The 70,611-nt window shown below is 34.7% G+C and overlaps 2 protein-coding genes and 1 long non-coding RNA gene across 3 annotated transcripts; 2 read left to right on the forward strand and 1 right to left on the reverse strand.

The window, feature by feature from the left end:
- The first annotated feature begins 18,941 nt into the window (after window positions 1–18,941).
- On the forward strand, window positions 18,942–27,983 carry LOC112769423 (uncharacterized). Its single transcript, XM_025813945.3, has 10 exons — window positions 18,942–20,637; window positions 21,148–21,621; window positions 21,736–22,037; window positions 22,734–23,453; window positions 23,534–23,812; window positions 24,013–24,174; window positions 24,291–25,229; window positions 25,320–25,535; window positions 26,579–26,839; window positions 27,185–27,983. Exons 1-10 carry the CDS (start codon window positions 19,245–19,247, stop codon window positions 27,533–27,535), a joined length of 5,097 nt encoding a protein of 1,698 aa, XP_025669730.1. The 5' UTR covers window positions 18,942–19,244; the 3' UTR covers window positions 27,536–27,983.
- Window positions 27,984–37,358: 9,375 nt separating this feature from the next.
- Window positions 37,359–44,809, forward strand: LOC112773104 (synaptotagmin-4). The gene is made up of 13 exons (XM_072225718.1): window positions 37,359–37,768; window positions 38,004–38,106; window positions 38,222–38,274; window positions 38,569–38,689; window positions 39,238–39,365; window positions 40,026–40,127; window positions 40,701–40,775; window positions 41,221–41,300; window positions 41,650–41,800; window positions 42,143–42,373; window positions 42,965–43,246; window positions 43,413–43,526; window positions 44,390–44,809. Exons 1-13 carry the CDS (start codon window positions 37,664–37,666, stop codon window positions 44,534–44,536), a joined length of 1,692 nt encoding a protein of 563 aa, XP_072081819.1. The 5' UTR covers window positions 37,359–37,663; the 3' UTR covers window positions 44,537–44,809.
- On the reverse strand, window positions 41,485–42,222 carry LOC140181623 (uncharacterized). The gene is made up of 2 exons (XR_011876597.1): window positions 42,088–42,222; window positions 41,485–41,910 (listed from the first exon to the last, which is right to left on the reverse strand). It is a non-coding gene; the product is annotated as an uncharacterized lncRNA (long non-coding RNA).
- Window positions 44,810–70,611: the final 25,802 nt, after the last annotated feature.

A 70,611-nucleotide genomic window follows, 5' to 3' on the forward strand; every position in this document is an offset into this window, starting at 1 on the left:
CTTTCCTTTCTCTATTTTTTGATTTATTGCTAAATTAGTTAGTGTTCCAAAACTTCTTTACTTTGTAATTTGTAGCTGGTGCTTGTGTTGTGTGGTTTGTTTTGATTCTTATAGGGACTCTAAGGCTCACTCCCACATTGGAATCTAATCCAAGTGAGGACTTGTAGTATTGGAAAAAAAAAAAAGAAAAGAAAAGATATATAATTAATAGTTTTGTATACATAAATTATAATTTATTTATATAAAATTATAGATTATGCTAATGTTATTTGAATCATTTTGTGAGTTTGAATTAGCTTGTGAATTTTTTGTAAATTAAATTTAAATTTTACAAATAAGTTCAATTATTATTAATGAGTTGAGTCGTATGTCAAATTCAAATTTCATAAATTAAATTTAAGTTTATTCTAATTCGACTCAATTTGATTTATTTCTAGTCCTATTGTTAGGTAAATATACTTATTTAAAATAAAAAATTAATTAAGTGATGAAATGAGAAATAAATTATTATTATTAAATTATATTTTGTATTATGTATGACTGTAAACCCATTACCTTGACAAAAAATCATTAGTGTCTCATTCTTTTTACTCTATGAATTTATTTACTTTATTAGAAGAATTTTTTTTTTTTTGGTGTACTACTTTATTAGAGGAATTTAATTCAATAGAATTATAATAATTAATTCCTCTTTTTTTGTCGCGATTATTTTTTCATTAGTATCGTATTGCTCTATGTTTTTGGGCTTGATATCCTCATGTTTAAAAATAAAATTATTGTTGATTTCTGATGACAAAAACATTGGCCCACAAGAAAAGCCCAGACCTAATTTCAACCTAAATGATACGGTAAGAAATGTGTATTAGGGGAGCTAAAAAGTCTAGTGGTATACCAAAAAAAAAAAATGTATAGTGTGAGCATGAATCGTGGCTGAGGCATGTGATGCAGTGGCAAGAGTATTTGCCTCAAACTAAAGCCACAATGGTAAATAGAAGCATTAAAGTTTTCTCCCAAATTCGTATAATATGACAACGAACATAGAAATATTAACGTTCAAAAACTTTTTTATAAATACTAGAGTAGCGTAGCACAATTATACACCACACATCTATTTATTGTTCTTTTCATTTCTATTTCTCATTTTTCAATTTTTTCTTTTAAAGTTATCACAAAATGACAACTGAACACGTTAATGTTATTGTTTATCTTAATGCAACAATTAGGCTTAATAATAATGATAATGCATATTTCGAATGCAATTATCGAAATATAATGCAAACATGCAATTACAATCGTTGATTGAGCCGAAAAGTTTAATTCTAATAAACATAAATTTATTGGGGAGGAAATATATAAAGAAAATAGGATATTGATCTATATTTATCGATGAAAATCAAAGAGTGCTTATAAAGTGTTTTGGATTAAAGATGACGAATATGTTTGTGCTATGTTCGAAGTGCATGGGAAGATTGTGGCGTAATAAGCGATGGAGTTTTACATTGAGATCGTAGACATAGGTAAAAATTCTTCATCTTCATGTTCAGGCATGTTGAGTTATACCACTACGCTGGATGCGAGCCACACCCGAAAAACCGACACTGGAGTGCCAAAAGAAGCGTCGTTTGTACCACCTCCTCTTTCCTCTCGTTTGCAAATTCCAAGCCATCATTCCACATTAGACTTTGATGCTATGAAGGTTGATCTATTTTCTTTTGATCCTAGGGGTCCCTATGACTACAACTTAGATAGGAGTGCAGAGTTGCAACCCGAGTAGAGATTCTATAACAAAGAGTCCATGCACCTAGCCAGAAATAATTACAACCTTTGAAAAAGATAATTGAGTCTGATCGGATGAAATATCACTATCGTTGCAAGCATTATGCAGCTGATTGTAGATGGATCATTCAGGTTGCTTATTAGCAGAACCTTAGATACTAGGAGGTTCACAAGTACGAGGTAAACATATATGTTTGGCAACAACTATGTCCCAAGACTACATCCATTAAAGACTACTACATGTAATATCGACAATAAAGTAAATATAAATCATAAACATAACAACTATCTGCCACGTCCTCTACCTCGATCATCTCCTAGCACACCATAGGTCCCACATCCTGGAGGTTGTACCTCGCGCCTAGGCCGTTGGTATGGTGGAACTGGCTGTGGGAGCTTTTGCTATTATGGAATTGACTGCTGGAGATCGTGCTATGGTGGAACTGATTGTAGAAGACGTGGCTATGAGCCTGGAGTGGAAAAGCCAAATAAGCTCACATCAATTAACATCAGCATCTGGAAGTCAAAGAATGACCCAAATCCTACACGACCTGTGCCTCTTAGTGGCGACATGGACAACGATAGTGGAGTCTACTCCAATGTGATGGTTGGGATCATAGGTTGTGTAAACACCTGCTGAGCGGATTGCGAGTTTTGTCCCTAGTGATATGCTATTGCTAGTCTCTGCATCTCCTCGTCGGAAAAAGCGGGCCAAGTAAAATATCTCATACATATCGACCTTATCGTCATATGCTGCCCCTAATGATGAGACAACCTTGAAGTTAGAGTGTATTTGTCATTGATGCTGAGTCTTATGCTGGGACAGATCTAAAGTGCATACACCGTCCATCCCTCCTTCGGTTGGCTCCTGCTATCGGTGGTACTCAGAAGCTTCCTCTTACTCTACATCAAGCTACGCCCCTATCCTGCCTATGACTTGCACCGGTGTGTGCCCGTTTCTGCCTGTGCCTATGATCAGGATAGTCATCAGGAAGAATCTGAGGCACACAAGGTGGGACATGAGCTGGGCAATCCTCAAGAAGAACATGTATCAAGGCCGCATCCTGTCGAGCCAAGAGCCTACTACGACATGCACCCCTCACCAATCAAAGTACTCAACTTACGGTTGCATATCCGTCCGTCGGAATGACAATTGCTTGACGATCAGGTTCAAATTGTGCTCCCCAAGCACTATACCATATAGCAAGCTCGGTCGGCCACCACTTGTCCTCGATTCTCACATTCACACGCAACAAACCGTCGATGTTTACTGGTCACTCTAGAATGTTCTATTGTCCTACAAATTAACGCAACACTCAATCAGCATGGTAAAACTTTATGTACTGGAAGCAGACAATAAGCAGCACAACCATCCAAGTCAGCCTCTCACAATTACTCCTTATCCACATTAGTGAATGAGATTGTAATTGAGGTGAATTGTAAACCATCCACTAATATTACAATAACAAGTGTATAGATGATAAGACAATAAAGTATGATAAATAGCAATGAACAACGAATTAAAAATAAAAAACAAATTTATAACCCTGACAAAAGGAACAAAGTCCAATTGCTACTTCCAGTGTATCAATTTTTGTCCCGTGTCGTCTCTATGCTGTAACCTAAAGAATCAAAAACCATAAGCCTTTTAAGAATGGTTTTAATACAAAGAAAGGTATGATAAATACTAAATAGTTTAATATCAAATTCATACCTGGCAGCTACCAGAAATGATAACGTGTCTCTGTTCGGGAGACACCTTATAGTCTAGGAATCTGTGATATATCTAGGACATGAAAAGAGGGATATAACATGCTAAGTCGAAAATCCTTTGTTCCAAATTTAAAATCGAAAAAGTTGTTTTTCTGGCTCTTGCATTGAGATTAATTTTGTTATTAAATTTGTTAATGTGGAGGCATATGCAAGAGAACCAAATACTCTTAAATATAAAAAGTTAGGTAAGTTACGGTATAAAAGCTTATAAGAACTAGCATTATCTAGTTTAGTGCTAGACAACCTATTATTAGGTGAATAGTGTGAACAACTGCGTATTATCAAAAATAATGTGAAATTCCTGACTGAAATAACAGTGTTCTAGCAACACCTAAAATGTGCTGGTGTTTTCGCTCTACAATCCCATTTTGCTCTGTGTTTCTACACAAGAAGTTTGGTGTAAAATGGCAGTTGATGAAAAAAAGATTTTAGAGTGAATTTTGTCTCATTGTCAGTCCTTATATACTTAACTTGTTTTTCAAATTGTACTCTGACAAAATTCACAAAATTAATAACCAATTGTGATACCTTAGATTTACATTTCATAAAAAATCCAAGTAAATCTGCTCTTGCCACCCACCATAGTAAAAAAGTACTTATGTCCTTTATTAGAAGGGACAGACATTGGACTCCAGATATCCATATGAACTAAGTCAAAATAATCTTTTATTTCAGTTGTACTAAGATAAAAAAAATAATTTCTTTTGTTTTGCAAAATGACATGAGTCACAAGGGGTTTTAAAGCAATACAATCTATAAAAGGATAATATTTCTTCAGTAAAATCAGTTTATGCATGGGTATGTGTCCTAATCTAAAGATGTCAAATGTTGTTGTGCTCAGTGTGTGAAGGTGTTGTGTGATGAGTAGTAGCCGTAGTTGCCGCCAATGAAGCTTGCTTTGTTGGAGGAGGGAGAAAGTGAGAAAATTATAGTTATCTACTCATTGTGTATAATATTTCTCTACACTTAACAATGCCAATTATCTTCGATGTGGATCGATCTTGTATCTCACACCACTTATGATTGATTAACAGTTGGCAATTTAAGTTTGAAGTTAATTTTGACACAGAGATTGGTTTGAAATCAAAAGAGAGAATGTACAAAATATTTTTGAGAAAAAAAAATTAGAGAATGTGATTATGCCAATGATGATGCTGACAGTTTTGGTCTCATTTGGCAATATCACATTTATTGGAGCAATATTTTAAAGGTTTGCAAAATCTTTTAAGTCGAAAGTCACATGATTTATTGCACCAGAGTCAATGACCCATAGTGCAGATTTTGGAGTGATAATGCTCATAATTCTTGCATTAAAATGCAATGCGATGGTTGTACCTGAAGTGGAGGTCTAAATAGAATTAGTCAAAATTTGATTTGCATTATGAGGTTATTGCTGCACACTTTTGTCTTTGATAAACTCTAACAAGACAAATCTTTATTCTGGAGTGGACTCAGATCTTGATGTTCCAATGTTCTCTTGGAAACAATTGAGCTGAGATTATTTGTCATTGAGTATATTATCGTGGTCCTTAGTGATCAAGTGATTAATTGTGATGTTATGTTTCTGCCGTTGCTGAAAATGGAAAAAGTACCCATGCTTCTTATAGCACACATCTTCTGTATGGCCTTACTTGTTGCAATAAGAGTATGCCATTGTTGCAATAAGGGTTTCATTGATCTTGAATCGAACTTGTGTTACTCTTCAAAATTTGAGATTGAAGATTCATGAGTTGATGGAGGAGATTGACATTACTCTGGTTGTCAAAACCACAACTCATCTGTTCACCATGTCTACCATTTTTTAGAAATCAATGAATCACAGAGTAATAAAGATTCAGATCTTCTTCTTCTTTCCAACTCGTTGATCGGTACAGTTATGTTTACTAAAAAAGAATTTTGCGAAATAGCATCTCATCAAACTCTGTTGGATGAGTTTGAAGGAAGAGGTAAGAAAGGGAAAAAGAAAATGTAAGAAAGAAAATGACGTCATCAAACTCTATTGACAATTATTGACAATTCACAACTTAGTTGCTCTCCACACTCACCTCGCCTTCAAGTATGGCTCCAAGTGCATCTATCACCAACTCCTATGGGTCACAGCCATACTTCTAGGAAAGGGATTTTTTTTTTCCAAAGTTAGGAGTGAGACTCGAACCCGCAATTTCTAAATGAATATGGGGAGACTATGTCATTAGCTAAAACTACATACTTTACACTAATTTAAAACAAACATATTCACTAATCTAAATAAATGAATTTCAAATTTGACTCTCTATTATCTTAACAACTAAAAATTAATACTAACATATGCAAACAAATTTATATTTATACTAAGTTAAGCAAAAAAAATTATCAAAAATTTACTTCTCATAATTAACAAAAAAAAAAAAATACACACTACAAACTTATTCGTTTAGATGTCCTACAATGTGTCTGTCTTCATTCAGTCGATTAATGTCGTTATTACGCGACATTTTCTCCCACTCCTTTTCTTTTCTCTTCTTCTTCTCCTTTCTTCATCTTATCTTTTCCACTTCTCTATTGATCTCGGTGCTCTTCTCTCCCTTTCACACAAAAGAAATTTGGCAAATGATTTTGTTTGAAAAACTCTAGCAAGGGGCACACTATTTATAGCCGCTACTGTCCCAATTTTACTAGTAATAAAAGCGCAAATTTATTCTTTTTTTCTTTCTGATTTTCATCATAAAAAAAATGAAATTAAAAAAAAATCTTTTTGCAATATTTTCGCTGCCAGTACTCACACAAATATCATAATCTACATTTTTGCCTCAGTACCAACGAAATTATAACTAAATATTTAAAATAATAAAAACTTGAAAATCGATTTATTTGAATAAATAATTAATTTATTTTGTTTAAATAAAAACCTGCATGTAATTTATCCGATATTATTATTATTTTTTATTTTGATAAAAATATTGACATCTAAGTTATATAAACCTCGTTATGAAATTTAATAAAAATGCAAGGGATTTAATATGAATTTTGAACATTTTTATTTTCTAAATTTATTCAAGAAAAACATAAAATTAAGAGATAAGATAAGATTTTATTTGATTTCTAAAGTTCCAACTGTTTCTTAAGCTTAAATCACATATTTTTTTCCCTTAATTTTATATCCATAAATTTAAATTAGTTCTTTACTGCTAATCTATGACAAATGCATTAGCACTCCAAAAAAAAAAAAAAAAAATACAACACTCTTTAAAATTTAAAACATAAATCCTCAATTTTAAAATTTAAATTATAAATTTTAAACTCTAATATTTAAATCACAATCCTAAAATCTAAACTCTAATAAAAATTTTTAAACTTTAAATTTAAACTATTGTTATAAAATATAATAAATAAATAATTAAGATTTGTCTAATTAACAAAAAATGCAATACTCCTTACTTAATAAAGACGATTTAAAAATAGACCCTAATCTAGTTAATAGAATATTTATATGAGAAATTCTTGGGACTAAAATTTTTTAGTATTTTTGGTCATTATTTGACTAACAAAAATACTAAATTATCTTTAACAAATAAATTTTATTTATTCACGTGTGTAAATCCTGTAAAATATAAATGCAAACTGTATTATTTCATGTATGCAAAACTCTAGTGAATATAGGTACAAATTATATGTTTTTTGTGTGCAAAACATATGTAAATATAAGTGTAAATTATTGTTGGTCAAGTGCTAGCCAAAAATGATAATATTTGATGGCCATGTAACATTGCTCTATTTATATATACGATTAAGAATTTAATTTTAATGCACTGATCGTGTAAACCATTTTACACAATAAGTCAATCAAGTCTGTATCTTTAGATCACCATCACGTATTGATTATTGAAAGTAGTTTTTTTACTAATGTGATGATATGTAATTAAATGCACGTGTAAAATTCTTTCATGTTGTAAATGCATTAAAATTAAATTCTATAATTAATTATCATTGTAATAAACTAATAACTAAATCAAGTTAAATATCTTTCCTGTCATGTGTTAAAGAGTTTAATTTTGATACACTATATAAAATATTTTACACAATTATCTAACTACATTTGTATTTTGGATGATATTCATATGATTAATGTAAAAAGTAGTTATTTTTACTGACATAACAATACATAATTAATTGTATTTGTAAAATTACTTTATATTGATAGTACATCAAATTAAATTCTTAGTTATATATCTTATTAACTAGATGAATAATAAGATAATCCACATCTGGTCAACGCCCCTTGGGTTCGTCCACACTCTACTAGGATTTCACTGCGCCACCTCCATGGTTTCACCTTTCTTTGTCTTTTCTTCGTCAAAGTCTTTTTCATCTTCTTCTACTTTCTTCTCTTAATTTCTTTTCTGTTTCTAATTCACCCCCACTTGATTCCCTAATTTTTGTTTCCTCTCCCAATTCATCCCTATGCTGAATTTCTCTTTTAATTCACTTCATTTTCTAATTCACTCATTCTATATATCTTTTATCTCCAGAATAATCAAATACCAATTCTGGTTTTCTCTACACTATAAGCAATAAATCAGATACTCAAAACCCCATATAATTGACAGTGATCAGGAAGAGATCGTTTTAGCTGATGAAGATGTTTCTGAAGGAATTCAAACCTGTATACGAAGCTTGTCTGAAAGGATTTTCTCAGATCGGATCTTTTCTATAGGTACCATGGAAGGAGTCCTTTATGCAATATAGAATAAACCAGAAGGATTCAGAGTAGTTGAAAAATCCAGGAACCGGTTTCAATTTTTCTTTGAGAATGACTCGTGACTCGAAATGAGAGGGGTTCGCCTTGGTTATTCAAGAGTTTTGTTTTTCACATTCGTAGATGGAAGCAGTTAGTAAACATGGAGGATAACCACATCTCTTCTTTTTCTGCATGGACACGATTTTGGAGATTGCCTGAACAATACAAAATGCTTGAGATTGGCCAAAAATTGGGTGGGAGACTTGGTCAAATTAAAGATGTTGCTCTGTTTGAAGTTAGAGACAAAGATATACGCATAGTGAATGCTAAAGTGGAACTGAACGGTGATAAAAGAATGAGGGATACACTGAAATTGCTTGATCCTAATAAGAAAATGCTGAAAATTGGAGTACGCTATGAACGTATAGGTGTGTTCTATACTTATTGTGCGAAATTAGGGCATGAACCTAAGAACTGCCAATTTTTTATTGATGATTCTACCTGAAACAATATCAAGGAAGATAAAGTTGGTGAATGGCTTAAGGCAGATCAAATCGATAGGCGTTTAACTGAAAAGAGAGCTTCCTTCAATCCTAATCAACCTTGGGATGGTTCTGTTCCAGCTCAACCGAAGAAAAAATCTCCACCTGCTCGACTTTTTGATAGTTTCTCAAAATTGAGTGTGCAAGATGATTATATAAAATAGAACAATGAAGAAATCACTGCCAATTTAGGTTCTAGAACAGAAAATGAGGGTGAATCAGAAAATACTGGTATGGCTACTGATACTATTTCTTCTTCTAATGCTTTATTGGAGATATCCTATCGCATGAATAATGACCAACACAATAACAACATCATGTTCAAGCTTAGAAAGAAGAATAAAAAACCAAACCTGAAACAACTTGCGAGAAAGTCTGTGATAGGTTTCAAACGGAGAAGTGGAGGTAATGTTACTGAAGATATTTCAAAGAAAATTTATCTCAATGATATTGTCTCTGATGCTATGACGGTGGAGGGTGCCAGCCTTCAAGTAATACCCAAAGAAATATGAAACTGCTCTTGTAAAATTGTCGAGGTTTGGGAAGATCCCTGACAATCCACAATCTTAAAGGGATTTGCAAATCTTACTCCTCCGATGTTGAAGGAAAACTAAAATCTTGTGGTTTTAAGGAATTGTTTATTGTGGATCCAGATGGATTATCTGGGGGGGGGTGGGGTTGGCAATGGCATAGAGGGATGATTGCACTGTTTAGATTTTACAGCATGGTAGATTTTTCATTGCGGCATCAATTTTGACAGCTGGTTATAATGATCCCTATGGTGTTCAAGGTATTTATCTCAGTTCAAATGATCAACATAGAATGTCTTAGTTTGCTGAATTAACTTCAGTCACCCAATAGTTCGATGGTAAGGTTGTGTTAATGGGTAATTTTAATGCCATTTCATATCAATTGGAGAAAGCAGGTGGGGGTGTTAAATCTCCTTATTTTATTGAAATTTTTAACAGTTTTATTGATGATAATTCCCTGATTGATATTGGTATGGTCGGAAGACCATTCACTTGGTCGAATAGACGGAGTGGTGATGAGTTGATATAAGAAAGACTGAACCGATTTCTGGTAGGAGTTGATTGGCAACAACTCTATCCCAATGCATCAGTTCTTAGACTGTCAGAATTAGGATCGGATCACTCCCCTCTTCTCTTAGACTCTAATCCGAGAACTGAGATATCTAAATGGTGATTCAAATTCCAAGAAAGATGGTGTTCCAATGATGAAATAAGGAAAATTATCAGAGAGGTTTGGCATGAATAGATTGATGGTTGGGCCATGTATATCCTAGCTCAAAAAATAAAGTGTTGTCAGTATAAAATTGTCAGATGGCAGTAAGAACACAGATCTAATTTTAAGGTGGAGTTTGATTTACTACAGTCTGAATTATTAGAGGAACTTCGTTTATCAGGAATTCATGGAGACGACATCATTTCAGAAATAGAGGACAAACTTGAGAAAGCATTGTAAAATGAGGAATCTTATTGGAAAGATAATTCTAGAGTCAAATGGCTCAAATCCGGTGATCAGAATACAACTTTCTTCCATCAGAAATTTAGAAATTGAACCCGAAGGACTAAAATTTGACAACTAACTGGCAGTGATAGTGAAGTGGCTATTCAAATGCTGGTATTGTTTCTGTGGCTGAATCTTATTTCAAGGACATCTTCTTCTCCTCTTGTCATGAGAACTCTGAACCTCTGTTTACTAATTTTGAACCTAAGATTACAGCTCACATGAATTGTAGGCTTCAAAGACCAGTGACTATAGAAGAAGTGAAATGTGCAACATTTAGCATTCATCCTCAAAGTGCTCCAAGAGATGATAGTATAACATCAAAAATTTTTCAAAGCTTCTGGAACATACTTAGTGGTGATGCGTTTTGAGTAGTTAAGAGCTTCTTTTCAGGGGACAGAATTTTGAAGAGTTTTAACCACACTCAGATCTGTCTTATTCCCAGTATTTTTTATGCTAAAGATATGACTCAGGTAAGACCAATAAACCTATCCTCAGTCTTTTACAAGATTATCTCTAAAGTACTTGTACATAGACTTCAGGATATGATGAATAGACTAATTAGCCATACGCAGAGTACTTTTATTAAAGATAAATTAATCTATGATAATATCCTAATTGCTCATGAGTGTATGGTGAAATGGCACTTTCTTTGGTTTATATTGGAGAAGTTTGGTTTTGACTCCTGGTGGATCATGTGCATTCGAGAATTAGTGACAAATGTTTCTTATTCTGTCATTATGGAAGGACAACCCTATGATTTCTTCAAACCAAATAGAGGTATTTGACAAGGAGATCCTCTATCTCCCTATCTTTTTCTTTTCTGTGCAAAAGGTTTCTCCTTCTTGCTAGACAAGACAGAACAAAACAGACTAATTCAGGATCTTTAGATACATAGGCGATGTTCCAAGGTCAACAATCTCCTTTTTACTGATGATTCCATCTTATTCTGTAATGCTAATCCTGAAGCATGTTCAAACATCCTGCATTTATTGAATTCTTATGAAAGCATCAGTGGCCAGAGTGTAAATCCTAATAAATCTCTGTATTCTTTAGCCACAACACTCCCTCCACTACTCTACACTACTGGCTAACTCTATGAATATTAATCATATTGGGGCCCAGGATAGATACCTTAGTTTGCCTTCTACAGTCTTTAAATCGAAAAAGGCTTCTTTTAGTATGATCAAAGAGAAGGTTCGAAAAAGAATCCAATGGTGGAAGTGCCATCTTCTATCATCGGGTGGTATTGCTTAAAGAAGTGGGAGAAGCTATTTCTATTTATACATTGTCTTGCTTCAAATTGCTTGATGGTTTAATTTTGGAAATTTACTATCTAGTTTCTTAGTTTTGGTGGGACAAAAAGGTTTTAAAAGGCAGATGGCTTGGATTAATGCTGAAGGCCAAGAGGTAGGTTTAGAATTTCACAAATAGAATTTTTTTGTTGCAAGTATAGTCCAAACGAACAATTAGCTCTCAATCAAAGTTTACTTCAAAGATGTCACAATCAACACAAAATAACCGGGAGTTTTAAATCCCTAGTCGTCTCCCTCGGACTATGCAATTTAGGTGTACACAATTTTTTCTTGTGAATTCATGGGGGTTTTTTAAGTATAAAATGGAAAATATGAAAGAGATTAACGAATAAAAGAACTAATACAAGATCAAAAAAGGAAATTAATGCAAATAAAAAGGAAACAAGGTCAAAACTAGTGAAAATGCGATAAATACATAAAAGAGTCTTAACTTGGGAATGAGAATTAAGTAATTCTATCATCATCATAACCACAACTGTGGCAATTATGACGAGTTAATCTCACTTCGTCAATCCCTAACATCGAGGAGTAAGTCAAGCAAGCATAATTGACCTTAATCCATAAGTTCAAGCTAACTTACTAATTAACTTAGTAAAAAGCTAGCATCAATGGAAACAAGAGCCAATTAACAACCCAAGGATTACCACTAAATATCGGGTATTATGACTCTAGTATTGTAGGAACTCATTTCCTAAGTCAAGGTGTGAAAATCTACTCAAAATCTATAGTTGGCATTTTCACAAACACCTTGTGGGTATAAAAACAAAACATGGTAAATTGCAAAGGAAAGTAAAACTATAACCAAATTATTAACAATATCAACAATAGAAATCCAATCAAGCATATATAAATCATAAAAGACCAAATTGATGAGCGGATATTTTATACGCTTTTTGGCATCATTTTCATATTGTTTTAGCTATGTTTTGTTTAAGTTTTATTATATTTTCATAGGTTTTAGTACTAAATTCATATTTTTGGATTTTACTTTGAGTTGTTGTATTTTATGATGATTTTAGGTAATTTCTGGATGAAATTGAGGAGTTTTGGCAAAGTCCGATTCAGAGGCAAGGAAAGCAAAGCAGATGCTGTCAGATTCTGACCTTCATGCACTCAAATGAGCATTTCTGGAGTTACAGAGGTCCAAATGATGCGCTCTTAACGGTGTTGGAAATCTAACTTCCAGAACTTTCCAGAAATATATAATGGTCTATATTTTTCTTTGAAAGAGCTTGCCCATATTGGGCATTGAATGTCAAGGAGTTACCCCATTTCTGGCGTTCAACGCCCCAAAGGAACCTAAGCCAGCATTGAACGCCACATTCCACCCCATTCCTAGCATTCAATGCCACCAAGAGGCACAAGGCAGCGCCAATAACCTCCCAATGGGTGTTCAACGCCCATTCCTCAAGTTGGACGCCAAACTCATCCCAAGTACTCAACCAAAGTGGGCCCAAGAGTTTATTTTTTTGCACCTCTAGTATAGTCTATCATAATTCTGTACTTCTTAATTATTAGGTTATCATATATAGAAAAAAGATCACCAATGTTAGAGATCTTTGCCCTTTTTACATTTTACTATTACTTTCTGTAAGCTATGAGCAACTAAACCTCATAAGTTAGAGTTAGAAGCTATGCTGATTCTCATGGATTAATAATATTACTGTTTCTATTTCAATACACGTTTGATTCCATTCTCTTGTGCATTTTCATTCTTCATCTCATGAATTGAGGATGAACCGTGACATTCATCCTTGTTCTACATGGGATCCGTGTGAGTCTTGACCCGGATAACATTGAACCACAACTAGAAAATGCACTGCGGATTTCAAGAGAGTGCCTGGGTGACTTTGGATAAGTGACATAAAATTCCGTTGACCGTGGGTTGCTGAGGTCTCTATGGCGTTAAGGCTAGAATCTGAGAAGCAACATTCCCTGATCCGGAAGATCCGACCTTGCCTGTGGCATTTTGAGTAGGATCGCGAAGGGGAGTGGATTGCTTAGGTCTTCACCTTCGACTATAGTGGGAAGCCATGAGTTAACTTGATGAGAGGACATGAGTTGCTCGGATATGATGGACTGCTATGGTTTAGAAGAGGCTAACTTGATGAGGATGCTACATGAGTTAGTCAATTACGACTGCCATCGAATGAATCACTGATTATTGAAGTAGGTAGTAAGAAAAGTTAATCCAGAAAGAATACGCATCTTTGAAGACTTAACTGAATCTCTATCACTGTTCTTACACCAACCTGGTATTTCGTTCTTTACTATTTTATTTATGCTTTCAAACAAACAACCATCTTTTCTAATCGTTTGACTAAGATCTACAGGATAGCCATTGCTTGCTCAATCCAATAATCTCCGTGGGATTCGACCCTCACTCACCTGAGGTATTACTTGGATGACCTGGTGCACTTGCCGGTTCAGTTGTGCGGAGTTCAATTTCGTGCACCACAAATTCATCAACAAAAGATTCAAGAAATCAAAATAGAGCAAACTAACAAAATAACTTTATTATAAGAAAGCAAGAGTAAATGTGACGTAATTAAAGAGAAATTAAAGAGTACTTATAAAAGAGATGAACAAAATCCAAGATCAAAACTAATACTATAAAATTCTACAATGAAATTTAAGTAAACCCTAATAGAGAATTGAAAGAACACTATCTACACTACTCCTACTCCTAATTATCTATCTAATGTGTGTAATGTAGCCTCCCAAAGTGTATGTTCATTTTCCTTTGATATAGCCTTCAATTTGGCTTCAGCAACTCCAAAAATTGGGCCAAAAGGCCCCCAAAATTGCGAGCCACGTGCTTCATTAATGAAGTCACGCGCTGGGACTTGTGCGTACGCACACTTGCTGATTTCTCTACTTGTGCGTACGAACAAGAGGTTGTGTGTACGCACACTTCAGTGTGTGCTTCTCCTTTGTTTTCTTCATGTGTTCTCCCTTCTTGCATGTTTCCTTCCACTTCTACCAAACCATTCTTGCTTATTGGACCTGAAATCACTCACACAACACATCACTGCATCGAATGGAATAAAAGTGAAATTAAAATGATCAATTTAAGCACAAAAATACATATTTTCACATTTAGGTTCAATTTCGGGATAAAACATAAAAGTATGCTATTTTAGTGAATAAATGTGAGTTTATGTGATGAAATCCGTCCAATTCAAACAAAAATTATCATCAAATATGGACTCATCAATTAGTTGGGATACTATAACTCACCCACGAAGAGAAGGAGGCCTTGGATTTAAAGATCTCAGAATCCAAAATCTGGCGCTTTTAGGCAAACAGTTTTGGTGGCTCGTAACACAACATACTTTCCTATTTTCCAAAATCCTAAGAGGTAAATAGTTTAGCAATGGTAATGCTATAACTACATAAATTGGAGTCTTACCTTCTTGGGGATGGAGGAGCATATTGGAAGGTCGAAAGATTGTTGAAAAAGGTCTTAATTGGGCTGTGGGTACTGGAGAGAATATCCGAACCTTTGAGGATCCTTGGCTACCTCCTCCGTATCCTTTAATGATTTTTGACATGCCAAACAGACAGATTATTTCTGAGTTTGTTCCAAGAGTTAAAGACTTAATTTCTGAAAACAGGAATTGGAATCAGAATCTCATTCAAGAATTATTTCCCCAAGACGTATTGTAATGAAATTTGAATAAATCCAAGCAATATAATACAGCTTCACGTTACAGAATTAGCTATTTATTTCACCATCCACCTTTGGAGCTTTGCCCTAATTATATGCAGCAGAAAAAGCCGTGGATTGATCTATGAAAGTTGAACTTGCCTCACAAAATTAAGCTATTTATCTGGAAAGCTCTCTATGGTTGGCTTCCGTTGCTTGCTCAAATTCACCACCGCATCCCATCTATATCGCCAATATGCCCCTGATGTCATAAAGCAACAGAAAGAATCACTCATTGTTTAATCGATTGCTCTAGAATCAAGGAAGTATGGTCTCAGAGTTATCTTTGTGACTGTGTTTCCCCTCAGAGCCCTAACGACTTTTGGACATGGTGGACTGCATCAACAGAGATGCTTAACCCGTTGAAGAATGCTGACTGTAATTCTCAATTGCTTGCCATCATTTGCTGGAACTGTTGGAAAGCTCACAGCCAGTTAATTTTTGAAGGTTCTACTTCAATGCCATCTGCCATTCTAACAAGGTTTGTCAAGTTGCTCTGTGAAATCCAAAGAACTCCCATTTTAGATCGTCATCTCCATGAGGCAATCTCTTAATTTCATTCAATTTGATTTATCATTCTTTCTTCTTTAAGATTTTTCTTCATTTTTCGACCATGCACCGTTATATGAATACTTTCAGTGTATTGTTTTGAGAAATTTTCACCTTTTATTATGCTGTCCATGCTTTTAGACATCTTTATATTATATTTTTCAATAATTAATGAAATATAATCTACTATTTTTGAAAAAAAAAACTAGATGAATAATAAAAAAAATTAATTTACAACTATAAAATTTAAAACATAACTAAATATATTTAAAGTTTACTTTTTTTTATTTTTAATGTTGACCATGTGTGTATAACAAGAAGAGAGTGTAGTGGTGTGATCATTGATATGGTATATAACAAAATTGTGGTGTGCAAAAATTGTACCCACTGATTTATGTTGTTAATTTCTTAAAAAAAAATTAGATTCTTCTATTTATATATTTTAAAAATAAAAAAATTTAAAATTAAAATTGAATCACCGAATTTCGTTTTAAAAAATTTTGAAAATTAAAATATTTTTTAAATTAAAATAAGATCCTTTAATTTATGTTTTTGAAAAATAAAAAAAATAAAATATTTTTTAAATTAAAATCGGAATTTACAATTTTATTTTCTCTAAACAATTCCTATATTTTGATAAAAAAATATAAAAAATAGTATACTTAAATCAATTCTATTAGATAGACAACGAGAGTATAAATAATGTGAACAACAGGTTGTACTTCTAGACTCAATAATTATGAAAAAACACCTCAACATAATTTCACTTTTACCTTTTCCATTACTTATTTTCACCCACATTAAACTCTAAACCCTATTTCCACTGCAGTCTCCCACCGCCGTCTCCTCTGAAATGCCATCCACTATCGTCGGTCAAAAAGCTGCAGCGTGCTATCGTCGCCACCTCGCCTAGAACAGAAATGTTGTTCCATCGCTACTCCACGCTGCACTGCTGCCTCTCCTCCATGCCGCACTGTCGCATCTCTATCTCTCCTGAAGCCTGTGAAGTGCCGTTGCTACCTCCGTCCCTGCTCCCCACAGCGGCACCTTGCCTTTGTCCCCAACAGTCGCGCATTCTCGACGAGTGAGATGGCCATTCATCGCCCCACTGCGTCGTGCACAGCCGCACCGCCCTACTATTCCCCTGCGACGCGTATTCCTTGAGGAAGAAGGCCGCCCATCATTCAGCCGCATTGCAAGGATGCGACGCGTCTCTACTTCATCCTCGTCTTCGTTCACCTACCCAAATGGTATGATCCAAATAAACATCCACATCTTAGTGAAAAGAACCATCCGTATACATAATAAAATGAACATCCGATTTAGTTGATAAGAAATAAATAACGAGACAACAGCTACGAGAGACACCAGGGTCGCAATACAACAGCGGCAGCAATGGCACAAAATTGTGAGAGAGCAGTTGCGACAAAAATAAAAAAAGATTCAAAATTATGATCAAACATAATTAATTTAAAATTTTATTTTTAAAATTAAAATTAACTTTTTTTAATCTATTGTTTATATTATTCAAAAAAAATGTTGTTCCCCTATACTTTCTCTACTTAAATATTACAAAATGTTTCCTTTAAAATTCAGATACTAAAAGTCCAAAATTAAACTAATTATTAAGTGATAATTCATTACCAAATTGTTCTTTTTCTCTAGGCTTGGCAGTGGAATAGCCAAAATGGACCGATCCAACCTATTTAAATTAGTTTTATTCTCGGATCAGAATATTTTAGTTTAAAACGTTTGTGACTAGTTTATGGGTTAAATAGAATGACCTGTTTATTTTTTTATTTTTTTTATAATATTTAACAAAAAAATCACTTTTTAATAAAAAATATCTTAAATAATTATGGTTCATTTTATTCACGGATCATAATATTTTAGTTTAAACTGTTTACAACTAGTCCGATGAATTAAATAGAATAGTTTGTTTATTTTTTTATTTTATATTTTAAAAAATATTTTAACAAAAATATTACTTTTAAATAAAAAACTTAAAATAAATAGTGAATTTTTAGTTGATAGATTGAATTTTCGAATTAAATTATAAAAAATATTAACAAAAAAGTATTAATTTTTAAAAATTATAAAAAAAATTAAACATACCACTTATTTATTGTGCAAATTAACTTATTTAATTCGTCATTTTTTTTTGGAATTAATCGAGTTCATCTCGTCAAATGGATAAACAGACTTGTGTGATGGATTTAATCCATTTTGATTGCCCTACTTGGCAGTTGGCAGTAGGCAAATTGGCATGACATGAAGCCGAAAACCCTAATTCTCCTCCCACAAACGATGACGTGGCCCCTTTGCAACGAAGGATCCAGTTCCTCCCACCATGACCACGTGCGTTCATTATTGGGCATTCGAAGCCCAATAAAAGGCGTCATGTAACCCATAACCCTATTTTCAGTCTATTCTTAACCCAACCCATTATATTGTTGAGATAATTATTTTCGTGATTAAACACTCACCGCAAATAAAATTCATGTGTAATTTTATTGTACCACATTTCTACTATCTCATCAAACATGTTAATAGGAAGGTCAACAAATTTTATGTTTTATTTATTTTATTTACTAACCAAACACACTAATAAAATAGAAATTCCCTGGACACATTTCATACATTTCATTGTTATCCACATTCCACATCCAAACAAACTTTAATTTAAATAATAAACATTCTAAATTGATCTTCAAACATTTGAAAATTAAACACAATTATATCCTTTAATTTAATCAAACACAATTATTATATTCTTTGCAAATATTTCAAAATGTATTTTATGTTGTTATACTTTTATAGGATAGGATATACCTAAAAACTAAACTTTCCAACATATTATGTACAATTTTTTTTTATATTACCATGTAAATTCAAATACTACATAATCTTTTAGTAATTAATATACAAAGAGAATAAATATATATCTTTTATTGAAGGAGAATAAACATATTAAGATTTAAAAGCTAGAGGTTAATTAAATTATTTATATTAATTAATTAATTATTAATTATAAAGTGAGTTTGAAAACAGAAAATAAATTAGAGATAGAAGCGCAAGATTGCTATCGTGCGCCACGTAACTCGTAAGCAAGATGGCTCAAGATGGCGCAAGATAACCTATGATGCGCCACCCTCCCCATTGTCCAAACCTCTCTCTCTTCTCTTCTTCTTTCACACACCAGACACCACATCCCCCCCTCTCTCTCTGCCTCCTCCTTCATCTATTCTCTCTCTGTTCGCGTTTCGTTCTCTCCGATTCTCATTTTTCATTTCATTTTTCGTTTTTCTTTTCAATTTATCGAACACGGAAAAGCAATGAAGCACACTTCCTCCGAGGCACTCCCTTCTCTCCCCTCCGCACCTCCTTCGTCCGACCAATCACAACCTGCCACGTCATCATCATCCTCCGCTTCCTCATCGGACAAACCCTCGCCTTCATCCTCCTCCGCCGCCGCTGCGGAGGACCTCGCCGTAACCACCCGTGACGGAGGCGGCGGGGCCGCCGCACAGGAGACCGTCGTCGTCGATCGCCGTGGCGAGCACGCCGCAGTGTGCCGATGGACGGTGCAAAATTTCCCGCGAGTGAAGGCACGCGCCCTTTGGAGCAAGTACTTCGAGGTAGGAGGATACGATTGCCGGTTATTGGTGTACCCTAAGGGCGATTCGCAAGCTCTTCCAGGTTACATCTCAATCTATCTTCAAATCATGGACCCTCGCGGCACCTCTTCTTCCAAATGGGACTGTTTCGCCAGTTACCGTCTCGCAATCGTTAACCTCGCCGACGATTCCAAAACCATACACCGCGATTCTTGGCATCGATTCTCCAGCAAGAAGAAATCTCACGGTTGGTGCGATTTCACGCCTTCTTCAACCGTCTTCGATCCCAAACTAGGTTACCTAAACGCCGCCAACGACGGCGTTTTGATCACGGCCGACATACTCATCCTCAACGAGTCCGTTAACTTCACGCGCGATAACAACGAGGTCCAGTCTTCGTCCTCGTTGTCGTCCGGTTCGGCCGCAAGCTCTTCCGTCGTTGCTGGGCCGGTTTCGGATGTTCTGAGTGGAAAGTTCACTTGGAAGGTTCACAATTTTAGTTTGTTTAAGGAGATGATTAAGACGCAGAAGATAATGAGCCCTGTTTTCCCTGCTGGCGAGTGTAATTTGAGGATTAGTGTGTATCAGAGTTCGGTGAATGGTGTTGAGTATTTGTCAATGTGTTTGGAGAGTAAGGACACTGATAAGACTGTGATGTTGTCTGATAGGAGTTGCTGGTGTTTGTTTAGGATGTCTGTGTTGAACCAGAAGCCCGGTTTGAATCATATGCATAGGGATTCGTATGGGAGGTTCGCTGCGGATAATAAGAGTGGCGATAACACGAGTTTGGGGTGGAATGATTATATGAAAATGTCAGATTTCATAGGGACTGAGTCAGGGTTCTTGGTTGATGATACTGCAGTGTTTAGCACCTCGTTTCATGTGATTAAGGAGTTTAGTAGCTTCTCCAAGAATGGGGCTATGATTGCTGGAAGGAGCGTGGGTGGGGCGAGGAAGTCCGATGGCCATATCGGCAAGTTCACTTGGAGGATTGAAAATTTTACCAGATTGAAGGATTTGCTGAAGAAGAGGAAGATTACTGGCCTTTGCATCAAGAGCAGGAGGTTTCAGATTGGTAACCGGGATTGTCGTCTTATTGTTTATCCCAGAGGTGTGGCATTTACTTGCTTTGCAAATCTTTTTTTAGCAATTTATCTTTTACCATTTCCGCTTATATTTAGATACCTATGATTTGATTTGATGTCTTGTGAGCATTTTGGTGCAATTCTTACCTAAATTGACACTATGCTGAAAGAGTGTACTAGGAGCACTTTATACATACACATTTTTTACTCCCCCCCACCCCCACCCCGCACGCGCGCTCTGCGCCCCGCAGCGCGTCCTCCTTTCAAATTAACTTGTGATAAATTGATACTTCATACTTGCGAAGTATATCCGCTGATACAACAAACACACCACATTTTATAGATGATTTTATGGATCTTGGTTTTCCCTGTAGAAATATAGTTCAATCCTTACATTCAGGGGTCTCCCTCCCTCCAAAAAAAAAAAAAGAAAAACATTGAAAAGATTTTTAGGTTGCTGCTTTACAAATAGTTAGAGGCTGGTCCTTAGATGAATGTAGCTTGGTAACACATTTCCATGGTTTTAATGCTATCAGGGCAGTCCCAGCCACCATGCCACCTTTCAGTGTTTCTTGAAGTTACAGATTCTAGGAATACTTCCAGTGATTGGAGTTGTTTTGTTAGTCATCGTTTGTCAGTTGTGAACCAGAGGATGGAGGAGAAGTCTGTCACCAAGGAATCTCAGAACCGCTACTCCAAAGCTGCAAAGGATTGGGGCTGGCGTGAATTTGTGACACTTACAAGTCTCTTTGATCAAGATTCTGGTTTTCTTGTCCAGGACACTGTTATATTCTCTGCTGAAGTTCTTATATTGAAAGAGACATCAATAATGCAAGATTTTACCGATAATGATTCTGAATTGAGCAATGGTGGTTCCCTTGTTGATAGTTTTGGGAAAAGAAGTTCGTTTACATGGAAAGTGGAGAATTTCCTGTCTTTTAAGGAAATCATGGAGACTCGGAAAATCTTCAGTAAATTCTTTCAGGCTGGTGGATGTGAACTTCGGATCGGTAGGTGTTTATTATGAAGATACTGTGCAATCTTTGCATTTTATTCACTGGAAGTTGTTATTGCAGATTTTGCATTTCTTTTTTTAATTAAAAGCTTATGTTTCCATGTAACAGGTGTCTACGAGTCCTTTGATACAATATGTATTTATTTAGAGAGTGACCAGGCTGTCGGTAGCGATCCTGATAAAAACTTCTGGGTCAGATACAGGATGGCTGTTGTGAATCAGAAAAATCCGGCCAAGACAGTGTGGAAAGAATCCTCTATCTGCACAAAGACGTGGAATAATTCCGTTTTACAATTCATGAAGGTCTCAGATATGCTAGAAGCAGATGCAGGGTTTCTTGTCCGTGACACCGTTGTTTTTGTATGCGAAATATTGGACTGCTGCCCTTGGTTTGATTTTGCTGATCTAGAGGTAAGTTCCTATGGGATTGCCCGGTTTATATATTACCTTTTGCACCAACTATTGTTAATGGATGGTACCAAATGTTCTCTCATCTCACAAACAGAGATTGTTTCTATGAAAGATCGTGGATCTTTATTGACTTTAGGTATAAGACTACCTTTATTTGAGTGGATGTCTATGTGATCCCGGCCCTTCTGCCCGAGGTGTTAGTAATTTAACATATAATATCTGCTCTTGCATCTAACTTATATTCTGTATGGTAAGATTGGAACAAGCAAGTTAGGAAATATGGCGTCCTCCTTGGAATTTTTGCTCGTTGTTTGCTGATACGATGCATGGAACAAGCTGATAAGTGACTCAAGTTACAGAAGTTGATTAGTGATTCAGTTCATAATTTTGCATCCCTTGAACTTCGTATTGTATATTTAAACTAGTAAGTTCACACCGAAGAAAAGAAATTGCAAGCATTTTTCTACCCCATGTATGGGCCAAATTATGATTGCAAATATTTTTCTCTCTTAAAAAAGCTTGTGATTATACATGTGTTTTTGGTAGAGAAGGAATTTGTCTCATAGGTTTACCTTCCAGCTTGTCATGTTCTGAATTGAAGTGATACTATTATAGCTACTGATTGTTTTGAATTCATGTCGCTCCCATTGAGAGGTTGCACTTGCCTCTTCTTCTAATGTGATTTTTAATATACAGGTGTTGGCATCAGAGGATGATCAGGATGCATTGACAACTGATCCTGATGAGCTCATTGACTCTGAAGACAGTGAAGGGATAAGTGGAGATGAGGAAGATATTTTCAGAAATCTTCTTTCCCGAGCTGGATTCCATCTGTCATATGGAGATAATCCTTCACAGCCACAGGTTACTTTACGAGAGAAACTTTTAATGGATGCTGGTGCAATTGCTGGGTTTCTGACTGGACTTCGGGTTTATCTTGATGATCCTGCTAAAGTAAAGCGCTTGCTTCTTCCTACCAAGCTCTCTGGTAACTGTGATGGGAATAAGACCAGCAAGGCTGATGAGTCTTCACCTAGTTTGATGAATTTGCTGATGGGAGTTAAAGTATTGCAGCAAGCAATCATTGATTTACTACTGGATATAATGGTTGAATGCTGCCAGCCTTCTGAAGGGGTTCCTGTTGCTGATTCTGTGGATGCATGCTCGAAACCTCCAGATGGCAGTGGAGCTGCTAGTCCTCTTGAGTGTGATAGAGAAAATGGAGCAATTGAGTCAATCCAAGTTCCCGTTTACGAGAGGTTGGATTCTGTTGTTGAAGAGAGTGGCGGTACATCTGCTGTGCAGAGCTCTGATTTAAATGGGAATGTTATTCAGGAAAAGGCTGTTCCTGGACAACCTATTTGTCCACCAGAAACATCTGCTGCTGGTTCAGATAATGCAACTTTACGGTCAAAGGTATAATTTGGTATTAATATGAGGGGATTTTTCTGTTAAATATTATCTATAATTTTGATTGTGTAAATTTGGAACTTCAGACAAAGTGGCCAGAACAGTCTGAGGAGCTCCTGGGATTGATTGTGAACTCACTTAGAGCTTTGGATGGAGCTGTTCCGCAAGGATGTCCAGAGCCAAGACGACGACCTCAGTCTGCACAGAAAATTGCTCTTGTATTGGACAAAGCTCCTAAGCATTTGCAAGCAGACCTTGTTGCACTGGTGCCAAAATTGGTTGAGCTGTCAGAACACCCACTGGCTGCCTGTGCACTTCTTGAGCGACTACAAAAGCCAGATGCAGAACCTTCTTTACGAATACCTGTGAGATAAACCAATATTTATTTTCTCAACACCTTATCTGTAATACGTAGTCTTATAAATTTAATGTCATGGGATTTCATTCCCCCTAGTATATATGCTTCGGCTGCATTTATCTCACTACCAACATAATGCTAAGCATGGTCACATTGTTTTTCTCTCCTATTAATGTCCTTTCTCTTTTTAACTCCTTCCTATCTTAGGTGTTTGAAGCTCTTAATCAACTGGAGTGTGGTAGTGAAGTGTGGGAACGCATTCTGTTTCAGTCGTTTGAACTTTTGACAGATTCAAATGATGAACCCCTTGCTGCGACGATAGATTTTATATTCAAAGCAGCATCTCAATGTCAACACTTACCTGAAGCAGTAAGCTTTAAGATAGTTTGAAATTGCACCATATTTGTTAATATGTTTATCCAAAATATTTTTTGAAGCACTTGTGTTTTTTTTTTTTTTACTTTTTATTTTTATCAATTATGTAGGTTAGGTCTGTTCGTGTAAGGCTGAAAAATCTTGGTCTTGATGTGTCGCCTTGTGTCCTTGACTTCTTGAGCAAGACTATAAATAGTTGGGGTGATGTTGCTGAAACCATACTTAGGGACATTGATTGTGATGATGATTATGGTGATAGTTGCTCAGCTCTGCCTTGTGGAATTTTTTTATTTGGTGAACACAGCACCACTACTGCCGGACTTCATGTGATTGATGAGCAGGCTTTTCGTGCTAGTCGTCATTTTTCTGATATATACATACTGTTTGAGATGTTATCCATTCCTTGTCTTGCTGTTGAAGCCTCTCAAACATTTGAGAAAGCTGTAGCTCGAGGTGTAATAGGGGCTCAGTCTGTAGCCTTAGTATTGGAAAGCCGCCTTTCTCAAAGATTGAGTAATGGTGCCAGATATGTTTCTGAAAATTTTCAGCATCCAGAGGGTGCATCAGAGGGAGATGTAAGTGAGCAACTTGGAGTTCAAAGGGAGGATTTTACTTCAGTTCTTGGTCTTGCTGAAACTTTGGCCCTTTCGAAAGACCAATGTGTGAGGGAATTTGTGAAGTTGCTTTACACGATATTGTTTAGATGGTATGCCAATGAATCTTACCGGGGGAGGATGCTGAAGAGGCTTGTTGACCGTGCCACTAGCACAGCAGATGCCGGTCGTGAAGTAGATTTTGATTTGGATGTCTTAGTTACTTTAGTCTGTGAGGAGCAGGAGATTATTCGACCTGTTTTGAGTATGATCCGTGAAGTTGCTGAACTTGCAAATGTTGACCGGGCTGCTCTGTGGCACCAGTTATGCGCTAGTGAAGATGAAATTATTCGTGTTCGTGAAGAAAGCAAAATTGAGATTTCTAATATGGCTAAGGAAAAAGCTATTATAGCACAAAAACTGAGTGAATCCGAGGCCACAAGCAATCGCCTCAAGGTATTTCATGTCCTAATCATTTATATACTGTGGTTATCTCTTAATTTGCTTTAATAGAATTTTTTACTGATCCAATTTATGTTTCAACAGTCTGAAATGAGGACTGAGATGGATCGGTTTTCTCGAGAAAAGAAGGAAATATTAGAACAGGTTCAAGAAGTTGAGAGTCAGCTTGAGTGGCTTCGTTCGGAGCGGGATGAAGAAATAACAAAGCTTTCTGCGGAGAAGAAAGTTCTTCAGGACCGTTTACACGATGCAGAGACACAAATTTCTCAGTTGAAATCTCGAAAACGTGATGAATTGAAGGTATTAGATATAATACACTTGTTTACATTATGAAAAGAGAAACCACTTGCTTATATCAATGTTAGTATATATTGCTGCACTACAATGACTATATGTACATAGTTAATGAGCCTGCTGCTTGAATAGAAAGTAGTAATGTTTCAGTTACGTTTGTGCGCGCGCCGTTGTATACCAAAACCCAAAATATCTTCACCTAATTTTGCCAAATATTGTCGGAAGGTAATCGGCCTTCTGTTTTCACTTCAGCTGATGTATTACTCCCCTGCTAGGAACAGTTCTGATTCTTCCTAAACTAACCACTTGATCTCTCAAAGATACACGTAGCATCAATGTGGTTCCTGAAAGTTTTTACATTAATTTAACTCTTAAAAGCTATATTGATGTCAGTTTAGTCCTTGAAAAATTTGACATCAGTTTGTCTTTAAAAAATATATGTAATGTCAGTTGTATCATTTAGGAGTGAACTGATGTAAAAATCTTTCAAGGACTAGACCAATGTGTATCTTTAAGAGACTAAATAGTTAGTTTCATGTTCAAGTAAATATTAATTTCATCACAAAGTTTGCGTGGTCTTGTGTGCTTTACCTTCAGGTCATATTTATGCTTTTGAGTGAGGGGGCATATTAAATGCCACAACTCATTTCTAGGTTTCCATTCAGCGCACGTTTTTTTCAGGAAACTTTTTTCTTGTGTTGAATCTCCTTTTCCGAATCAACCTTTGGTCCTTTCTTTTGTCATTCATCATATTACCCAATATAAATATAAATAAAATGAAGAATTACTTTATTATTCTCATTTCCTTGTTTGGATCAGTAATTTTGTTGCTGGATCTGATACATCATGACTGCCAAAACAAATAATAGAGGAATTAGAAAGCAGCTTGATCTAATCTTTTGACGTGAAAACTGTATGCTCAGGAGATTACTGTCCTCCATTTTTTGTTCTACATTTGAAATTAGTTTTCCTTTGAGAATTAATTTTAATTTGTATGATATATATAAGCATGTCAGTTGTAAATTAATTTTGATTTGTATTGTCCACAGAAAGTAGTAAAAGAGAAAAATGCACTGGCTGAAAGATTGAAGAATGCTGAAGCTGCACGCAAGAGATTTGATGAAGAACTGAAAAGATTTGCAACAGAGAATGTAACACGGGAAGAAATCCGGCAATCACTTGAGGATGAAGTCCGTAGACTGACTCAAACAGTAGGGCAAACCGAGGGAGAAAAGCGGGAGAAGGAAGAGCAGGTTGCTAGGTGTGAAGCATATATTGATGGCATGGAATCTAAGTTGCAAGCCTGCCAGGTTTGTCTTGATATGGAGATTGCACTTGTCTATTATTTATATTATATCATGGTATATATTTACACGTTTGACTTATACAATGAGGTTAAGCATATTTAAGTTTCAGTGCTACCTGTTAATTGCATGTTTTATTAACTGTAATGTTGAATTTATTGAGCAAAATAATGTATACTGTTTTTCCATGACTAGCAACATTCCATTTAGTTCTTTATCCTTAGAATCAGAAGACCAACCTTTATGCTTGTGTTGTTTGTTTTCCATGTATTCGCATACTAATTAGTCTATGCCATACACCTTGGAAATATGCAAATCGAAAGTCCTAATGTGTTTGTTTTCTTTTTGCAGCAATATATTCACACGCTAGAGGCCTCCCTCCAGGAGGAAATGTCGCGACATGCCCCTCTGTATGGTGCCGGTCTGGAAGCTCTATCAATGAAAGAGTTGGAAACACTATCACGTATTCATGAAGATGGGCTGAGGCAGATCCACGCCCTTCAACAGCGTAAAGGGAGTCCTGCCGGGAGTCCACTTATGAGCCCCCATGGCCATGGTCTCCCCCACAGCCACGGATTATATCCTGCTGCATCTCTGCCGATGGCCGTTGGGATGCCCCCACAAATCATCCCAAATGGGGTAGGGATCCATAGCAATGGCCATGTGAATGGTGCAGTTGGACCTTGGTTTAATCACACTTGAATTCTTCCCCCATAGGATCCAATTCTTTTGAGTTATTTCTTTGGCATGATAGCTGGTAGGGCTGTTGGGTAGGAAGAAAGGTTGGTTGAAATTTTGCCACAAATGTTAGGAAGTGACACCAATGGAACTATCAGTTGCAAATGCCATACTCATTTGCGCCTACTTTTTTTGGTTTAAAAAAAGAATTAATTACAGGCCTTTTAAGTTTTCATAGATATAGTATGTTTCCACATAGTTTAGTTTGGCCAAAGTGGTTGAATCCTATTTTTATTTTTGTCATGGCCAGAATTGAACCGCTGTAAGAAATCTTGATTGATAGTTTGAATACGTAATCAACATAGAGATCTGAGATCCTCTTCCCACTGACTGACACTCATTGGTGAGAAAAACAGTTATTCCTCGTCTGATCCACTTTTAATGTCTGAATAAAATCCTCTCTTGTCGGCAATCATTTTTCTGCCCTGTAGTTTGTGTTTCTCTTACAGTTTAGCCCTTTGCCCGTACGGAATGCAATGAGAATGGTATTTATTGATTGAGATCTGAGAAAAAAGTCATTGTCATAACGATGAATTATTATATTCTGGTACATATTTTCAATTTCTATTGCTCGAGAGTTGAGAATATAGAAATATATTTCAATCATAGAAATTAAAATGATATTTATTATGCAGTACTCCATAAAATAAAGGCATGCTAGTCAAATATGCTTCTTGCAGCATTTATTCCCCTGACTAAACTAAAGGACAATTTCTTCTTTCTGAAAAACAACTAATTTTGCCTTGTTATTTGTTTCTTCAAAAGGAAGCCAGCCATTTCTTAAATAATTTTTTCATCCTAGATTCTCTTGGCTCTTGCTGTTCTACTGGGGTTTCTTTTTTCTCTTTTATTTTAAGGATAAAATTAATTTTTGGTTTCTTCATTAAACCTTTATGAAGCTGAGACGTGCCCGGCGCAGCATGCATTGAGTATCTTTTTTGAAAAATAAAAGAATTCAGTGCAAAACTATAGCAGTCGAATGTACCGGGGAAAAGAAAAATAATATTAGAGGATCAATATTTTTAGCGTAAAAGAGAAAAAAGTTGATTAGTGTTTATTCAAATATAAGATAAAATAAAAAAAAAAAAGGTTAATCACCTAGAATTTCTCTACAAAAAACTATACCTGAGGAAATTAATAGGACTATGGACGAAAGTTATTTCCTCGGTTTTTGTTGTTAATTTCAATCTGCCTTACATAAAAGAATATTATTATGTTATATTTAATGTTAACAAAGTGAGATTGATTGTATCATATATATTGATATGTTGTCATTACTTCTGAAAATTTTTCCTAAAGACATTATTACCAGAAAAAAATTGATAATCTCACAAAATGCAATTATGTTATATAGATATAAAAAATTAATATGAAATCACTATATATTTATATTTATAATCAAATTTTATGATCATAATAATCAAACTTTGATTATAAATATAAATTTAATTTAAAATTTGATTATCTTACATATGAAGTTTAATTATAAATATGTATCAAGTTTGATTATATTATTTATAAAACTTGATTATATTTGTCTTCTTGTATAAGTGGTGATTTCTTGCATACATGATTGTTGGTTTATAATTTCAGAAACTCTTGGTTGGCAGTTTTTAATGATTTTGATCCGTATTTGATCAATATAAATATTAAATTATCTTCAACAAATAAATTTTATATTTAAATAAATTTAGATAAATATAGGTGTAAATAATATTAATTCATGTATGTAAATTCTGATAAATATATGTATAAATTATATATTTTTTTAATGCAAATTCTATAAATGTGGTGCAAATTATTTCTATATTAAAGAACTATTATAATTTATTATTCTTGGTCACCAGTTAGTCATTAATGTTTAAAAATATGAGATAAAATATATTATTGAATTACTAGATTATACTTTTTGTTTTTGATATTGGAGTAGCAATGGTATTTTTTTAAAATGTGGACTGCTGTCTGCTGAGGTGCTATTCTTAAATGTGGAATTATTTAATTAGAGAAACAGAAATCAGACCGTTCGATTTATGAGAGGTACAAAAATTGGACCGAGAAATTTCTATTAAGAAAAAGAGTTATTCTCCACATACAAGCATTTTCCCATACAAGTCATACAAGTCATTTATATTCATGCGTTTTTTCACGTTTTTTTCCGTGCCTTTTTTTCTTCTTCTTTCTTCGTGCATCCTCTTCTTCGTAATTTTTCTCTCTCGTTATCGTCGTCATCAATACCACATCTTTCTCCTCCTTCTCTTCCTCCTCCTTTTTTCATTGAAATTTTTTCTCCTCTTTTCGTTTTCTCTTTCTCATTCATCATCAGTTATCTCGTTGTTGAAGATAATAAATAGAGTAGACTACCATTTTTACCCATGGAAGTTGAAAACGCTGACAAATCTACCCACAAGAGACGGAAACTACCAAATGTGTCCATCAATCATGAGTTCCGTGGGACGAAACTAACCAATCCATATTTCGGTGTTGACTCCGTCAGTAACACTCCCTACGTGGCACTTCACGGCGTGACATGGCTTGGGAGGCTGCACACGTGGATATTATAATTATAATTAGTTAAAAAAATAATTGAATTTTGAATTTTTTTTTGAAAAAAAAAGGGAAATTAGAAATGAACAGTTAGCAAAGGTTTTTCATCTTCGCGCGATTCAGAAAACAAAGGGTACAGCCCTAGGAAGAAACTGTTCATCTTCAACAATTAAAGAAAACCTCCCAGGCCGACGATAATCTCCGTATTGAAGAGAGGGTGCTTGTTGGCGTGGACCGTTTGGGCGGGTGGAGTTGCGTGGTGTCATCCATAGGTAAGTAGTAACCATTCGTCTCTATGTGATGGTTTTCTTGTTTTCGGTGCATGGTTGTGGAAACTGGGTTTTTATTAGGGTGTGCTTGTATTTGCTATGATTTGGTTGTTAATTAGGGTGTGTCTGTTTGCAGATGGCAACTATCCACATTACGTTAGTGATTAGTCACAGAGAAAAATTTCAAAAGGGTGATGATGGCAGAGTGGCATACATTGGGGGTGAGAAAATAGAGATTGAACGAGTGAATGTCGATACCCTAAATAGGTTCTTCATGAATGACTTAGTAAAGGATATAGGGTACACTGATGTGAGCGAGCTTTACTGGCTTGAACCTGGGAAGGAGTTGGATGGTGGGTTGAGGTTGCTTAGACTTGACATGGATGTGGTGACTATGTACGAAGCAGCCATCGCTAATGGGAGGAGAGTGGAGGTGTTCACTAAGCATCCAGTTAACCTTCCTGAGTTTGCAGAAGAAAACAATGAACCTGAAGAGGATCTTGAGATTTTAAATGTTACGAAGACCCCAGTGAAGCACAGAACCAAACTGTGTGTTAGGAGACCCCCAACACCAAAGAAGAAGCACAAGAAAGTGGTGAAGATCAGTGAGACTGAAGGAGGTATGCCTGGACCGGATACCCAAACAGAACAACCAAAAGTAGGCAGTGACGAACCAAATCTCCCCACACACTCACCAAAGGTAACCTTCGAAGAGCCACCAAGGATCATTCAAACCCCGGATGCACCCACCGAACCCAATTTGCCTCCACATGAGCCGTTGATCAAGACTCCTCCAGAGCCTCAACAACCATGTGTTTCAGTTGGAAGTCATGAAACTGGGCACCGAAATCCAGTGTCTGCGGAGTCAGTGGCTCCCACAGTTGATAAAGGGCCTCCGGAATCTAATGAGATTTTCACACAATATATTCCACAACTTTGCAATGAACCAGAGTCTTAAGAGAAGACCATTCAGAATGAGAATAGAACACCTTGTGAAGAGAGTCAACCTAGCAGTTCACAGCCCGAACCGTCTACAAACCCAGATGTGGGTGGTGGTAGTCCAAAGAAGCGGAAGAGACGATCAACAGTCAGGCCTCCTCCATCAGGGCAAACGTTCATACCTAACCAGGATCCAAACAAGCATCCTTCAATCTTTATACCTATGGAGGGTGAAGATATGGCTGGGCCAAGTGCAGGGATGCATTGTTACGAGTCTGAAGAGCTGGATTCTGTTGCAAGTGATGATGAAGATAGTCAGCAAGCAGCATTTCCTCAAGCTAATCCCGATGCTCCAGTTAGGGAGGTAAGGCTGGAGGTTGGGATGGAATTTGAGAATCTGGAGCATTTCAAGAAGGCAGTTAGGAAGTTCAACATCAACCTAGGGCGAAGCATATTCTTTCCAAGAGTTGATTCAACTAGGTGCAAGGCCATATGTTATGACGAGGATTGCCCATGGAAGATATATTGTGTAAAACGGTCGTTTCCATTAAGCTTCCAGGTGAAGACCTTTGTCAACAAACATACCTGCAGCAGAGTTAATAAGAACAAATCTGCAGATGGAAAATGGGTTGTTGAAGAGCTTGAGGACAAGATCCGTGACCATCCAGACATGACTCAAAGGCAGGCACAGGATTTTTTCAAGAAGGAGTTTGATGTGATTGTCAATGAGAGGAAGATATACCGTGCAATGGTGAAGGCGAAAGAACTAATAGAAGGATCAGAGATAGCTCAGTATGCACTTCTACGGGATTATGCTAATGAAATTATAAGGACCAACCTTGGCTCCACCGTAAGGATTAGCACTGATTATGTCGAAGGGACTGGGTATAAATTCAAAAGAATTTACATATGCTTGGAAGGGTGTAAGAAGGGCTTCTCGGTTGGCTGCAGGCCTTTTATCAGGTTAGATGGTACTTTTTTGAAGGGATACTACCCTGGGCAGTTGTTGACTGCGATCGGCCACGATGCCAATAATCATATATACCCTATAGCCTATGCTGTGGTGGAGTGCGAATGCAAGGATAGTTGGAAGTGGTTTCTCGAACTTCTCCAACAAGACTTAGGGGACGCAGCTATCAATGGAATTAACTTCATGTCAGACATGTAGAAGGTAATGGTCTCAATTCTTAGTTACTGCTTTATATAGTTACTGCTTTCCTTCTTTATATTGTTACTGCTTTACTTTTCCCACTAGGGCCTTTATATAGTTACTGCTTTCCTTCTTCATAGGGGATAATGATTTACTTGCTTTACTTTTCCCACTAGGGCCTCATCCCAGCTATGCGTGAAGTAAACCCAGGTGCTCATCATAGATATTGTGCTATGCACATATGGCAGAACTTCAGAAAATAGTGGGGTGATACAGAGTTGAAGATGGCAATGTGGAGGTGTGCCAAGGCCACAACCTCCCAAGAGTTCAATGCTGTACTGGATCGGATCAGACGGGTTAATCCACATGCTTAGGAGTATCTGAACAGGATCCCTCCAAGTCAATGGAGTAGGTCTGGCTTTAGCGAATACCCAAAGTCTGACAATTACACGAACAACAACTGCGAATCGTTCAATTCTAGGATCAAGAAGATGAGAGGGAAGCCTATTATAACTATGCTGGAAGAGGTGAGGGTTTACATGATGAGCATAATTGCTAGAAACAAGAAGGCATTGGTGGGATATAACGGAGTTATCACTCCGGTGCAGCAGAGTAGGCTGGAAAAAGAGAAAAGGGAGAACAATAAGTGGCAGCCGTTTCCCACTGGAGATGATCCTGAAAATGTGTATGAAGTTCAGTGCTTGCCACATAAGGTTATGGTGGACTTAGGAAAGAGGACTTGCAGTTGCAGATTTTGGCAACTGATTGGCTTGCCATGCAGGCATGCATGTGCTGCCCTTGCATACCAGAATAGGCGACCAGAGGAACATGCACACAACTGGCTTTCCATGGGGGCATATAACAGCACATACCAGTTCCCCATCCAACCTGTTCCAAGTCAAGAATACTGGGAGCATGTTGACCTACCACCTGTACTGCCACCAGTATACAAGAAGCAGATTGGGAGGCCAAAGTCCAAAAGAGACAAAAGAAACGACACCCCAAAGGAACCCACCCCAGATCCACATAGGGCCCCCATAAAGTATGGCCCCATCACCTGCAAGTATTGCCTAAAGGTAAATCATACTTCATATGTTACATCACTTATGAATTCATGTTCCACGTTTTGTTTCATTCCACATGTTACTGCGGACTGGACATAACAGTCGCAGTTGTTCCAAGAAGAAGGAGGCAATGGCTTGGAGTGCTGGGGGACAAAGTGCAAGTCAACACCCACCTGCTGCGGATGACGAAGAGGAGGCGGCAAGACTGGAGGAGATGTTATGGGAGGAAACTCTTGAAGCTGTTGAAGCAGCTGAAGCAGCAGCAACTCAGCCCCCGCCTGTAACTCTATTGATTTATTTTGCAATCCCATTTTACAAGTTAGAAGTTTTATGTCATTATGTCACTCATACGTTTCTATCTGAACAGGAGACCACCCCAGTTAGGCCACCTACTGCAAAAAGGCCACCAAAGAAGAAGAAGAATGTGAGGAGACCGCCACCAACTAGTCAGCAACCACGACCTCCTCCGCCGATTGTCAGCCCAACAACACCAACTACTACTAGTTCATCACCCCCAGCCTCTGATGTGCCACCCACTGTGACACCTCAAACTATGCAAGCTGCCTCCCAGGGTACTACTTCAAGGTTCATGGAGTTCATGCCAACTCCCATAGTTAGAGTATCAACCACAAGGAGGTGGCCGCAGCCAGCCTTCCGTCCGCCAGGCAAAAAGGGGTCAACAACTGCACAGTTGAAAGAGGGGTCAAGCGGAAGCAGCAACTCCACTCCAATTCCGTGAAGCAATAGTTTTATAACTTATTTTTTTTTGTAATCCTGTTGGCAGTTTATCGTACAATTGTTGGATCAAGAAACATATTATGCCTTATTTTGTTTACGTTTTGATAACTCTTAGTACAATCTTGCACGTTTCTGTAAGCCAGTTACTACATACTTATCAGGATATTATTCCTGTCTTTGATGTTATTTTGGACCAGAAAGTAAACAAGAATTGCAATTAGTACCAGATAATTTTTTCATGTTACATAACTTATAAGGTTACATCTGACATTAATTGGATACCATGTGTGCACAAATGACATATTTCGAATCGATCATGGGTATTTTTGTCATGATCTTACACTAACAACTAATAGGGATCAAACCCTCCTAAGAATCAGATACACAGTGCACACAACATTACAAACCACAGCCATTGATATCATCAGAAGCCAAAACCTAATTTTTCTAAATTCAGCTTCAAAGCTCCCTAATCTGGTGAGCATCTTCACTTCAGCCTCAGCCTCATCAACATCTTCCTGCATCTTTCTTTCTGACAGTGCTCTCCTCAAACCCTCACCCTCCCACTGCCCTTCCATTTCATCTACCCATGCAAAGAAGTTGGAGTCCGAGTTCTATCCATGACAAAAAAAGTAAAATCAGATGCACATTCAGCTCCCACAAAATAGGATGTACAACGGGTTACCTTCCAATTGGGACAACGGACGAACCACCTCCCAGGATTCATCGCTGTCCCGGACTATAACAGCGTCACCCCCAACCCACAGAAACATCTGCCATTGAACTTCCTATCATGCACCCGTTTTGAAATTGAGCTTCCAGACACACTACCGCTGCCATTCGAAGGTAGAGTAAAGAGTCTTCGCCTTGACATTGGTATAATTTCGAAGATTATTGTGAATCTAGGGTTCGTGCTTTGGATGAAAGCATGTTTGAATTTGGGAAATTTTGAGGTTGAGGGTACATTATAATGGTCAGACATGTCAGCAATCCACGTGTGCAGCCCTCCAAGCCATGTCACGCCGTGAAGTGCCACGTAGGGAGTGTTACTGACGGAGTCAACACCGGAATATGGATTGGTTAGTTTCGTCCCACGGAACTCATGATTGATAGACACATTTGGTAGTTTCCGTCTCTTGTGGGTAGATTTATCAGCGTTTTCAACTTTCATGGGTAGAAATGGTAGTTTACTCTAATAAATAATTCAGGTTCAGATTGTCAATTGGACCAAAACGAAATTGATTATTGTTTTGAATCCAAGGCTAAGGTGTGATTTAATTTAGAAGAAAAAATATAGCATTAGAGGAAACATTTTTCTGCAGCAAATTTGGGTGTAGTACGAAGATATTTGGGTGTAACACGAAGATATTTGGGTGTATTTTAAGAATTTTTGGGTGTATTTTTATTCTGATAAGTTCTGCATAATTCAAAACTCTTCTTCTTCCTCCTTCTCATATTCTACTGTTTCTTTTTTTCTTTTTATCATCATCACCATCTTCTTCTTTTTTTTTCTTATTCATTTTTTTTATTTTACCTTATCAAGTTTCTTCTTGTTTTATTCTCTTAACAAGAATAAAAATAAAAAATCAAACAAAGAAGAAGAAAAAATACATAATGCTGCAAAATTACTTGAAAGAGAATGAATTTACATTCATTTAACTAAAAGAAAGAAAGAAATAAGGAAAAAAAGAAGAAGAAAAAAATGCAGCATTAGAGAAAATATTTTTCTGTATTTGCAGCAAATTTGGGTGTAGCACGAAGATATTTGGGTGTATTTTAAGAATTTTTGGGTGTATTTTTTATTCTGATATAAGTTCTGCATAATTCAAAACTCTTTCTCTTCCTCCTTCTCATCTTCTACTGTTTCTCCTTTTTTTTTTATCATCATCACAATCTTTTTCTTTTTTTTTCTTATTCATCTTTTCTTTTTTATTTTACCTTCTCAAGTTTCTTCTTGTTTTACTCTCTTAACAAGAATAAAAACAAAAAAAATCAAACAAAGAAGAAGAAGAAAGACATAATGCTGTAAAATTACTTGAAAGAGGATGAACTTACATTCATTTAACTAAAAGAAAGAAAGAAATAAGGAAAAAAAGAAGAAGAAAAAAAAAACGCAGCATTAGAGAAAATATTTTTCTGTATTTGCAGCAAATTTGGGTGTAACACGAAGATATTTGGGTGTAATACGAAGATATTTTGGTGTATTTTAAGAATTTTTAGGTGTATTTTTATTCTAATAAGTTCTGCATAATTCAAAATTCTTTATCTTCCTCCTCTTCCTCTTCTACTGCCTCTTCATCTTCTACTGTTTCTTCTTCCTCATCTTCTTATTTCGTTTTCTTATAATTCTTCTTGGAAAAAAATCAAACAAAGAAGAAAAAAATACATAATATTGCAAAATCAATAGAAAGAGGAGGAGGAAAAAATGTAGCAACAACAACGGTAATAAAAAAATAACAATGAAGATGAAACACGCGAAGAAAAAAGAGGAGAAACGCAAAGAAAAAGGAGAAGAAAAAGAAGAAAGAGGATGAGGAGAAGGAGGAACGCGAAGAAGAAGTATCTTCCATAACAGTGAGTGAAAACGCGCTTTGGAAAATGGTTGAGTGACGCGCATGTTATCATGCTCCGGTCAGTTAATATAGTTTTTGTTAGATTTGGCCCAACTTGTAAGACTTGTGACTTATATGTGTAGCATAGCTCTAAAAAAAAAATTAAAAAATTTGAGGTACAGAAATTGAGCTCTCCAATTTGTGTACCCTTCTACACTTTTAAAAAAATACCAAAAATTATAATATTAGAGTATATCACTACTTTTATTTTTATACCAAAAAAAAAATTAAATTATAAAAAAATTAGATTAAAAGAATTGAGTTGATAACTAAATAATGACTAAAAAATAAAAACAATAAATTTTAATGGCCTAATATTTTTTTATGTATAATTAAAGAGAAACAAAAGAAAAAGTAAAAGAACCAATAAAGAGGACGAAATAAAGAAAAGCATATATTACTTTCTTAATTGACAATACTACTAACTCATTACTCATGAGTTCATATGGATTATTACTGCTTTATGAATGAATGAATGAATTAATTAATTAATGACCACAAGCTCATTGTATTTCCCTTTACTACAAACTTCCTCATATCACAACGTAACTAACTCATCATAACGATTAACAGAAACACTCTCTCTTCTCTCTCTTTTATTCTCTGCGTTTGAGTGACCAATGAACGTTGGCGAGTTCCAACAAACATGGCCTCAAGAGTGAAAACCTAACCATGCTTGAGCTCATCAACAAAATTATCATCATTTCAATAAGAGGTGAAGCAGAGATTATTATTGTTCATCTTCATCGCAAAATCGCGTTTCTTTTAGTAGCATTATGGGATTCATCGGCGGGATGATCATCGGCATCGCCTTCGGCGTTGGATTGATCGTTGCTTTTGCTCGCTACGAAAGCATTCGATCCAAGCGTCGTTCTGATTTGGTAAATTCAAATTCACCTCCATTTAATTTCATTTTATGAGAGATTTATTAATGAGGACAAATTAAAATGGTCATATGTATGTTAATTATGAATTAAATTCAAATCTGTTAAAGAGTCAATGAACAAAATGCGAGGTTAGTTCTCGCATTCTCACGAATTGCATTTAGGTGAAATGTATTCCATTCATTCATAGTGAGTCTTAATTAGGCATTGTGGATCTGTGGTGGCTATTTAGGCGAAGACGGTGGCGATGTTTGCGAGGATGACGGTGGAAGATTCTAGAGTACTTCTGCCTGGAAAGTTCTACCCTTCATGGGTTGTATTCACTAAGAGACAGAAGTTGAGTTTCAAGTTTCAACTCTGTTCCCTTACATTCTTCTGCCTACTCTTACAATGGCAGCATCTTCAGTCATTGATGTGGATTTTGATATTGGCTTTTTTCTTTTTATGTGCAGTTAAAATGGCTCAACACGCAACTCGACAAGATGTGGCCATTCATCAATGATGTACTATGCTTTTGTTATTGAATTTTTATCTTTCTTTCTTTCTTGTTCATAGTATCTATTAATTTAGCTATGTATACACATTTTATTGTTTATTGTGATAGATTTGTGTAAAAATAACGTTGGAAGTATCTTTATATTATATTAAATATGAAATTGAAAGTGAAAAATGTATCTAAACTAAACATTATAATGAATATAGGACACAGTATTTGTGATTACTAAGTGTGATCTGTGATGTGTATCTAATAATTTTGTTGATGAAATTAATATGGAAATCTGCTTCGGCTTAAGTAGGCAGCTTCGGAGTTGATAAAGAGTAGTGTGGAGCCAATTCTAGAGCAATATAAGCCAGTTATTTTGGCTTCTCTTACCTTCTCCAAGTTGACCCTTGGCACAGTGGCTCCACAATTTACCGGTTAGTCATATTCATTCATTGAAGTGATATATATACTCTAAACTCTTTATGCTATTATACATAATCGAGTTGATGTTCTATTTGAAATGAAAATCAGTAAACCACACTCCATCCAATAATAATAAATTGATAAATATTAAAAATATGTTATTTAAATACTTTCTTTCCTTTTTTCTTATTTATCCTTTGAAATTTGAATGTTATTATTTTATGAGTAATAATTAAGAGTTTTAATTCATTCTCTAATTATCCTCTTAACTTTTAAATGAATAATAATTTAATTATATATTTAATTTTTTTAAATATAAAAAGATAAAAAAAATTCAAAACTTTTTTTATTTAGAACTAAGAGGATAGTTTAAGGTTTTCAATTATTATTATTATTATTATTATTATTATTTGGATCTTTTACATGTATGCGTTATGTAGCAATTCTATACTATTGAATTAAATATGTTAGGACTTCGATTAATAATGTCATGATTTAAGAATTCCATGCATGCTCTTAATATACGCTGCTTTTGAAATATGGTGCTGGAAATATGTAGGAATTGCCATACTTGAAGAGGAAAGTGGGCCTAATGAATTTACCATAGAGTTAGAGATGCAGTGGGATGGTGACCCCAACATTGTTCTTGATATCAAAACCAAAGTTGGCGTCGTACTTCCCATCCAGGTGATACACATCATTGGTCACTGCCACTCCTGATTTTCCTTTCTTAGCATTATATTCTATTTTAATATATCTAAGAGAAGAAAGCAAACAAATGTTTTGATTGGTGAAAATATAATTTATTTGCATTATAAATTTTCAAGACTTGATGGCCCACCTGATTCTTGCTATTTTTTTTCCCGTTTTACTGATAATATCATTTTCAAAGTTTGTTCATTGAATTATATGACTTGTTATCCAAAACATACTTCTGCTCAGCTTCAATAATATATACTAATTATGATTGCTTTCACTGATCGTTATGTAAATGTTCTGTTTTGGAGAATATTAGCAAACTTTCATGTCAGTTTTGGGGAATGTTGGCAAATTATTCATTCAACTAGACAAATCTTTTCTGCTAATGTTAGAGAGAAATGTAATATAGTTCAGTGCATATATGTCTCTATTTTCTGATTCAAACGCTTAAACATCTTCATATAGGCTTCTATCTCTAATAGTTAAAAAGATTTACATACTTAGATCAATAAAGCCGAATTATGCAACTAAGTCTGTCAGTGGCACCAGATTAATGACTTTGAGACTCTTCATATGGAAACATTTAATTTTTTGGAGTTATTCCTTATCATTATGTTCTTTCTCTCTTCTGGCAACTTGTTTATATAGGTAAAAAATATTGGATTCACTGGGGTCTTTTGGTTGATATTCAAACCACTAGTGGATGAGTTCCCTACTTTTTCAGCTGTTTCTGTTTCATTGAGAGAAAAGGTGAGCTGTATTATCTCCTAACTTGTTCTTTTTTAAGTTTAATATATATTTTAGGGTTTATTTAGTTATATTGTCTTGTATCTTATGCCAAAGGTGAATAAACTACTCTCTTAATTTTTGAAAGATTAGTTTCTTTACAAAATAGTTTGTAAAAATTGATCATTATACTTATACACCAGAAAAATGAGTTTTAAATGAACTATTATTTTAACTCTTCAAATATAGTTGTTGACATTGCTCCTCAGTTGGGTTGATTTGTCAGAAGAAACCAATATTTTGGGTGCCGCAAAATTAATATAAAATTTTCAAGGACTATCTTATCAAGAACCGAGGTTTTTGAGAGTGAATACTAGAGTACTCTGTTTTTCTAAGTTGATAAAATATTTCAACACGTTGAAATAAGGATTACTTACATGTTGTAATAATCTATTCTCTACGATGTCATGTAAATAGAAATAAACATGGCTTCATGGATGATAGCAACGTAATGAAAGTTTGCTCAAATGTATGTAGTACGTACAATCCCGGCCACTAATTTAAATTTGTATGTTCTGTTTTTTTTTCTGCCATCAGAAAGATCTGGATTTTACTCTAAAAGTAGTCGGCGGTGATATATCAGCTTTACCGGGGGTATCTGATGCTATAGAGGTATAACCAAATTACATCATAAAAGTTTTGTTATTCCTTGATATTGTGCGATATTAATTTGCAGATACTAAACTACCACATATAAATAACTGGAATTCTTAGTTGTGTAATAAAGTAATAGTCAGGCATCATATACAAAAAGTTTTCACAAATTTTCATGAGTGTCGATTCAGTTTTAATAATGGAAAATTGGAAATCTTCTCTAGTTGTTTCGAAAGGTAATTGTCTTTCTTACATTTACTCCATTCTATTCTTTCTGGAAATCTCCAATGTTGCTTCTGAAATTTTCTTAATATTTTTCAAAGGTTTGAATATAGAAGGTGCAATGCACAGTACTAATGCATCGTTGTATTTATAATCTGGAGAAATCAAATAGAAAAGGATAAGCACGTTACCCACAGCTTTGTAACTCATAAAGAACTCTCAACTCTTCTCTTTTATTCAGGAAACAATTCGGGATGCTATTGAAGACTCTATAACTTGGCCAATGCGCAAAGTCATACCAATTTTACCTGGGGATTACAGGTATGTGTAATTTTACTAACTTTATTCTTAATTCCTTCCAAAGGAGAAAAGGCGAAAAAGTGTGTTTGATATGTGAGTAAACATGATACATGGAGCTCATCTGAAATTTTATCTCCTTATTCTTTTACAAGCTCTCCAGAATCCATATAACACTGCTGGTAACGAAAATGAAATGGAGATAATATTTGGAAAAAATTGTCAAATGAATTACATTTTTTAAATAGTGCATTTCATTTAATTCTTTTAGGACTAAATTATCATGTCTCACAGTAAATATAAATATGGGATGCTGATATTGACATTAGTTCTGCACAACAGTTATGAAGTTTCCTCTTTTGTCCTCTTACAGTAATCTGGAGTTGAAACCGGTTGGAATATTAGATGTGAAACTGGTGCAAGCAAAGGACTTAACAAATAAGGATATCATTGGTAAATCCGACCCTTTTGCTGTTCTGTTTGTAAGGCCACTTCGTGATAGAACCAAAACAAGCAAAGTAATCGTAAGACAAACCTTCCTTTCTCAACGGAAAGCTTCTTTGCTTTTTTATTTATCATAGCGTCAATTACACTCACTTCCTCTCCATTTTTGTGGTGAACTTCAATTCGTCTCCTGTTTATTTACAAAAATACTTCCCAAGAAATTTAGCTAATATTGCATTTCGCACACTTGTATTTTTATAAAATGTGGTGGTAAATATAAAATTCACTACTATTTTAATTGGACAAATAGAAGGAAATCATGATAAATTTCACCAAACTTGAGAGGAGGCCAGTGTAATTTGCTTACCGTTTATTCTGCTATTGTTGAGAGGATTAGTAATCCAACTGTTTGGCACATTCAGAACAATGACTTGAATCCAATATGGAATGAGCACTTTGAGTTCATTGTTGAAGATGCGGATACACAGCACTTGACTGTAAGAGTTTTCGATGATGAAGGCATTTCTGCTGCCGAGCTTATTGGTTGTGCCCAAATGCCTCTAAAGGAACTAGAACCTGGTAAAGTCAAGATTGTGTGGTTGAAACTGGTCAAGGATTTGGAGGTCCATAGGGATAACAAATACAGGGGTGAGGTAAGATAGTGTATGCATGTTCCTTGCGTGTGCTTCCACAGTTCCACCTCCTATCATATGTGACATATCTTTCATTTTGTTGGTTGATGCTGATTGTAAAGATACGTTGAACTTGGCCCCTTAAACTTCACCTAGAATATTAATTTAAATAATAACTATTAATGTGAGATTGGTCAAAGTGTTAAACATTTTAAATTAAATAAAAAATCCTAAGACCACTATTTTTTTCATGGTACTTCAATCAGAACAAGTCGAGTTAATTGAATTCCAAGTAAAATCATAACCGGTACAAGAAAAATATTGGATTTAACTTTCAAGTACAATAACTTGTTGAACCAATCTGATCATCAGAAATATATATATGTCAGGTGTACTAGGCATAGGTTCTTTTCTTTTTTCTGAAGGTCTAGTTCACTATTTTTTTTTTTAACATCAAATCTGGCTGAGTCCGAAAAAAAAAAAAAAGCATCAAAACTGGCCTATTCACTTATCATTTGTATTCTGTTATCTCATCATATTCTACTTGTGGAAGGTTCATGTTATGGCAGTTCATAGATAGATCTTCTTGAGCTTCTTGTCATCTTGCCATAGGTGCACTTGGAGCTGTTGTACATCCCACATGGAACAGATGACAGCTTTAGGAACCCCTTCGACCCTGATTTCGCATTGACCATATTCGAGAAGACCCTCAAGAGTGGAACTGAACCAGAGGCTGAGGATATTACAGCACGAAAGAAGAACGTCATTGTAAGAGGTGTTCTCTCTGTGACGGTTATTTCAGCTGAAGACTTGCCAGTTGTGGACTTAATGGGCAAGGCTGATCCATTTGTTGTCCTGACGTTGAAGAAATCAGAGAAAAAACTCAAGACTAGGGTAAGAATCCAGGCATTTTTGAAGTTTCATTTTTCCTAATTAGAATATGCGGTAAAGTTCAATTTTGTATGAGAAATATGTTACAACACATATACAATTAAGTAATACACTGATTTCTATTTAGTTCACGATAAATTAATTATTAATGATGACTCTTGCTTTTCAGGTCGTAAATGAATCCTTAAATCCAGTTTGGAATCAAACATTTGACTTTGTTGTAGAGGACGGCTTACATGAAATGTTAATTGTTGAAGTCTGGGATCACGATACTTTTGGGAAGGTGATATATCTTTTGAACCTTGTCTCAAATGATGTTTGCTATAAGCCTATAACTAGTCTCTATTCCATCATATTTAGATACAATTCAAAGCTAAATAGATTGATCTATAAATCTATGAAGAAAAACAAAATTAAAGTGACCATCAATATGAAATGCAGAGAGTAATAGTTTAATAACTAAATACTACAATAACCTTAGACATCATCGTCTACATTTGCTTCCATCTTCTTGGTCTTATACAGAACGTTTTAAAACAATTTAATAGGTATCATTCTTAGTTTTCATAAATTGAGTAACCATTTTTTAAATAAAAAAAAAGCATCAAAGCAAAATTGGCAATTTTCTAGCATGCCTGGGTTTAGTTGTTTGTACCCCACTAATATATTATGTTCCATCACTTTTTAGTAATACCTTAAATTTCACATTTTTTTTAAATAATGCACGTTTGTTATATTTAATTTTTCTTTTCATCAGGTATACATAAAGGTGTACCACAAAAATAAATGCAAATAAATAAATAAATAAATGCAGTAACAGTACTGTAAAGTGACATGCATAAATGTATGATGTGTTGCTAACATTCAATTAGAATCTTAGAAATAAAATAAGAACTCAATTTAACTGATGCTTCTCGCATGATGTTTGATTTATGGGTTGATTAATACTGGTTTACAACAGGAAGTTAGCTGAAAAGACATATAAATTAGATTCTCCAAACTGATTCAATGATGTTATCAGTCATTTTTTTTCCTAAAGAAAAATAAGTTTGAAGTATACATACACACAACTGACCATAAGCTTGTTCTCAACTTAGATTAAGATTTTCAAACTGAATTATTACAAAAAATGTATGGATTTTTCAGGACAAAATGGGAAAAGTGATAATGACTCTAACAAAGGTGATCTTAGAAGGGGAATATCAGGAAACGTATACACTAGAGGGAGCTAAATCTGGAAGGCTTACTTTGCATCTGAGATGGACACCACAGCACAAGTACCGGGATCCTTAGATAGTTTTCACAATTGGTTGTAGCGACAACACGTTATAGACCATGGTAGCCAAGATCAACATCTATAGAGCTCAGGTTATTTTTGACAATTTTGATCTGATGTCAAAGCCACAGAAGATTTCAAGAGAAAATACTACAGTATGAACAGTTGAACACACAACAGAATGACATTTGCTATGTACATATAGGCATGTTTTTACCTCTAGCAAGAGAGACAAAAGAATTCTAATGTATTCTTTTTTATAAGTGAAAAAGAGCATCTATTCTCTTAAATTCTCATTTAAACTTCAATAAAACTATTGAGGACTATATATCCTAAACGTTCAGGACTATTCCAGAATAGTATCCATATGGAAGTGGTCAAGTGCTACCTAACAACCTACAACCTGCCCAACTAAGGATCTGTTAAAATGAGATTGTGACATGCGATGAGAAGAAGGAAGAAAGGACAAGTTGTGATAAAGATAAGAAGGCAGTTTGCTCATTTAACACCACGTTGTTCAAATTATCCATTATAAACAACAATTAGTTCTGTGAAACAGAAGGTTTTAAAGAAATAGTCGAGTAAATACCCATAGTAGTCCCTGAGATTCACGCAATTACTCATAGTAATCCCTAAGATCTCGATTTCCCTATTGTAGTCCTCCAGATAGAGCTCCGAGCACTCAAACTAGTCCCTGACCATATTTCAGGTGATGACTCATCACCGGAGCGCTGACGTGGCCTAGGATTGCCACGTGGGACATGTCCAAAACGACGTCGTTTTGGGTTTGGCGCCCTTGAAAGCCAAAAACGATGCCGTATAGTTGTTACTTGTTATGAAAAACAGTTTTCTCCACCAACACAAACACTTCGTCTCTTCTTCTTCCACCCTCTGAGTTCTTCTTCATCTCCCCATCAATGGCGTAGTCGTAGGGTTGTATTTGCTGGGTTTACAAAAATTTGAGAGAAGAAGTCATATGATCAGAAGTTGTTGTCGCTCTTCCCTTCCCTTCCTTCACCACAAAGACGAGGTTCTGACGTTGTGATCGGACTCAAGGTAACCTTTTTTTTTTACTTTGCATTTTGAATACAGTGTTAGGTTGATGATAGCATTGGTCAGTGTTGTTGAGGTTCTGGAGTTTTGGTGTCATTGTAGTGTTTAGGGTTTGAATCTTGGTTGGGGTTTGTGGGGTTGCTGTAATACCCAAATGAAACAGGGAAGAAATAGGGAGAAGTATGGAGGTTTGGAAAAAAATATTTTCTTGTGGTGATTATTTTTCCTTTTTAATGCATGAGTAAGCTTTCAAATTCTCCCTATGTATTGTAAAAATTTTAAATTTATTGCAGATGGAGGAGAAGGTGAAGAAGGTATGCAGCAAGCTTGTGAAGAAGGTGAGAAAGTATCCAAATTTTAGACACTGCGAGGCTACAACTTACTTCAAGACACGGTTTGACTTGACTCTGAATAAAAACTCAATATCCAGGGCATTAATGGATGCAAGAAGTGTAGTGTATGGGGATGAGAAAGAGCAATATAGGATGGTGCTTTCCTGAAGACCCGGTTTGGTGGACAGATTTTGTCAGTCGTGGGGTTAGATGCAAATCATCATATCTATGTCATAGCCTGGGCTATCGGTTTGGTGGACAGATTTTGTCAGTCGTGGGGTTAGATGCAAATCATCATATCTATGTCATAGCCTGGGCTATTGTCAAAGTGGAGAATACAGAGACATGGAGATGGTTTCTTGAGCTACTTCATCAGGACTTGGAGCATTATAAAGAGTATGACTGGTGCTTCATATCGGATATGCAAAAAGTGTGATTTAATTTGAATGTCTTGCTTTGATTTTATGTGATCTTATATTAAGAATTGTGTTGTTATGCTTACTGTGAATAATTGTGCTTTCATTGGATTTTGATGGTTAGTTTTTAGGGTAAGACCTTTGATGTTATGCTTGTCTGAATTAATTGTGAGATAATTGGATTTTCATGGTTAGTTATTAGGGAAAGAATTCTGCTGTTATGCTTACTTGAAGAATTGTAGCTTCCATTCGAGTATGATGGTTAGTTATTTTGTTAAGAATTTTGCTGTTTTGCTTATCTGCATTAATTGTGAGATGATTGGATCTTCATGGTTAGTTATTAGGAAAACCATTGTGCTGTTATGCTTACTTGAAGAATTGTGCTTTCATTATGCTTGTAGTGCATTTTATGGAGAACTTGTAATTAGTGGTTTTCTCATTAATCTAGCTGTCCTATTAAACGTTAGGGACTTTTATGGGTCACGACCTTCAATTGTAGGGACTATTATGGGGATAGTAACCAAATGTAAGGGACTATTATGTGTTACGATTATAATGTCAGGGACGATTATGTGTGTAACATTTACTGAATCTGGCAGGGACTGATATCAGCAGTGAAAGCGGTGATGCCTGATGTGCATCACCGTTTCTGCGTCTGGCATTTATGGAAAAATTTCAACAAGAACTGGAAGGACTTACAGTAAAGGGGACTTCTGTGGGAATGTGCAAGGGCAACAACATACCAAGAATTCAGGGATGGAATGGAGAAGATCAAAAGGTTAATACTTAATGCCACTTATTTCTCCTATAGGATCTTGCACCGAAAAGACCTTCGAAACTGTCACCACGAAGACGATCCTCTAATCAGCCAACCGCACCAACAGTGAATCCCTTGCAGGGTGCATCTTCAGCAACATCTTCAAAGTTTGCCAACTTGATGCAGTTCATCCCAACGCCAGGATTTAGGCCCCCAAGAAAGAAGAATTGAATACTTTAGATATATGTACTTAGGAGTTTCTGTTTTGTGTTTTGTTATTAGTCTTTTCCATAGTATAATGACTAGATGGTGAACTGTGATGCAAAGGTCTTTTTGGTATGCCTTGGCCTTGCTTTTGATGAAACTACAGATAGCAGCAACATGGTTTCTAGGCTGCCTTTTACAGTCAACTTTTGTTGTTTCTTGATAAACAATGGAATTTATGTTAATATACTATGCTATGTGGTTTACCATTCAAGAAGCAGGTTCTTTATTTTTTTCATACACAATGGAATTTAAATTAACAACAATTTCATAGTTAATAGCACTTTTCATTCCATCAAGAAGCAGATTTTTACAAATGTTGATAACAACGAACCCAAAACCACCAATTCATTCATCATTTACAATACAGGATCACCAACAACACTGTCAATACACACACAGCTAACACTAACAACTGGGTCATCACTTTTTGCATCTGGACATCCTCCTCCAACCTTCGAAGCCTCCAATCAACGTTGATCTTCACTTCATCACCACACGATTCTGACTTTTCAACCTGTTCCTCATTCACAGAATCTGCCCACACAAAAAGCTCGCACCATCTCTTCCCACTTGTCTGCAACCAATAAAGGATCAAAGTTTAGAGAGGAACAGCTCAAGAACAGTCAAGGGAGGCATAACAACACAAGAACAGTCAGGGGAGGAGAATAACAGCAACACAAGTGATTATTCTAACCTACATTATAATTGGGGCAGCCATAGAACGGTTTATTCGGATTCGAATCTGTGCCAGACCATATGAGAACTGGCCTACAGCCACAGCCGCACCATTCTAGCAGGGCCGATCTTCTGCTCTTCGTTTGCGTTCTACTCCGGTTCCAGCTAGATGGGAAACGAACAGAGCTTCCACCTGCAGTGCTACCTCCACCCATCATCGACATGAGTAGCAGCCCCAGAGGAGAGTGCATGAACAGGAACAAGTGTATGGAAGAAGAAGAAGAAGAGGTGAACAAGACGAAGAGGGGAGGTGTATGAGAATTTGGGGATTTAGGGTTAATTATACTAGGAGGGACCAATCTGGGTAAAAATTGGAACTTAGCCAGCTCAGCTAGCCATTGGCAGCACTCCAGCGTGGCAATCCTAGGCCACGTCAGCGCTCCGGTGATGAGTCATCACCTGAAATATGGCCAGGGACTAGTTTGAGTGCTCGGAACTCTATCTGGAGGACTACAATAGGGAAATCGGGATCTCAAGGATTACTATGAGTAATTGCGTGAATCTCAAGGACTACTATGGGTATTCTTATACATGCGTCTTTTAGTAGATGTGTCTTTAATCGGATTGAGAAGATAGAAACCAGATAGAGAGAGGACACTGCGGTGGACGACAGCAATGCAGATCGCGAGGGTAAGGGTGTCGCGGTGGTCCTGCGGAGGAGAAAATTGAATATGCAAAGCGCGCGTTGCAGCGATGGAGATTGGTTGCGAAGGGCACCGGCATTGCCCAAAGGATCGTCGGAGTGGAGACCGTGGCGGTGGCACAGACACGAACCACCGCACACATTCCGAGCAGTGCAACTAACGGCATAACGCAGGATCGGGGTAGGATGAGTTCCTCCTTCACGGAAATGGTGGTGTCATATATGGGATCGGGGTGTGGCGGGATTGTGTCGAATGGTGTGCGCGGCGTTTTGGTGAGGGCGCAAGTTCGAGGATGCTGTTGATGACCGGAGAAGGTAATAGAGGATTAGAGATAGCATGACTTTTGTTGCTTCACGTTGCAAACACTCCTAGCGGTTACAATCCTAATTTTCAAATTTATAATTAATTGATATCAATACCTTCCTAATTTTAATTTAAAAATAATAAATAATTATTGTTGTCAATAGTTGGCAGATTCATTCTTGGTTTCTTATACTTTTCTAAAAAAAAAGGTCACGGATTTTAAAGATAAACTAGTGTATGTTTCTGTACCCTGTACGAAATAATATATAAAATTATATAAAAAATTTTATTAAAAAATTAAATAAAATAAATATAGTAATTATTATAAATATTTTACAAAGTTATAATTAAAATCAAACTCTCCGGATTTTTAATATTAAAATATTAAAAATAATTAGTATTTGTTTTAATCAACTTGGGTTTGTTGAGTGATTATCTCACTCGTCCGCTTAAATAACTATTAAGAGTTAGAATCTCGCCTTATGTGTGTAGCAATCCATTGGCTAGCAGTAAACCCTTAATAAATGGAGCATCAATACGTGGTTAGACTTGGCAAGAGTATCTGAATACGTGGGTACCCGACTCGTCTATACCTGGTTGGGGAGGGTAATAACTTGACTCGAGTTGGGATAGATTTTGCTTAGGACAGGACATAGTCGGATTTAAGATTTGTCTCACATCACAAATTTAGTGATTCACAACTTCAGTCCATACTCTATAGCCGTGCAAGAGAAACTCAGTCATCCTCACCTAGAGTCTTCTTCTTCTCGGCTTCTTCATAAAAACCTCATAACTCCCATCATCGTTGTTGCTAAGCCCATCGCCGCCTACCTCTTCACAACTCCCATCTTCTTTCACAACTCATGTCGCTATCGCTGCTTATCCCGTTACCGTCGTTGTTGAGCCTATTGGCACTTCTCTCTCTCTCTCTCTCTCTCTCTCTCTCTCTCTCTCTCTCTCTCTCTCTCTCTCTCTCTCTCTCTCTCTCTCTCTCTCTCTCTCTCTCTCTCTCTCTCTCTCCATGAGTATGTTAAGTTCTTCTCTTCTTCTTCTTCCACAACTCATCACTTAGTATGAGTCCAGGCGTTGCCGTTGCAATTTTATCTGAGTCTGTCACCGAATAAAATAAATTTTTTATTCAAGTTGGACCAGTTGAAAATAGGCATGCATAATATCATTTTTGCATATAATTTCTGAATTTTCTCCCAAATTTGATCTATGTGGTTGAGTATTTTAGTATGGCAATCATCGTGGTTTCGTTGCGACACTAATGTGATAAAAGTTGTGGTAATTTCATAACTAATATATGAGACATACCAGATTATTAAAGTAATTAGGGAAATAACATTCAGATGTGCGCATAAAATTTATAAGATGTAATTATCTCAGAAAAAATATATATGTATAGCCTGAGTGGAAAATTGTTAGGAAATTATTATTTCTTAATATATTTATGCACAATACATATATTAATTATAATTGAAAATTAAGTAATTTCACATTAAATGACTTATATGACAGTGATCTCATTTATTGTCATAAATGTTGAATTAAATAAGCTATTATTACTTTTGATTTGGATAAATGAGACTAAAACTATAGTACTAATTTATTTGAGTTTTAGGGTTTAATGAGTGTCACACTCAAATATAAATAATGACTTCAGGATTTTGGTCTCCAACACATCAAACTCGTTTCTGTAGCTCTTTTCCCACAGTGGAGTTGTGATTCAGCCCTATCAAGGATACAGAAGGTTTTGGTTGACGAAGATCAAAGAACCACAAGAGCCAAGCTCTCTGATCTCAATCATACTCTCGAATGAAGGGACGCTCCTGCGTTCTCAGTTATATTTTTTAATGATTCAACATGGATGATCTTGAGATTGAGAAATCCTAAAATTTTTAGATAAAATAAAATTTTTATTCAATCAAAATGATGATAAATAATTTTATTGAATAAAATTATATTAATATGATCATTGGATGATAAAGAATGCTAGAAAAATAAATAAATAATATTTTAAGAGTATAAAAATATTAAATTGTCATTTCAATTTACTTTTTTAATTAACGACAATAAATATCTTGAATTAATTAAATTTTTACAAAAAATTATATACCTAAAATTATTTCATTTTTTCAAAAATCTTTTAAACATACAATGGTTCAATGAGAAGTTGACTATTGAGAATTGAATATAATATTTTTAAATTCATATTTTTAATAAAAAGATGTACTTAGTTCTATCCATCCTAGATAATTCTGTATTCACTATTACTTATCTATCTAAATAATTCTAACATTGATAGAATATTGTTTTTAGATGCAAAAAATTTAAAATATATTTATTCTATTTCAAAAATCAATTTTCATTTTTAACTTAGGATTTCAAAAAAAATGGCAAAAAATATTATATTTTTTAGTTAAAAAAATAAAATATCTATAAATATATTTTTGTTCTTTAGCTTTAGATTTTTCAAAAAAATTTGGCAAGTTAATGGAATCAAATCATATTTCTATAACATATATAAGAATGTATATTACACATAAATAAAAAATATTAGGTATAATAAGAATAAATACATAAATTAAAGTAAAATTTAGAAAAATAAGAACCAATAAAATATTGAAGGAAAGAAATATAAATAGAAGAGAAACAAAATTATTAGACGGAAGAAAAATAATTTAATAAATTTTATGTGTATATAAAAGAGGAATAAAAAGAAGATATACAGTACCTTGTTTAATTTAGCAAGATTTATGAGAATAAACACATAGAATAAGAGAATAAAAATAATAATAAAAAGAAACTAAAATATCTGAATTAATATCAAAATAAAAAATAATAAAATAATGATAATCTATCATAATCTTAATCTTTTAATATAATTAATTAATAACAATATAATTAGTCTACCATAATCTTAATCTAATCTTTTAATATAATTATTTCTAATTAAGTAATCTAATAAATTGAATATAAATATGTCTAATCTAATCGTATAAAGAAATAGTAGATTTTTCACAATTACGCACGCACGCACACACGCACGCACGGACGCACATATTGGGGATAAAACGTCACTTTAAAATGAGATTATTATTAATGGCATATAAATATTAAAACTGTATTAATGCATTAATTGAAATACATTATTAGAATAAAAAATTACAAGAATTAAAATAACTAAAATTTATTAACTTTAATTAGTTAAATTAGCATAAAATAAGAAAGAGATGATTAATCAGATTAAATAAATTAAAAAATATTACTGAACAAAGCAAATGTCACAATAATTATATTACTAATTTGAAAAAATCAATTCAATATATTCAATATTTTATTTAAAATAGACAATTAAAGATCACTAATGAATAAAAATGAATGGGATATAATAAAGAATAATTTTGGTAGTATAAATAATTAATTTAAATTATTATATACAATTTTTATTTTTACCTTATTATAATTTAAGTTAACATTAATGGTAAAAAATCTAATTTTAAATAGCCTAAATTTGTATTTTACAACATAATTAAAGCACAATTCATACTTTTTTATTTTGTGATTAACCAACATTTTTTAATTTTTTTGGTTAAGTCTTTTGTATTTTATGATTGATAAATTTTCTCTACAAAACACAAATTTGTGATGAATTATTACAATCATAATTAATTAAGAAAATAAAAAAAATTATTAAAAAATCAAATAAAAGATAAAATATAGAGTAAAAAATTTATTTTAAAACTAAAAATTTGTCAATTGTGCTAGAAATTCCAAAAAGATTGTATCTTATTATATAATCAATTTTGTTACTCACTTCAACTTCATTATGTAATACCCTACCACACAGAGCTTTACGCTTAAGCCGTAAAACAGAGGTGGTGTGGTATTACAACCTCTAAAATAAAATACATATAATAATAATAGTGAAAAGGAGATAGTATACTAGGAGCCTTGAAAAACAGGTGAAACAAAAATCGCAAAAATAAAAGTGCAACGCTCAGGAAACGTTGATTATTTGCGTGCGAAGAAACCTAATGATCATAGGTATAAATAAACAAAAGTGGGAATAGAGAGTCAAGGATACAGAATAACTAGCTCCTAACTCCGCCTGCGAAGCCAAGGCTGGCCGGAGAGTATTTTTATATATACAGAATCCCAAAACCAAAATACATTGCCAAAACCCTAACTCTCCATAAACCTCTAAGAGGATCAAAATAAACAAGTCATTCGGAGAGAAAGCTAAGTATATATACATATGAACTATACAGCAAAAAAGAACCCAGAAACCACTCCACTTCAGAAGTCCAGATGCCTAGCGAGGTGCCTCTCGACCTGCATCTGAAAAATAACAACATAGTATGGGGTGAGAACCAGAGGTTCTCAGCATAGTAAAGGTGTCACGCACATAATATATAAGGTCCTGGGAATGCCAAAGGCAATCCTAGAACACCGATACTCAGATTACAAAGCTTAAAGTACTAAACAGAAACCATAAAAGGTGGTCTTCTAAGGAAATATAAGTCTAACTTAGACTTAACCTTAACTCTAAATCTTTCCTCCTTTCCTCCGTTCCTCCATCTCCAATAACATATCACAGATAGTCAAATAGATAAAGACAAACACAAGTAGAGTGCAAGTACTGCAGATAACAATTATACAATTAACATAGCAAGTACATTTAGGCACACCTAGTTAATGCACAAACAAATAACTCAAGCAATATGTACATGATGCATGCTTGTCCTATAGCTGATGAGTCTCATCTGTCAGTTATCAAGCTAACCTGACAAGTCCGGCTGCTAAACCTTTGAACTGTCCCCCGACGCGCATCCCCAAGAGTCTATGCATAGCTTTTTCTCATATTATAAATTGCTCAATGGGAGTCAACCTTCCCGGAAATTTAGAGTGCCTCGTCACATCTTACGTCGCAGGGTCAACAGAGTATCGAGTCTCAACTTGGGACACGTGGTGGCAAGCCATGGTACTTTACCCAAGGAAACTCGTATCTCAGATAAATTAAATGTGTAAGCCTAATACATTTTAGAGTAATTGTAGAAATCAATCATTCAAGCATTGGCATCATAAATCATTCAAGTATACATCTCATTCTTATATGATTCACCATTTTTAACCTTTACTTCATCCCCAAATTATCTTAATTTCCTAACTCCATCTCATTACTAAGCTTTTTAACCAAGTTTAGAACTACCAATATGAAAATAGAGGTTTAGGAAGTCAAATTGGCTTTGAAAATACAAAATAATGATTTGCTGAAAACAGGGGTATGTGTACGCATGTACGCTGGACAGAATTGAACACATGCGTATGACTTCTGTATGCGTACGCATAGGTAATAAACAGAATGTAATTAATGCGTATAAGGGTGTATGCGTACGCATGCAAGGCTTTTTAGCCAAAAATTTGGCTAAGTCTTAAATCTACAAAATTTCAATTTAAAACCTCAAATTTCCGACCCGCATAACTTTTTTGTTTTAAAACTTTTTTATCCGTTCTTCGAACGGCATAAACTTCATGGACCCAATTTTCATACAAAAAAAGTTTAAAATCATTTGGGGGTTCGAAAGCTAAGTTATGGCTCGCTGAAGTTTGGCCAAAAATCAAATTTCTCAAAAAGTTCAAACCTCACTTTCATCAAAATCAATTTCAATATCCACTTCCTATACATATATTCAGCACAACACATATCATAACATCTCCATACAACTCTACTATCTACTTACCAAATCACAACCCATCAAACATCAATTCTTTACCAATCCACACCCTAAGTTTCTTACCTCCATCAACATAATCATCAACATTTTATCATACATACGTATACAACCAATATCATCAATTTGCCAACAATATCCACACACCAAAAAATTATGGTTACCAACACATATACATAACTTATATCATCAATCAACATCATTAATGCTAAGCTTCCAACCTACATAATCATTTCAACCTATCCTATGATTCTCTAGCCTAAGTTTTCACATGACATTATATATTAAATACGCGAAACCTAAACCATACCTTGGCCAATTTCCACGTATTATCCCAAGCAATCCTCTTAGGCAAAAAGGCAAAGATTCAACACCACAATTCAGCTCTAACACCCACCAAGTTTCCAATCAAGCTTCCAATAGCTCTATATCATATATATACACATACACCTAATACATGATTCATACACCTAAATACCAAATTCAATACCCAACATATAAAATCAAGGAATTAGATAGGATTCTTCGAATTCTCACCTTACCAAAGTGTCACACAAACAAGAGTGAACGTTTTCGTCAAGCTAATCAGGTCCTATAACATCAAAGAAGCAAAATCTCACTACCACTTACATAATTTTCGAAAATAAAGAGGGTAGAGATACTGGATTGGGAGTGAATCTTACCAATGAAATTGTTCCGATAAATTCGTAGAGCTTGACGCAGTGAGCGCGTGGCCGCAAACGATGGAGCGATCGGAGCTCGGAGTGGTGAGATATGGTGGTTTGAATTGAGGTTAGGGTTTTTCTTTTCTCACCTTCTTCCTCCCTTGGCTGGAACGTGAATGAGGAATGAAGGGAGAAGAGAAGCTGCGTTCTCTTTAGGTTATTGGGCTAAATTGGGCCTTAGGCCCATTTTGGGCCAGGTTTGTCTCGTTCGACCCAATATTGGGTCAAATTTTTTGAAATTAGTGTCACAATTTTTGTTTTAATGAGCTTTATCCTAATTTAATATAATATTCATATTACTAATTTTTTCTATTAAAATTTAATTTATTGACTAATTATTTACTAATTTAACGGAGTTTACACATTATCCCTTTATATCCAAAAACGTATTTAATGTCACACTTATTTCAAAAAAGATGAAACTCTTCAAATACGTGATATAATGTATAATTTAATAACAATAAGATAAAAAATATCTAAAATTTTATAATAGTATTTGAAATTTTTAATGACTATAATACAAAGAGTTTAAATCTACCAAATGAATTTAATAGTTACCCTTTGCACATTTTATTTAAATTTAAATTTTAAAATTTAATTTGTATCTTCTTTTTTTTCCTAATATAAATTATTTTTGACAAAAATAAGAAAAAAAATCTATTAGACCAAAAAAATATTCTATCAAAGAATTATTATAAGGAGATTTATAATTAGAGAAGAAAATAATAAAAGTATTAATAATAATAAAGAAAAAAATGAAGCTTATATTAAAGAATGTTAGAAAAGAAATAATAAAGTTCATATTAATAATAATAATGCTGAAGAATGATGTTGCTGCTTTAGGCTTCTAGCCTTCGTTTTTGGCCATCGTTTTTTCCTTTCTTTACTTTTTTTTTATTTAAATTATCAAGTCATAAAAAAATAAAGAACAATTCAAGAAAACAAAAACAACTAGATCAATAGTAACTATACAAATTAAAATACATAGGAGAAAAGCAAACTATTATATGATAGAATTAACATGAGTATATTTCATCATTAAATAAACAAAATTAACACAAAACAAAATTACACGTTAAGAGAAAAAAGAATTAAAATATACAAAGTGATAAAAAGATTAATTTTACAATTTTATTCTGTCATGTTTATATAGATATAGAAGACTATAAAACAGTGAACTTCAAACTAAATTAAATTGTATTTATTATTATTAGAAGGGGTAAGAGAGAGAGCAGTAGAGAAAAAGTTTGTGTGTATTCAAGTTGTGTAGAATGATACAATATAAAAGAGAATTTATATGTGCTAAGAGAATCGAAATAATAAAAACGTAATATATAATAAATATTCAGATATATTAAATAATGCTAATTGATCTAATTGATCCTAATTATACTCTAACATCCCTCCTCAAACTCAAGTGACAACTTGAGTTTCAAACTTATTTGAAACAACTACTGGAAATGCATAAACTGATAGAATGGGTGCAGATGAAACTGCCTGAAAAAAACGCAGACAGAATTATCGGAAGGAAGCGCAGGCGGAACTGCCACAAGAAAACGCAGATGAAACTGCTGGAAGGGAACGTAGACGGAACTGCCAAAAGAGAACGCAGACGAAACAACTGCAAGAGTGGCTAATTGCCGAAAAATTGTTGAAAAGGTGACGAACTGCTAGAAAGCTGTTGAAAAGTGACAAAGTGCGAAAAGATGACAAACTATTGAAAGGTGACGAAAAGCATCTGGTTTCTCCACGAGAATAAGTAATTAATGGATGAGCTAATCAGTGAGGTCAGAAAAGCATCAAAGCACTGACAAAAGAGAAAAAAATGGCATGGAAGAAAAGTATGAAAAGTATGGTGATTTCACCAGAAGAAAATCAACTTATCCTCCTCAAGGAGGATATCATGGCTCTGATATCATGTTAGAAAGGGGAGAAGGAGCAATAGGAAAAATATTTGTTGAGTATTCAAGTTGTGTAGAATGATACAATATAGAAGGATATTTATAGGTGATAAGATAATCGAAATAATAAGGACGTAATATCCTATAATAAATATCCAGATATGTTAAATAATGCTAATTGATCTAATTGATCATAATTATACTCTAATAATTATATTCAATTAGTTGATATAATTAAGCCATCGTAATGAATTGTATTTAATAAGTTAAAAAAAATAAATTAAGAAACATTCTCAAAAGTATACCACATCAGCTTTATCATTAAGTACAAAAACTAAATTTTTATATAATAGAATAAATTGGCCATACATATTGATTTAGAAATGTCCACATATTATTTTCGTATAGCATTCCTCTTTCGGTAGACACTATCACCTTTTTTGTTCAACAAAGTTCATTCGATTTGCATAAAGCACAAGGGACGGCATAAATATGGCTTAACCCATCTACAACTACATTTGCAACAAATTATTATCTAATACACTAATAACTACCGATAACTATAAGAGAGGAGAAAAAAGGTAAAACACTAATAACTACAAGAAAAGGTTAAAAACTATGATGCACGGACACTGACACGAACATGAGACATGACACGATACGGGACACGCTAACACGCGAATTTTAAAATCTTATAAGACACGGAGACACGCATACATATAAAATATAAAGTATTTTTTGGATAAATCGTAATCATATTTTGATATTTTATTGATATTAAAATATAAATTAATTTTTTAAATTATTTTTAATGTCTTATTTTAATTATATCAAGTATTTAAAAATATTTTTTATTTTAATAAATAATAATATATACTATATCTAAATTCATTTCAAGAATATATGTTAAGAATAAGATTGGATACGCTGACACGTGATGGTATTTAGGTGTGTTCAAGCGTGTCCGGAGAAGAATTTTTTATTTTTTATTAAGACACGGTTAGACATAGCAGACACGTGTGTCGGACGAGTGTCGGTGAGTGTTGTGTCTAAAATGTATCCGACACACGAATATGGCAACTCAGCAAAGTGTTCGTACTTCATAGTTAAAAACAATCACTAAACCGTTAACCTTTTCTTTTTGTCATCTCCTAAATCTGGATTGGATCTTTTAAAATGTTTTTAGTATGTACAATTTTTTTATAACTTTTTTTCGTCTCACTTAAAAATTCATGATAAAATATCACATTAGACAAAATTGGTTTTAAAAAAAATTGGAAAATTCATTTTTCTAAACTCTTAACGCGATGTTTAGGAGAGAATTGAGTTAGGCCTTTGGTCACTTTTTTTTTTCATAACTGAGATACTTATTATTTACTAATATTTAATATAATAAATTATTTGTAACTTTTCTTGATAAATTAAAAAAAAATATTGTTCTTGTTTAATTTTAACTATTTCTCGGTAATTATATTAGATTTTTTTCCCACCGTTAAATAAACCAAAGATACTAATACATAATGATTTCAATAACTTAAATCCCAAAAACAATGCTAAATAAAGTTATTGGTTTAGAAAAAGTATAAAAAACCAACCACCCTACCAGCCAACTTGACAACTTTGTTAAAAATAAGATTGACATAACCCTTATTTTTACTGCACAATACACGTACAGTTTCGGAATGTAACTGTCATTGCTGACACTGCACTCATCGCATCGCCTGTCCATGGAGATCAACCGCCTGTCGCATGGAGCTACGCCCTTCGCCGCACCTTATTTATGCGCCGCACCAGGCCGACCGGTGTCGAATTCTCATCGCCGCGGAGTGCGCTGGCTAGGGCGGCCATCCTCCATCGGTCTGTGTTGGAGATGCTTTTGTTGCGTTGCCACTCTTCGTGCTCGCAATGTCGTTGACGCTGGAGGCCGTCAGAAGGAGCAACGTCGTCAACTCTGCAATCATTTTGAATAAGGTTTTGTGTTAATTTATTCAATTTAATTTTTGGAATGATTTTTCTACGTCGTTGGAATGAGGGATGTTTGGGTATGAAAAATGGTTTTGCATGCCAAATGTATCCATCATTTGATGATGAAGGCTCGAATGTATCAATGTTCTCTGTGAGTGATCAATCTACTAAAGGCTACACTGCCTGTGTGAACGGTATTTCAAGTGAAGATGATGACCAGGTATGTTGTTCAAGCTGTATAAACATGTATGTTATATCATACAGAATCTGAATGGTTTTTTGGTCTTATAAGTTAGATGTTTCTTGTGTTTGATATGGTGTTTTTTTAGCATGAAGGTGAAAATTCGATATGGTATTATTTTAATATAATTTTACTGCACTAACAGTGTAAATTATTTTACACATTTGTCCAATCACGTCCGTTCGTTTAGATGACTATTCATGCGTTGATTATTGAAAGCAATTATTTTATTGACGTGGCGATACATGATTAAGTGTACGTGTATAACTTCTTTACACTGTCAATTCATTAAAATTAAAAATTTATTTTTTATGTATAATAAAGAGAAACATCCACCAATCCTATTCTAAGAAACATTCATGTACAATAAAAAGAAACATTCATCTAAGAGCAAAGAAACATCCACCAATCCTATACTAAGAAACATCCATATACAGTCACAAAACATAAATATTTAATCACTTCAAAAAGTTAATTTGAACGATTTTGTACAAAAGTAAACCTAAATTATTTGGCAAATTTTAAAAATATTTTTTCCTTTGTAAATATATATATAATCAATGGCAAATGGATAAATAGATTCCAATCGAAATTCATATAAAGGTGGCACAAATATTTTCGTACCTTCTCTGATAATCTTTTCATATATCACAAGGAGATTAATTATTGATTCAAGATTTTCAAAGGTTAGTATATTTTTTTCATAAAGAAGTTTTGTATAATTTTTTGGAGGGTGATGTGTAAGCGTATGTTATATTATATGAATTTGGATGGTTTTTGGACATGTATGTTAGATGTTTGTTTTGGGCTTTATATGCTGTTTTTTTTAGCATGGGGATGAAAAGTTATTTGGGTATTGAATTGTGGATGTTTTGCCGTGATCCGGTGAGGTTTCTTGTTGGTTCACTTAATTTGTACGTGTTTGCTTTTCATTACAGGTGGAAGTAGTTACAGATGTTATTGAGTCGGGAAACGATGACATGGAATTGAGTCATGTGGTGCGAGTTGTAATTTATTATTGTGATAACACTAAGGAGTTATCGAAAACCAGTATTAAGTGTTAGTCGCATTGAATGTCATCTTTTTGAATTGCTTTACAGTTTTTCGATCACACTGCCATTTGTGATGAGAGAATCCCAAGTGTAGAATTGCATTTTGATTCGCTACAGCGGGCACATAAATTTTATGAAAATTATGCAAAGAAAGTCGGTTTTGTAACCAAAGCTAGGAACACAAATTTTGACAAAACGAGGAAGGAATTAAAGATACCGATTAACCAATCAATTCATTGCAATTAGAAAGGTTATCATGAGTATCAAGTGAAGGCAGTATTTTAGACAAATAAGATAACAGCTACGAGATGCAAAGAAAAAATATATGTGATGTTCGATAGGGAGAAGGGAAATTGGATGCTGTTGATGTTGGAATTGAGGCATTCTCATCCTTGTTTTGCTAAAAAGTCGGTCCATTACCATGAGTACAGAGAGTTGACCATGCATGCTAAGTGTGCCATTAAGGATAATGATGAGGCTGGCATATGACCTAACAAGACCTACCTTGCACTAGTTAACAAGGTGGGAAGTTTTTCGAATTTAAGTTACTCGGAAAAGGATGCGAGGAATTACAATACAAGCAAACTCCATTCTACTGACGATAATGCGGATGTTAAGAAAATGTTAAAGTATTTCATGCGAATGAAAGAGATCAACCCAAACTTTTATGCAATAGATGTTAACGAGAGTTACAAGTTCAGGAATGCATTGTGGGTAGATGCAAGGTGAAGGAATCCTATGAATATTTTGGTGACGTGGCATCGTTTGATATCACATATAGGAAAAATAAGTATGTGTGTTTATCTATCCTTAATTGTTGTGTGTTCTTACTTGTGGTTTGTGTTATCGCAGCCATGGACTACCGTTTGGATTCTTTGTCGGTGTCAACTACCATTGGAAATCTACTCTTCTTGGTTGTGCTTTGCTAGGGAATGAGGAGATCCCAAGCTTTGAATGGGTGTTTACGCAATGGGTTAAATGTATGAAAATTGCACCACAGGATATCATCACAGACTAGTGCAAGGCCATGTTTGGTGCCATTAAAAAAACCCTACCAAATGCTTGTCATCGATGGTGCATATGGCACATTATGAAGAAGATATCGCAAAAACTAATAAGTTACTCTCAGTATAAAGAATTGCATGCTGACATTAGTGACATTATATAGAATGCTCGTTCTGTGACCTCATTCAAGAGTGATTGGGCCGAGTTCATAAAAACATACAATCTAGGTCACAACAGATGGCTATCAGGTGCATTACTATTAACCTAGTGCAAGTTTAGTTATTTCTTACTTCTATGATGCATTTTCTATTTTTTGGATGTTTTTTTACTATATATTTCGCTATGATTTTCTGGTTAATTCTGACAGTGTTTTTTGTGCTTTTTTTTGTGTAGAATTTTATGACAATCGATGGATGTGGGTTCTAACATTTTTCAAAGGCGATTTCTGAGCTGGTATGAGGACTACGCAAAAGAGTGAAAGTATCCACGCATTTTATGGTGGATTTTTACACAAGAGTAGCTTAGTTTAGTTCGTCCGTTAGTATCATAATGTGCTTGGGAACAAGGAGCAAAAGGAATTGAAGGATGATGTTGTAGACTCTAAAAGAGTTATCCCTTGTGTATCTAACTCTACCATTGAGAAACAATTTCAACAGGAGTACACCAACAATATGTTTAGAAAAATCCAAGCGGAATTCATTAAAACATGTGATTGCAGTATCCGTACTATGGAACAAGATAATGATTCGACTTGTGTGAAAGTAGATGACCAGAAACTAGTTTGTGATAAAGTTTCCTACTATACTTATAACGGTTTTTTGACCCTTTGACTTAAAATGTTCGGTGCGAGTTCAACAAGTTTGAATGAGGTATACTGTGTTACTACACTCTTGCTATGGTACTCTATTTACTTTATAATATGACAACATGATAAGAGTGTGGCAATACAGTATACCTCTTGATTCAAACACGTTGCTCTCACACCGAACATTTTGAGTCAAAGGGTCAAAATGGCGCCATAAGTACAGTAGAATACCTTATCATAAGCTAGTTTCCGCTCATCCATTTTCACACCAACCGAATCACCCTATTGTGCTACAGTACAGAACTGCAATCACCTTTTTTAATGAATTATACTTGGATTTTCCTAAAGATATGGCTGGTGTACTATTGTTAAAATTGTTTTTCAATGGTAGAGCTAAATACACAAGGGATAACTCCTTTAGGGTATGGAGCATCGTCCTCCAGTTTATTTTGCTCTTTGTTCCTAAACACATTATTATACTCATGGACGAACTGAACCAAACTATTCTTGTTATGGAAAAATTCACCATAAATGCATATATACCTTCACTCATTTGCATACTCCTCATACTAGTCGAGAAATCGCCTTTGAAAAATATTGGAACCCATACCCATCGATTGTCATAAAGCTTTACACAAAACAAAAGACAAGAAACACCATCAGACTTAACCAGAGAACCACAGCGAAATATACAATAAAAAAAACATCCAAAAGAATAAAACAAATCAATGAAGTAAGCAATAACTAAACTTGAACTAGGTTAATAGTAATGCACCTCATAGCCATTTGTTGTGACCTAGATTGTATGCTTTTATGAACTCGTCCAATCACTTTCGAATGAGGCCACAGAACGAGCATTCCAAATAATGCCAGTAATGTTAGCATGCAAATCTTTGTACCAAGAGTAACTTATTAGCTTCTGCGGTATCTTCTATATGCATCATCGATAGCGAGTATTTGGTAGACCCTTTTTAATGGCATCAAACATGGCCTTGCACTGATCTGTGACGATACCTTGTGGCACACTTTCCATGCATTTCACCCATTGCGTAAACACTCATTCAAAACTTAGGATCTCCTCATTCCCTAGTAAAGCACAACTAAGGAGAGTAAACTTCCCATGGTGGTTGACACCGACAAAAAGTGCAAACAGTAGTCCATGTCTGCGACAACACCAACCACAAGTAAGAATGTACAAAAATTATAGAACAAAATGCCTTAACGAATGATAGATAAACACACATACTTATTTTTTCTGTATGTGGTGTCAAACGACACCACATCACTATAATTTTCATAGGATGTTCTGTACCTTGCATCTATGCATAGTACATTCCTAAACTTGTAACCCTCGTCAACATCTATTGCATAAAAAAAATTGGGTTGATATATTTCATTCGCATAAAATACTTTAACATCTGCATTATCGTCAGTAGAACGAAGTTTGCTTAAAATGTAATTCCTATCCTCCTTTTCCAAGTAACTCAAATTCGAAGAATCTCCCACCTCGTTAGCCAATGCAAGGTAGGTCTTGTTGGGTCGTATGTCGACTTCATCATTATCCTTAATGACACACTTAGCATGCATGGTTAGCTCTCTGTACTCATAGTAATGAAAAGATTTTTTAGTAGAACAAGGATGTAAACAACTCAATTCAAACCTCGACAATATCCAATTGCCCTTTTCCCTATTGAACATCACATCACATACATTCTTGCTTTACATCTCGTAGCTGTTATCTTATTTGTCTGAGATGCTGCCTTCACTCAAAACTCGCGATAATCATTCTGATTGCAATGAATCATTTGGTTAATCCGTATCTTTAATTTTTTCCTCTTGTTGTCAAAATTTGTGTTCTTAACTTTGGTTACGAAACCGACTTTCTTTGCATAATTTATATAAAATTATGTGCTTTGCTGTAGTCAATCAAAACGCAATTTTACACTTGAGATTTTCTCGTCACGAATGTCAATGTGATTGGACAACTATAAAGCAATTCAAAAGATGACATTCAATGTGACTAATACTTAATATTGGTTTTCAATAATTCCTTAGTGTTATCACAATAATAAATTATAACTCGCACCTCATGACTCAATTTTGTATCATCGTTTCCCAACTCAATAACATCTGGAACTACTTCCACCTATAATCGAAAGCAAACACATACAGCTAAGCGAACTAACAAAAAATGTCACCAGATTATGGCAAAAACATCCACAACTTAATACCCAAAAAACTTTTCACCCTCCCGCTAAAAAAAATAGCATATGAACCACAAAACAAACTTGTAACTTATATGTCCAAAGACCATTCAGATTTCATATAATATAACATACACGTTTACGCTTACACTTCAAATCTCAAAAAATTATATAAAATTTATTTATGAAAAAATATACTAACCTTTGGAAATATTAAATCAACAATCAATCTCCTTGTGATATATGAGATGATCATCGGTGACGATATGAAAATATGTGTGCCACATTTATGTGAATGAATTTCGATTGAAATGACATCTTCTAACTATATATATACTTACAAAGAAAAAAATATTCTTAGAATCTGCTAAATAATGATTGGGTTTGCTTTCGTACCAAATCGTTCAAACTAATATTTTGAAGTGATTAAATATTTTTTTTTACTATACATGGATATTTCTTAGTATAGAATTGGTAGATATTTCTTTGCTCTTAGATAAATGTTCCTTAGTATATGATTGGTGGATATTTCTTTTTATTATACATAAAAAAACACCATATCAAATTTTCACCCTCATACTAAGAAAAATACCGTATCAAACACAAAAGTAACTTCTAACTTAAAAAACCAAAAAATCATCAGATTCTATATGATATAACTTACACATTTATATAGCTTGAACAACATACCTGATCATTATCTTCAGTCTTCACTTAGAACACTACTCACACACACAATGTTGCCTTCAGTAGAATGATAATTCACAAAGAACACTAATACATTCGAGCCTCCATCACCAAATGATGGATATATTTGGCCTGCAAAACCATTTTTCATAATCAAACATTCTTCATTCCAGCGATATGGAAAAAAAGTTCCAAAAATTAAATTAAATAAATTAACACAAAACCTGATTCAAAATAGTTGCAGAATTAACATCGTGGTCGCTCCCTCCGACAGCCTCTGGCATCAACAACGGTGCGAGCACGAAGAAGGGCGACACAACAAGAATAACTCTAACCGATGGAAGACAGCCGTCCCAACCAGCGCACCTTGCGACAATGAGAACTTGATGCTGGTCAATCCGGCCTGGCATACAGATGATGTGCGGCGAAGGTTGCAATTCTATGCGACAGGCGATTGATCTCCACAAGCAAATGATGTGATGAGAGCATTACATTACGAAGCTATACGTGTATTACACAGTAAAAATAAAGGTTACGTCATAATCTTATTTTTAACAAATTTAAAAATTTTAATTTTAAAAAATTGTTCAGGTTAGGCAGTAGAATAGGCGAGTTAAGCCTCACTTTAGTCTTTTAGATTAACGAGTTGTATTGATTTAGTCTTTGACTTTTCAATAGTTACAATTTGGTCTCCAGATTCTAAAAATGTATTAATGTAGTCTCTCTTGTATTTTTTGTCACTGGAGTTCAACGTCGTACATATTAAAATGACGTTGTACATGTTTTAACGCTAAAAAAGATATTAAACGACGTCGTTTGAGAATTATAACAAGAAACTTAGTTATAATTTATGACAAGATTGTTAAAACCCTCAAATAATATTGTTTAATGCCTTCTTTAATATCAAAATACGTACGATATCATTTTAATATGTCTAATATAGTAATGTTTGAGTTACATCACTAATAACACTAGCCTCAGTAATAAAAAATACACAAAAAAATTAAATTAGTAATTTTTTTTTAATTTAAGATACTAAAATATAATAATTAAAAAATTAAAGACTAAATTTTACTATAATTTATTTTGATATAAAAATAGTCAAATATAAATTACTTCAATACAAACTTACTTTTCATCAAAATCAAGTTTGTAAAATCAATTTTATATCACCTGCCATTTATAAACACACACTACATCAAGAAAAAGTCTAGGGGGCAGCAATTTTGTTAAATTCTGTCCAGTATGTAACTACAAATGAGCCATTAAAACCATTAGATGAAATCTCACACCAATCTCATACCATTAAAACCATCATTAATAACTATTTAATGACTACAAATCACAAAAATTGATGCCCTAGCATTCCTCCTACATCAATGTAGCTCGACAGTCTTACAACCAAAGTGAGACATATCTCTAGAATAGGCCTGTAATTTCTCGTTAGAAAACAAACAAATTTGAGGAAAACAAAACAAAACAAAATTTACATGGAAGAGGGGAATGGCTGGTCCACCAAAGTCTGAACAACAACTACGTGCCTATGAACGACTGGTAGTTGCATTTTGGATTCCCCCTTTACCCTCCTCATGTCCTTTTGTCTTCTTCTATCTCTTCCCTTTCTTACTTATTTTCCCACACTTTCTAGTTCTTTCTCTCCCATTTTCTCACTTTCCAAACACAACCGAAAATCCGCCACCATGGACGATGACCCTTACAGCCACAACCACCGCCTTCTAACGCTCCTTAACACTCTCAAACAAGCCTCCATGCATCTCCACACCACCACCAACCCTCTCTCCTTCTTCCTCTTCAAACCCGATCAATCCAATGCCGCCATGGAAGCTCTCCTCGAGCTCGAACCAAAGGCACAAGCGCTCTTCTCCACAGACCCTAGCCTCCGAACAATCTCCCACACTCTCTCCAACCTCAAAACTCTCATAAAAAACCACGGCGGCGATGGCGGCACCTTCCTCCGCCGCCAGATCGCTGCGTTCAAGATCTCGAAGCTCGCTCGCTCCCTCGAGTCTGAAATCCAAGCCTACGTGGACCGCGTAACCGTCATCAACCTCGTCAAAACCTTGCTCCGCGAAGACGCAAAAGAGGACGAGAAGATCAACACTCTCATCTTCTTCGAAGAGAGGCTCTCCCAGGGTTTCGATCTAGGGTTCCAGGATTTGGTACTGAGAGCGAAAATCTTCCAAATCCTCGAACAAACACTGCTCCTGGAGCCATCAAAGCGCGTTCGCGAACAATCCGCGTTCGCAATTGAAGCTCTCGTCAAGTTCAACAAGAACGTGTTCGTAGGGTTAGTCCTTATGGGCCCTACCGTGAAATCACTGTTAGATATCGCATCTAGCTCTTCGATCCGCGTCGTTACGTCACTGGTGAGGTTCATCAGAAGTCCGTTGGTGGACGAGATCCTCTGCGGCGGCGAAATAAAGAGAGTAATCGGATTCTTGAGAAGAACGACGCCGTGGTGTGAAGATGACGTGGCGGTTTGTACGGCGGCGTTGGAGTGCGTGTTGGAGATAGCGTATATTGGGAGGAGAGAAGTGGTGGAGACTATGTTGGAGGAAGGTTTGGTGAAGTTGTTGATGGAGTTGCAGAGAAAGAGTGATGACGTGGCGAGTTTTGAGGGGTGTGTTTGGAGGTTTAGCGTTCACGTTGAGGTCGGAGAAGGGTTGAGCTTTGAGGAGAAGAGGGAGGTTAAAATGGAGATTTTACGTTTGGTGAAGGAAGCTTCGGTTTCTGATGCTGAAGCTGCGTCGGTTTCTGCTGAGATACTGTGGGGTTCTTCTCCTTGATCGCGAAAAAAAGAAAGAAAATTTGTTTATTTTGTTACCTTTTTGGGAGGCTTTCTTTGCTGTTTTGTTGACCAAAAGTCAACGCTTTTTCTTTTTGGTTTAGGGTTCTTAGACCAAGCTAGTTAGTGTTTAGTGATGCTGACGATAAAGTTTAAACTTGATTTAATTAATTTGATACGTGTATATATATAATACTGGATACTGGATAAACAAGATAAGAAAGCTAGACAAAAAAGTCGGATTCGGAGGTTCTGTAATATATATATTTTTTTTGGGCAATTTACGTATCTAAATTGTTTGATCCTTAATATTACGCAAATACATTTTTTCAAATTTAATACGCAAATGCATTGTTTCACTATTTTATGTAAATCGCTACTGGCAGTAGCGGTTTACAGGTGTATAAACCGCTACAACCAGCCGCGATTTATGTGTGTGAGTGTGTGAGTGTAAACCGCTGCTGGCAGCAGCAGTTTACGTGCGTGTGTAAACCGCTACTGGCAGTAACGGTTTACGTGCATGTGTGTGTGAGTGTAAACCGCTACTGCCAGTAGCGGTTTACGTGTATGTGTGTATACTATTTAAACAATATTATAAATAAAAAATTTAATTTATCATTTCACAATATAATTTAAAAAATATAAATATGCATGTAATAAATTTTTTATTTGTATTTATTATTAAAATGAGATTAAATAACAAATCAAAGAGTGAGTACTCACAGAGTACTAAAATATATAAACTAAGACTAAATTTTTTTTATCTTCATCCCTTCTAAAACTCATGAATGATAAAATAATTTATTTTTAGTAAAAAATTCACTAAAGCATACACTTTTTCTTTAAAAATTACTTCATTTTTTATCCATATAAATCATATGATTGCAAAAAATATATACTCCGTTTTCTTTCTCTCAATTTTTTTGTAACTTAATTTAGCGGTTTCTGTGTTCCTCTAGCGGTTTACGTTGATTAGAAAAAATGTTTATTTATGCTAAGACAACAAAGTTGCACAAATAAAAAAAATCATTTAGCTAGAACCTCAAATGCAAATCAGCAGCAAAGAACACAACCCATTTTTCAAACTCTCCAATCTCCTTTGTATGGTTGATATAAATAAAAGAGAATGAAGTGATTTTTAAAGAGTAAAATATATAATTTAGTAAACTTTTGGCTAAAAATAAATTATTTTATTATTTATAAATTTTGAAAGAGATGAGAATAAAAAAAATTAGTCTTGCTTTATATAATTCAATACTTTGAAGACTGTATTTTTTTATTTGTAATTTGGTCTCACTTCTAATAATAAATACAAATAAAAAATTTATTACATGCATATTTATATTTTTTAAATTATATTGTGAAATGATAAATTAAATTTTTTATTTATAATATTATTTAAATAGTATACACACATACACGTAAACCGCTACTGCCAGTAGCGATTTACACTCACATACACACGCACGTAAATCGATGCTGGCAGCAGCGGTTTACACTCACATACTCATACACATAAACCGCGGCTGGTTGTAGCGATTTACATAAAATAGTGAAACAATGCATTTGCGTATTAAATTTGAAAACAATGTATTTATGTAATATTGGGGGTCAAATAATTTAGATGCGTAAATTGCCTTTTTTTTTTTTTTTTGGATCCATGGATTCTAGAATCTGATTAGAGATTTCGGATACAAGTCAACCTATCTAAATTGCAATCTAATAAACGGTATGAATTTTTTTTATTTTTATATTAAATATTCTTAATTAACCTCATAATTTTTTAAAGGAATTAACTAACATCTATCTCAAAGAGAGATAAAAATAGGTTCGGTCAGCATTTCACTCTTGACATATTAGATTTGTAATATATCTAATTGGTCTACATTTGATTTATAGTGTAAACTTTATCTTTAAGTATTAAACTTGGTGTGTTATTGAACTTGACCTGATTTAAAATTTGATAAAAGTCTTGGTATATATTATTTTTATTAAAATAAAAAATATTTAAAAAATTAATTTAAAAAAATATTTATATACAATATATTAAATTTAATTTTTATAATAATATTTAAATTTTTAAAGTATTTAAAATATAAAAAATATTATAATAAAGTATAATAAATTTAAAATTTTTAATAAATATTTTAATTATAAAAAATATTATTTTTGTATTTATTTATATTTTAATAGGACAGATCTATTAGACTATTTTACTAGAATTAGACTTTTAAATTGATCTAAACTGAAATTATTTTATGATAGGCTAGGTGGAATGTAGGCCAAATTGCAAGTTCTTGGCAAATTCACCAGATTTATTTTCACTCCTAATCCTAAAGCACATAATAAACTTACTATTAATAAAAAAAAAATTTATTTAATAAATACAAAATAAATATTTTAAAAGCTTAAATTTTTTATATTTTTAATAAATTTTTTTTTAATATATACTTTTA

The sequence above is a fragment of the Arachis hypogaea genome, chromosome 18 (assembly GCF_003086295.3).
Source record: "Arachis hypogaea cultivar Tifrunner chromosome 18, arahy.Tifrunner.gnm2.J5K5, whole genome shotgun sequence".
Taxonomy (NCBI): domain Eukaryota; kingdom Viridiplantae; phylum Streptophyta; class Magnoliopsida; order Fabales; family Fabaceae; genus Arachis; species Arachis hypogaea.

What these genes read in the sequence shown, in the direction of transcription:
- LOC112769423 (XM_025813945.3), top strand. Translation starts at nt 19,245, where the DNA reads ATGAAGCACACTTCCTCCGAGGCACTCCCTTCTCTCCCCTCCGCACCT. An exon ending in AACCTTCTTTACGAATACCT is followed by an intron (nt 23,813 to 24,012) that starts GTGAGATAAACC and finishes TTCCTATCTTAG; the next exon opens with GTGTTTGAAGCTCTTAATCA. An exon ending in CCACAAGCAATCGCCTCAAG is followed by an intron (nt 25,230 to 25,319) that starts GTATTTCATGTC and finishes ATGTTTCAACAG; the next exon opens with TCTGAAATGAGGACTGAGAT.
- LOC112773104 (XM_072225718.1), top strand. Translation starts at nt 37,664, where the DNA reads ATGGGATTCATCGGCGGGATGATCATCGGCATCGCCTTCGGCGTTGGA. An exon ending in AGAAAAAACTCAAGACTAGG is followed by an intron (nt 43,247 to 43,412) that starts GTAAGAATCCAG and finishes CTTGCTTTTCAG; the next exon opens with GTCGTAAATGAATCCTTAAA. An exon ending in ATCACGATACTTTTGGGAAG is followed by an intron (nt 43,527 to 44,389) that starts GTGATATATCTT and finishes TGGATTTTTCAG; the next exon opens with GACAAAATGGGAAAAGTGAT.